Below are 70,660 nucleotides of genomic sequence, written 5' to 3' on the forward strand. Positions count from 1 at the left end.
CATTATTACCCGTCAGTGAATCCATCCATAGTTTTTAAGTTATGACCTCAAAATCAACCCCCCCTCTCATTTCTTCTTCTTCTTCTATTTATTTTTGCAAAAAAACACAAAACAACAACAAAATATCACTAGCTACTCATTTAGTTTGTGTGATCCTAAAAAAAAGCTGAAAAGTTTCTCTTGCTAGTTGTCCTAGTCATAAAACAAACCAAGAGTATTGTGTTATCTATAACTTATATGATAGGTTTCAGTTAACCAAATCCTGACATCACTAGCCTTATAGCAAATGGAACGTCCCTTAACAAGTCAAAACTCGAGCACTGCACAACCACCTTAGGAATTTGTTTGCTTTGTTTTGTAGGATAGTGGCATCGGTTGGCCTAATTTAATGGTGCAAGCCTAGAAAAGAAACGAAAAATATATATATTCTATTTTTTAATAGAGTTTAATTTTTTGAATCTCAAATATCCATTATCATTAGAAAAAAAAAAGTATTAAATTATATATAAAATATCCTTTCTAAATTTATTTCACGTAAATAGAAATGAAATAGAATAGGTGTATAATTTTGATTGTGGAAGTCACCTCAGGGCTCATAGTCACCACAAGAGGAAGTTGACAACAGAAGGTGTCTTTTGTTTAACAATTGGACTCATACAAGTGAACCCATAATTCAACCCTAGAACTGGATCATGAGTTAAAACAAATTTTTTAACTTTGCATGGTTGTGTCATTCCATCATAAGGTTATGTTTAGTAGGGGTTAGAGTAATTTCATTTTTATATCAACATTTGAAAAGACAACATTGTTAATTTTTACTATCTTAAAATTCACAGTTGATTGAATTTCAAATTTTTCAATTACAAGGTGAACAATTTATCATGTGGTTCGAAAAAAAAATATAAACATTGCTTAATAATTCTCATCTCTCATAATAATTGATTTCATTATATCTTTTTCTTTAACTGTTAATGGTTGTAATCATGTACTAAGTTTATCAATTGAGAGGGAATGCTAATAGCAGTTTGAATTGACTATGTTTGGGTCCTGAAATAAATGTAAAGGTACTATAACGGGTATTTTGTCAATGCACATGTCTTCATAGTGACTAGTATAGTCATGGTAGAAAGATATATAACAGTAGAGTTTATATTAATGGATCTACTTCTAATGAGTTTGAAGTTGATTATTATAGGAAGTTAAAAGAGGTGATTGAGTTACAATAACATAGCAAGCTGAATAAAGTTTTTTTTATTCGAATGTTATTGGTACAATGTCACCGATAGAGGAATCAGAGTTTATTACCATGACCGATAGAGGAATTATAGATTGGTCAAAATTAATACAAATGCTAGATTTCACAGCTCAAGAATCTCTTTATTTTCATCAAGCAATGCCAACAAGTTTATTACCATGCACTCCTTCCTTTAGAAATGATCATTCTAGGGTTGACTTGTTATGTGTAGTGAAAATCAAACCTAGAGGTTGTGTTCAAGTTGTTTAGGAACATAACGATGAATTAAATATGGTAGATGATGTCTTTCAAATTGATGAGTTAGTTGATGCATTTCAAGTTACTCTGTCTACCAACTTAGAAAAAAAATAATTTCATGTAGTTAATAAAATTTTTGTTATTATTGAGAAGTTAAATGATGTTTTGAATTGACAAATCACCGATAGAATTACAAACGGTTTTATCTCTTAGTGGTATGACATAATCACCAATGAAATGATGCTGATAACTTTTTTTGTTTGGCGTGCTTTTTCCATATATAAATTTGATATCATATAAATCACTAGCGAGAAGTTCTCTGACGAACAATAATCATCTGTGATGATATTAGTAAATGTTTTCTCTACACAGTTAGTGAAATAGTAACAAAACAATATGTCAGTAACCTGCAAAATTCTGGTAGTAATGCTAAACAAAAAAATCAAGGTGAAAATAACATTGATTGATTCAAAGGTGAAATTAAAAAAGAAAAAAGTAAATATTTTGCAAAAGAAATCAAGTTAAAAATCTAAAATTAAAAGAAAAAAGATTAAATCTAAAACCAAAACAAAATAAAAGGAAAAATAACATTTCAAGTAAGAGGAAGAAAATGAAAAAATATATATATTCAATTTGATAAAAGACCCCAAAACAAAAACAAAAAATATATATAAAAGAATGAGGACTAAATGCTAAAAAAAACCAAGGGCATTAATAACATTCATTGATTCAAGTGTGAAACTGAAAAAAATCAAACATTTCACAAAAGAACTAAAAACAAAAACCCAAAATAAAATGATCAAAACAAAATAAAAGGAAAAATATCATTTTATTTTTAAAGGATAAAATTGAAAAAAAAATCAATTTGATTAAAGGCTTTAAATTAAAAAAAATAGTAATATAAAAGCATGAGAACCAAATGTTAAACAAAAAATAAGGGGGGAAATAACATTCATTAATTCAAGGGTGAAATTGAAAAAATTCAAACATTTTAAAAAAAATCAAATAAAAAACTCAAAATCAAAAGAAAGAGGATCAGACCTAAAACTAAGACAAAATAAGAGAAAAAATAATATTTCAATCAAGTGTTAAATCGAAAATAAATTTAAAATTCATAAAATAAATTAAGAAAAAAATAATACAATAAAAAAACAAGAGGACTAAATCAACTATCAAGACAAAATAAGAGAATAAGATGGATTTTTTTTATTGTACAACATGTTTTCCAAAGCAAAGAAAGAGAGAAAGATAAGAAAGGAAGAAAACATCGCCGAAGTTAGATTGCCCAACTTGCCACCACATTTGAAAGAGGACATTGTGATCTTTTTAACGTTGGCACGGATGGGCAATTCCACTACCTAATTCCTTCGCATGTGCCACTTTAAGCATGCATAGTGAGTGGCCTAACATGTTGATACATGCATAAAACGCAACAACAAACTTCTTTCTTTAAATATTTTTTTTTAAATACTAAATTTTATTAATAGGTTTATTTTACCACCAAATTTACAAGTGAATTTTACTAACAAGTTTATCTCGTCGGTAATATTGTATGTAAGAATGTCATTTTTTTTTTTTTTCACTGTAATTCTCTTGATATACACCAACAAAAAAATTTTATTGGTGTATATTGAGGGACATGAAAAGGAAATATTTCATCAATAAATCCCATTACAATTTACTGATAAAATTTTAGTTGTTAATATTTCTATTTACATTTATTAATTTTCTCATATTGATTAGTCACCTAGTGTAAGTACATGATACCTGATTCGAAGATATTTTCATATGTCCAAAAAAACAAATAAATAAATAAAAGAAGATAAAAACAAGGGAAATATTAGTTGTAAGTACCTGAAAGGTTTTGATCTTTACTAAATTTCACACTCGAAATCAGAAGCATTCAGTCACCTATGATGAAGGTGTGATCTCGAGGGAAAATTGAATCCCAATCATTATTCGTCCATGATGGATAATAGTTAAACGTTGAAAACTTAGAAACATTCACAAATGTGTCCAATCGGAAGACTGCTCCTATTTTATTTAATATTTCTGTTCCATTTTTATTTGATGGTGCCAATTCCCAATCTGATACCAATTTTTCCCATTCTTTGGGAAAGTCACAGATAAAAGCGTGGTAACATTTTTTTCATGCTATTTATTTGAGACAGTTGGGTCAAAATCTTGAGCTATATATTCTCTAATGGAGTTATTGATGAAATAAAATAATTGAATTTAACGGTGTCCCAAAAGAAAAGAACGGTTGATATGTTCAGAGAAATAGAAGGAGGAAACAGCTAAAATTTTTCTATAAATAAAACATCTCTTTTAATAAATACATTACAAAATCCCTTTCATAACAACAAAGATATTAAAAGAGAGAGAAGAAAAGGGTTTTTTTTATCTTCAGAAAAATCTCACTTTGTTTTCATTTTTTCATCAAAGAATTAATCATGGATTCGAAGACCACATTGAGTTTCTTTCTGATCTTCTCATCATGTGTCTTTCTAGGGTTTTCAGGAGGTGAGGCTATAGAAATGTCATGTATAAAAAATCTGCTTCCGTGTAAACCCTATTTACCAGGAACCGAGCAGCCACCGCCTGTTTGCTGCTTGCCACTGAAGGACATGGTCGCACATCAAGCTCAGTGTCTTTGCAGTGCTTTAGCAAATCCAGATCTCCTGAAGGATTTCAACGTCACCATGGATGGTGCCCTTAAGCTTGCCAGGACTTGTGGCGCCTCAGTTGACATGTCTGTTTGCAAAAATGGTAATCAGAATTTCCTTCTTTTTTTTCTCCTTTTTATCGTCAAAACCTGATCACTTGCATGTTTTGGGATTTCTTTTCTTTTTTTAGATTAATTTGAACGAAATTTTCTCATAAAACGCCATTCAAATTCTTACCTGCAATGTTTATATCTTTATATTAGCCATTTGACCACTCAAACTTGACACTTTTTCTTTAGGGTTGCAATTAAATTGTGAAAATTAAGAAAAATTGCATGAAATAATTAATGCTCTCAAGTTTACATGCATGTTATGTCATCTTGTAATTGCGAGCAAGAATATATGAGCCATCTAACTCTATATGTATATACAGCAACATCTCCATCAGGTTCTCCGGCAAAGCCATCAACTCCGACCAATGCAACAACTCCAAGTGGTGAGCTCTTGAACTTCATACTTGTGATGATCTCTAAATTAATTTTTCTTTTCTTTTCTACTTTATATTGAAAAAGGAAGATCAGTGGTATTTATTTTAATTTGACGACCAGCTAAAAGATTTGAAATCTTTTTATACTCATATTTTATGACCAAGAAACTAATATTTACTTTTGTTATCTGTTCTTGTATAGGTTCCAACACAACTCCAAAAAGTGCAGCAAATTATGAGATCACTCACTTTGGAGGATCTGGTTTCGTTGCTGCTATCTTTCTGGGTTTTATTTTTTCCATGTTCTAATGTTGTAAGAACATGACGTACTCACATTGGATTTAGACTCCTACTAGTTTAATTTTTCATGTTATGCTGCGGGATGAAACCTTTTTTTTTCAATGCAAAAACAGTTATAGATGTTGTTAATATTTTTTTTATTATCAAGAAAAATTTTAACCGCAAATAGAAAAAATTATGTTTGTTTAATAAAATAAATTAAGAATTATATAAGATTATTGATAAAACCAAAGATGGAGCTCGGAGGATAAGATAAAAATGTTATTTCTTAGGAAAAAAAAAGAAGAAGAAGTTGGATATTTTTTTTTTTTTTTGAAATTGGGTCCATAAAATTTTAATTAGTTTGAATCAATAAAATTTTATTTTATTTTTTTAAATGGAGTATTAACTCAATGTTGAAACTTATTTGTAATATGGTGAGAATTCTGTATAAATCTAACCAAAATAAAACATCAAACTAAAAAATCTAATTTTAACTTAACGTTAAAAAAATAAATTGAAAATAAAAAATCTAAGTGACAAAAAAATTTGAAGAAAAAAAAATATTGTGGGAAATTATTGTAACAAATAATGGATTGTCTTTTTTCTATGTTATATTTCCATAATTGTTTTAATATTTCTTTCATGATGCCTCGCGTGTTCATGAATCAAAACATTATTTTATGGTTTACTAATCATTAATGTTCTGAAAGCACACTAAAATTGTCAAATGGGAAGAAAAAAACCCATAAAATAAATGACGTTAATAAAGAGAGAGAGAGAGAGAGTTGAGTTAGCTCATTGTTCATAGATTAAATTGGAAAAACAAATCTAGTGCAAAAGAAAATTAATGAAAAGAAAACATTATAGATAACTCTTACAGTACTGTGTATTTCTTGTATGTTCAATTTTCATTGTTTTTTAATATTTTTTAGTATTTTACATGTTTATGATTATAAATATCATTTCATGATTTATTGAGGGTTGAATTTATAAAAAACACACTATAATTATTAAATGGAAAGTAAAATGATCCAATAAGAAAAATAGAAGGACATGAATGAAAAAAAAAAGATTAGCCCAGTTTTTTAATGTTTTTTTTATAATATAAGACTTTGATTAGAGAAATTATATATTGGCCAAAAAATCGTACTGGCTCGATAATGCAAATGAAACCTTACAAATTTTCTAGTAGTTGTTGTATTAATATTTGGAAAAGATTACAATTTAATCTTACAAATATTTTATTCACACATTAAATTGTTGGTTTATTATTCATATCTTGTCCTTGATCAAAAAAACTTTTTTAAAAAAAAAAACATAAAACTCACTCTAAACCAAAAAACTAGAAATTAAATTAAACTTCATATTTAAAAACTAATTAACCATATGAAACTTGGAATAAATATTTTGTTATTGAAGAATATTATAATTTGATCATAACACAAAACCGTTTGGGGCATGCAATAAAAAATAAAAGAAAAAACAATTATAAAAGAGTAGTTTATACAAAAGTTTTTTTTTCTTTTAACGTTTGGGTTGTGTTTCATAAAAATTTATTTTTTTATTGAAAATTAATTTTTTATGTATTTTAAATTGTTTAGATGCGCTAATCTTAAAAAATAATTTTTAAAAAATAAAAAAATATTATTTTAATATATTTTAGTATAAAAAACACTGGAATCACGCTTTAAATTTTTAATGAATTTATTAATGATGTGTCGGAAAATGCTAGGCTAGGCCATTTGTTGGTTTTTGTTGCCGTTCAACATAATTTATATTGAATTTAAATGTCATTCCATTCCTTTCAAGTCCGGCACTTAAGGACACTTTGTTTTTGTTTTTGTTATTGATCATGTTTTTTAAAATTTATTTTTTATTTTGAAAGTTATAAATTGATGTGTTTTTTTTTTATGATTTTGACATTTCTATATTAAAAATTAGAAATATTATTTTAATATATTTTTAATTAAAATAAATATACATCACATTAATAAACACACTTCAAGAAATCTAAATAAATTCACTCCAAATTTTTATTTCATTTCAATTTCAATTTTAATTTATAAGAATTACAACTTACGTACTCCTATCCTCTGGCTCTCACCGGGCAAAACGAAGTTAAAAACGAAAGTCACCCTCTTTTGTTTCATAGATTACATCGATGGAGGTAGCAGCTAGCTAAGTATTGTCTGTTTTAGTAACTCTTCCTTCTCCTTCAAAACGACATGCCGTTTCGGATCTCGAATCTCTCTCCTTCGATCAATTAGGAAGTGAATCAATGATGGTATGCAAATATATTCATTTTAAAGCTACTAAGAGAGCTGTTCCTCGCTTCAAGTTTCCTTAATAAATTGTGCTAGGAAATTTTTCTAATCATAATGATGGAGTAGTAGCTAAAAAATAATTCGTGAAGTGCAACCATTGTAATTGTCTTGTGCAAAGTTATAATAGTACATGTTTGTAATGTATATTCACATGCTTTTTTTATTCATTGTTTATATTGTTATATATTTTATGTTCATCCTATATCGATCATCGGTTTTTTTTGTGTTAGATATAATTTTATAATTTTTATCTTACAACATATTATTAAATTAATATATAGTTTAAGTCTAATATTTTAAAATTGTAAGTAAGTAAGCGTGTTTAAGAGTATCGTTACGGTTATTTGTTTAAATGTTTTTTACTTAGAAATGTATCAAAATAATATATTTTTTATTTCAAAAAAATTATTTTTAATATCAGTATACCAAAATTTAAAAATACTTTTAAAATATAAAAATAAATAAGATATGAGATGATAGATTATTTTTCAGAATTTTCATTGTCCATATATATACCCATGGGATTGTTTGAGATGATGGATTACTATTTATTCTAGGTTTCATTTTCATTGTCCATAGGATTGTTGGGTGGCATGTCTCAGGCTGCAAATGAGCAACGGTTGTATAAACCGAATGTGGTTTGGATTGTGATTGTGTTATGCAAATATTAATTGTGAGATAAAATTTCAATTAGGTTTTCATTCAGGAAAAACTATCGAAATTTCATTAAAATTGTATGAATCCTTTAAATTGAAATTGAAAACTCTTTGTATGTTTAATAAGTATGCATAGGGTAAATTTTGAATTTGGTGTATAAAGATACAGAAGAGACCTTGTCTTTTATATATAAAATACCCAATTTTCATGTACATGCTTTGTTTTATATGAAAAAACTCAGGATGTTACTCGTGACATTCTCAAATGCTGATTGGGCTGGCAGCTTTCGAACATCCACCTTTGTCTATATGATTCTTTTTTTAGGCTCCAAACTGATGTAAGCCATCGATTGAGGCAAAGTACAGTCCATTAGCAGTGATGGCTCCCCCTATCTTATCTTATGTAGATCTATTTGAAAGTATAATTATAATTATTTTTTGCATTGAAATATATTAAAATAATATTTTTTTTATTTTTTAAAAATTATTTTTAAAATTAACGTATCAAGACGATTCAAAATATAAAAAAAAATTAATTTTTAATAAAAAAATTAAAATTTCAAAAAACAGGAATACAACCAATTTTTAAATACTCTTCTTGAGCATCCATTACCCTTGCCTCCAACATTAACGTATGATAACGAGCTTAGTGCTACACAGCTCAGTTTGAATCCTGTCCATTCAGATTGACACTCCCTTTGTCCAAGATTTGGTGAAAAATGGTGCTTTGACTGTTCGACATGTTCACATAATGATCATTTGGCAGGCCACCTCATTATTCTAAGCCATTGTCTCTAGCACACCGAGCTTCTAAGGTCCAAGAATGGCCTCTTTTTTTTTTTGTGGTTCATGGGAAATTAATCGGGCAAACTAGTTAAATATTCACGTTAATTAAAAAAAAAAAAAAAAAAAGCAAACCAGCAAGGCAACCGAAAATCTGGAGTTTCCAAAGCAAGACAGTAGAACAATTAAAGCTAGCAAATCATGAGGGTCCAGAATATAGGCTTTAATCGTGGATTCTGTTTTGTATTTTTCTTTCTTGTTGATCTGTTTTTGTTGTATTTCAATGAAAATAAAATAACTATTTTGTTATTCATATTTCTTATATAATTTTTAAAAAATTAATATTTTTTTATTATGTTTTTCATATAGTCGTGTAAAGAATATCAAAACATGATTCTTTTTATTTTTTTCTAATTTAAACTATGATAAGATTTTATTTTAAAAAAACCTTGTTTCTGATAAAATAAGATATATTTATTTCCAAAAAAAGAAATACATGAATAAAAAACAAAATTCTGACTTAAAAAATATATTTTTTATTCAACAAAATAAATCATTGTAATTGTTACAAATATTTAATTTAATTAACATAAAAATAAATTTTCAATATAACCCCACAACATCACAGTTTGAGAAAAATATAAAACAAACTATAAATATGTATTGTTTTAAAAAATAGGGTACTTAGTTGGCTGCTCACTAGGATATTTTAAATTAGCATAATTAATTAAAAATATTAGCAAAATAACATAATTTTATAAATAATCAGTGAAATAAAACAGTTTGAGCTTGCTGTGATTCATAAATGCAACATTTCATGGATAGAAAGATTTACAATCATACAACTTACCATGTGATTCTGAATCATGATATGTTATCGCCCCCTCCCTCTCTTAAAAAACCATTGAAAGCTCCTCTATTTCACTTTACATTAACTTTAATATACTTACGTTTTAAATTATTGAATATGATATGTTGTATCTCTTAAGAGCATCTTTACGTAGATTGTCACCCGCTTCCAAGAAAGCCAATTATAACTACCCAGACTACATGGTTTACACTCCAGCATTCATCAGGATACAAGTAATGCAATGTTCAAAATAATTATATGCAACTATATTGTCTAACTATGACTAAAAATCTTATTAATAAGTTTGTGATTTGTAATGTTAAATAGCATGGGATTAAAATAATTTCACACATGGTGGTAATATGGGATTAAGATAATCTCATTTTATTGGAGCGAGCTAGAGAGACAATAACTTTCTAGATATATGTTAATAATTTTTTTCACAATTCAACTTAATTTTTATCTATTATTTTTGTTTTATATTTTTGAACAAGTTATATTTTGTTGTTAAGGATTTGGGATTATAGATTTGGATTAGAATTAGAATTAGTTTTTGTGGTTAAAGCTATGGGGTTAGGGATTAGTTAGGTTAGAGTTTGGGATTTTGAATTTGAGTTATGGTAAGTGTTTAGTTTTTAAATTAGAGTTATGATTTAAGGTTTGGTTAAGTGTTTGTTTTAAATGGTTAAGTAACTTGCAAAGTGATGTCAGGGTTAGGGTTTGATGTTTAGATTATAGTTAATGAGCATTTAGAGTTCAAACTCAAGTTAGATTATTTTTTATCATTTTAAGGTTAGTAGATAGTAGGGTTTACGTCTTAGTTAGGTTTAGAAATTAGACAAGGCTTGATAAATAGTTTAGGTATTATTTAGGGTTTAAAGGGTAAATTTAAGAGCAAGATATGGTTTGGTAGATGTCACGGTTTCTTAAGCACAATATTTTTCAAATATCATGCTTTTCAATCACTTTTTCTTTACGTCGCATTTTAAAATCATATCATGTTTTCAATCACGATTTATTTACATATTACATTTTAGAATCACGTCAAATACAAATTATGCTACTTTAACAATACCTTTTGCATCAATGTTATTTTACCAAAATATGAAGTTTTGTAAGCTAATAAGCAAAAATACCTGCTGGCTTGTAGCAGAACTAAATAAACACCCATCCAAGTGCCCGAGGCAGAGATTTCCCATCACCGAAGTGGGAATTTGCTGAGAAAATGCCAAGTCCGATAGCGGCGAAAAGATCAGAGACATCGAACCAGTCTGTTTCCTTCTTAACATCAATTCCCTCTCAAGCGCCATGCTGAACTGAAACCTCATAAATTTTGGCATTATCTTACGAGAAAACAAACATTGGTCTTCATTATGTACATAATAAGAGTCGAGTGAGTGTATAACATATTAATCTAAGTGCTGCACATTGCCAATGGCATAATAGACATAAATCAGTTTCCTTGGGATAAAAGAAATAAAGAAGGCAATCCATGGACAACCAAGAACTGAGCTGATGACAAGTTACTTTGTTCTATACTCTACACTTTGTACAGGAGAAAAGGATCACCTATAAAGAATACAAATGAAAGAATATGAAAGCTATTGACTCACCACCACACAGGATACAAGCAGAAACTAAATATATAAATATAATTGAGAAGTAAAATGGAAACCTTAAATCAAAGGAATGAAATGAATATGAAAAACAAAAACATGAAAGCAAGGCTCACGGAGTATATGTTACTAGCATAGGTAGCGCGGCTACCCCTGCATGAATTGCCCTTAACAAAGCCACAAAATTGAATAGGTTCTCTTTTGAGAACCACTTAAGCTTCCATGTCAGAGAACCTGAACCTTCGTTGTCCTTGTCATTTGTTTTGATATCCTTTTGAGATTTGGATGATAGGCAGAACCTTTTTGGGGCATGTTGAAGGGCTAAGGTTATAAACCAGCTCTCCCTGGCCTCAATAACCTGAAAATAGAATCATGATCTTAATGGGATATAACCTTCACCCTTTCAATAGAACAAGTACAGCACAGAACAATAGAAGCAGGATATTGTTCCCAGAAAACCTGTACTTTTGAGAAAAGCAGTTTCTTAGATGTGCTAAGATAAAGCAAAAGACGATAGAAAAGAGAGCCGGACTATACGAGACAAATTTAGTTCAGAGCTCTTTGGATGTAGAATTAACATGCCAGTCTAACCAGCATTCAAGTTGAGGTGATTGTGGTTTATAAGCAAGCAATTTTATGAAGTAAAGAGCTTGGGCTCAAGCAATCTGAAACATACCAGCTCAGACACATCACTAATGGAGCAACAAGAATCGAGCAAGAAATATGGAGGCGAAGATGCATCCACTGAGGAACTCCTGAACCGCTTAAGATCTTCAATACACAAAAGCACATGCCCCCCACTTACAAACAGTGATCTGGGAAGCCACGAGTCCTCTGTCCATGAGAGAATTTTTGGCAGTCATTACAAATAGCCAATGGATGGGTTAACTAAAGAAGGAAAAAAAAGAACTTCAAAAAATAAAAGCAACAATTATTTTCATATCATAGAGTATCTGCTAGAAAGCACGCCACAATAATTAGAAATAGTCCTATGCATATCCATGGGAAGTCACATCATTGAATCAAATCATGAAACTATTATGATGGAAATTTTTATTTCAATCAAATTAGATATCCAAAGCATTTTAGTTACATAAATTTAATGATAAAACTATAATTGCCATTAAATTAGTTCACAAGATAGAAATTAGGCTCTAAACAAATTAGTGTGGTGTATACGTTCATCAAATGCTTTACAAATTTAATCATACACGGGTCAACTATGCATCTAAGAACATTTCTATTTACAACTCAAAGACATTTTGGATTTTCAGTGGTTATAACAAATCTGATCCACCCTATATATTTAATAAATCTTTCGTATAAAATCAATACTAACAGTTCTTATATTAACAAACTACACAAAAAGTCATCAAGAATATTTTGTATGAAACAGGTATAACTGAGGTCTTTGTTTGTTAGTAACCTTTCATGCTCCACATGAAAGAAAAAAACACAATAAAAACAGTGGGCTTGATGAATCATGCTTCTGACAAAAAGTCATAGTATAAGAACCATGCCTTATTTTATCCAACTTTACATCACAACATCTGAGGGACCAGCCATTTACCAATTTTATGCAATAACACTTCATCACCCTAAAGCAGTGAGATGTATACCTTCGTTCTTCCTGTGCCTAAAAAGCACCATAGAATATTGGAATATGCTCAGTTTCAAACCTCGACATATTTGCTGCCCAAACAACTCAACCTGAACCTGCTCCAAACTGTCATATAAATTCCCACAACCCAGTCTTACAACAAAGAAAATAAACACATGCAAATATAGAACAATTATTAAATTTAAAAACAAAAAAATAATAACTTTAGAAGTGTGCATAAGCAAAAAACTGGCATTAAATTTCCCGTTCATGTATGAATGGGGCGTTAAGATTAGATTACCTTTTCAGCAAACACTTATTATTTGTTGTGCATGGTCCAGAAACTTGCAAGATATGAAGTAACTGCCTTGACTTCTCAATGCTCCGTGTTAGAAACAGGTAGGTTGCTCCCCTTTCAATGTATACCCTAACAGATAACAGCAAAAGACAATTTTCAAGTTTTACAAAACACCAGTCTTCTAATTACTAACAGTACCAAATAAATCACTAACCTCACGACCTGAAGTCCTATACCCACTAAAACTTCTCTAACATCTTCAACCCTGTGCCAACCCAGCAAACTTAAAATGCTTCCTGCAATATGCCATTAAAGTGATCTTCCGAAGTTCAGCAACTAAGATCATGCAATCAGCATTCAGAAGCATCAAATGAAAAATAGGTCTCTTCTAAATACTTGAAAACTAACCCGATCCATCAAATGCTACATCAATGAGCAGTACATACAGCTTGTCTTCACTGCTCAGCAACAAAACTACTTCTCTGCATGAAAAACAAAAGAAAAAAAATTAGAATTTTCACAATAACATGTTTAAAGATTCATGATTAGACATAAAAGGAAGACAAGTAAGCAAAGTTCAACATGAGGTTGCATCTCATATTTGAAATCCAGAAAATTGGGAGTGCTTAAACATGCAAAAAGTGAAAATATAGAATCAAGTTTCAGCCTTTGAAGATGCAAAGCTATATAAAACCAATATACTTAATGTCTAGCAGTGAGTAGGTGCTCCATGCAGATTTAATCTTTTACTGTTATTTTCATTGAAAGTAGTGTTTACAAGTTGTTCACAGAAAAAACCCCTAAACATTCTAAAAATTTGATGTACTTTGATTCCTTATATATAATCTAATAAGCTAAGCTTTATTGGAGCAAAATCATCTTCTCTATCTGTACACAACCGAGTATAAAAGAACATGAGCTATTATTTCAAATTAATTACGAATCTTTTTTTATTATTATTCTGTTAGGAAGGCATTAAAGACCTTCTTGGAACAAAGATCAGAGGAAAAAGAAAACAACTCACTGATAACTTAATTAATCTAGAGCTTCTAGAAGACATGAGCTACAATTTATGGAAAAGCCTCAACAATGGACAATGAGTGCTGCACAACTGAAGATAATGAGCAAAAATCAATTTTTAGCAAGAAAACCTAATGCAAAAGCATAGTGACAATTAGCAACATGCTGACCCAAATTTATGGACATTCCAATACTCAATAGTAAGGGTTATGATGCTTATAAAAAAAAGAAAATAAATAACGAAAAGGGGAAAGTCTTTCATAGGCAACATTTCCTAATGATTACAAAATGTTTACCTTTCTCTGTACATGGATTCTGGCTCTAGTACACAATCACATCGCATATAATTCCTACAGCTTTCATTAATTCTGGAATCTGCTACTTTCTCATTAAAATAATTCTCAATAAAATCATCAGAGAATCCATTGACATTTGCAGCATCCAGGGTTGTAAAAGAATTTGTGTGCAGCTGTTTCTTATCAGTAACATGAAAATCACTCTCACAAACAATTTGTTCCCCTTGCTCATCCACCAAATCAGCTCCACAAGTATCCCCATTTCCATTTAATTTTTCTGGTCTATCTATCCTGCCAACCATATTCTCTAGCAAAGAAATGACTATTCTTCTTGGTTTCCTTTTGTTTTTTCCTTTCTCCAGCAAATCTGCCTCTTGGTTGGCAAAAAGAGCATTTTCACCATCATGAGAGACAGCAGAGAAATCATTGGAGTATGAACTCAAAATTTTTGTGGAATTTGAGGTTAGTGAATCATTTAGATAACTGTCGTTTTCCATCACATGATGGATTCCGTGTCCTTGATCCTTCAAAGGATTAGAAGATAATTGCCCTCCAGCCTTGGGATTCAAATACTCTTCATTTTGTGATTTAGCAGCTTCATATGATGAATCTCCAAATTCATATATACCATCATCACTAGAGCTAGTATTACTGTCAGATGATGCCACTGAATAGGATTCTGCAGATAGCTGCAAAATTTCTTCCACCAAGTTGTTGCGTCGTTGCAGAATGTCCTCCTCATAATGAGGAGGAGACCTAGGATATGCAGGAGATGAATGAGTGGTCAACAGTGATATGCTTCCATTTCCAACTATTGTATGGACTCCTTGGACAGTAGAGCTACCAGTGTGGGAACTTCTACCTTGAATGGACATACTACCAGACCCTTCATGTAAATTAGACTTTTGATGCTTCTGTCTTAGTTTCATGTTCCCCATCCCTGGTAAAGCAACCCCACCATATGAACCAGTATCAACAAATGAACTATTAGACTCAAGGAGATTTGTACTGGTCTCATCTCCAGAAGCTTGAAGATCATCCATAGAATCTCTAGAACTATCACAATGGTCCTTCTGTGTTGACTTGTTTGTTGGATGATTTTCCTTTGCATGATGCAATGTAACCCCATGATATGCACTGCAATCCGCAATATTCTCTGATTCATGATCCATCCAGTCCTTAAATTCCCGCAACCAAAGAGTAGAACGCTCCTTTTTCATGAGCTCAACTCTGTTAATCAGATCAACTATTTCAGCTTCATCATCAGATATGTCATTCTCCACTTTGCTTTGAATCTCATTATCAAAAGATGGAGACTCTTGGTCAGACGAAAAATAAATGGTCTCTTCTTTATTCGCAATTGAAGCAAGACGAGATACTTTACTCTGAAAAAATAAAATAGGGAGATGTCATTGCTCTCCAAGTCAATAACAATAATCTAATTGACTAGTAGAAAGGAACACACAGTTTTATATTTTAAAGACTTACAAAATAATAAACAAAAGGCAGAAATTTACAGAAATTTTTTATTAAAAAAAAACATATATTACAACTTGATGCTGGGAGGAATTCAGTTTAGCAAAATGCTGTAGTGTCAAGCAATACATGAAAAGATCATAGCTGAATGTATCACCCCACAAATTTCATGTTGTCGATATATAAATTTTTTTACTAATATGTGGACTTGCTCAACACACCATTAAAATTACATACCCTTTTCCTGTTGATATTTCCATCTCCTTCATCATCTCCTATAGCAGGAGAATAAAATCCAAAGCTGGTAGGTCGTTTCTGCCTCCTGGCAATTATGATTTGCCTCTTCCAAAACTCTCTAGCACTGATTTCTTGGTCGTCTAACTTCACCTGGGCAACCATGCATCAGGAAACAGTTAAAAGTAGTTAGTTTACTAGGACTACAAAATTCATAATGAAGTTGTGAGAAGCATCCTTAAAATATTAATTTATATTCTACTCATCCAAAAGTTACAACTCTTCGATGCCCTTGAATTAGCATAAATTAAGTATTATGGTCTGCCAGATCATCACTTACTGCTTCTGGATGAACAACATAGCTGAATACTTGAGCCCGATACCATCGGGCACCGCACAAAGGGTTTCCTTCCAACCACAAGTTTCGCAAACATGGGAGGCCAGTAAGGAACTCCAGCTCTGAGAAATTGGAAATAATATTATAGGACACATCAAGGGCTTCAAGTGACTTCAAATTCTCAAGCCCATGTAATGTTGTTAGGGCATTGTTCCTCAAAACAAGTTTAACGATGTGACAGGAGATCTGCACAGAAAAAAAAATCATGTGTAGAAAATAAATCTTTAAGAAAAAATTTTAATTGAATCATTCTGCAAAGTAGAAATTCAGGTTTGACATATATCATTCTAATAAAGGAATCACTTATAAAATAACAGGCAAATGAAGTTTGAAGATACCCATTGCAGCACTAAATAGAGCTATCTGAGCAAAAGCAAGTTTCACTTATGAACATTTTGCATATCACCATATCTACCAGAAGATGGAAAGATGAGAGAAATTTCTGTCAGGGATTCTTAAATTGTTTCTTCCTTGGTAATTTTACATCATTGAATAGCATTTTCTTTCCATTAGAGCTAAGTTGAAAACTACTTGAAGTTTAAAATAAAGAAGAAATCTTTCAAAAGCAGACAACTCCCCAAGTGTTTGCAAGCAAGATAAACTCTGAAAATGATCCTTAAATCTTGGAGCTTGGAGAATTCTTGGAAAGAAGTTGATGTATTTGGCTTTTGTTGGAACCACCCTTACCCAAAATAATTGCCAAATTGCATTAGTTTCACATACATCAAATCTGCAAATATTAATTACATATTTACATTGCCTTATTAATACACACCCTAATCTTAGTTCTTTTATACGAAATTTTGGGATCAATATGCACACATAACCACCTTGAAGCCACATTCTACTGTTGTTCATCTCGTGTGCACTCATTTCCACAAAACCACACCCTCTGTCAATAAAATCCATAACAAATTCCTTCAACTAGGACATCCTCCAAGAAACCAAATAGTTTTGCAACCCTCATCACTCACTGTCCTTTGATTGTTTTTTCACCACTTTCCACGTTATCATGTTCCATACTGCACCTCTTGTCTAGCCAAATCACTAGAATCAATATCTATTAGCCTGCTAATTGAAGCTCTAATACCATTCTTTGTAGCTTTAAGCATATGAAAATCTAGATTCATAAATGTACTTGATATCATGCATCTCAACTTCAGCCACCTCTAAATACAATAACATTATTTTGAGCATAATTACAGATTTACATGCATAAATGCATAATAAAGCCATGGATTTGAGCAGCAACGTCAAAATTTGAGTTTGGCTTATTTAGTTTCCAATAAAAACCAAATGAGCAACTCAGTCAATTTAGGTCAATAAATTTGCAGCAGATACGTTCATCTGCAAGTTGCAGCAGTGATCTTTAATAACTCAAATGTTGGTTAAACTCTCAAAAAGAAATTATGATGCATGACATAAAAAACAGTATACACTAAAAACATGTAAAAAAAAAAACAATGAATACAACTCCATTTCTAGTTTGTTGATTGGTGGATTTTTTTATTCTAGTTGCACTTTGAAATGAAAATATAGTGCATTTTGAAATTTCAAAGCAACCAAATCCTAAGCATCGTATTTAAAGAATAATGGCTGTTATCCCTACCTCACAAAAGGGTGCAATTGATCTCAGATGATTGAACCCAAGATCCAAGTGCTTCAATTTGGTACACTTCCGCAAATTATCCACCTTTGCAAACTTATTTCGACTCAAATCAAGAGTTTCCACAACAGGAAGAAGTTGCAAAGACTCATCCATCAAAATCAGTCGATTACACGCACACGACACAAATGACAACCGATTCCATTGCAGTGAGTCCTTTATCTCCACAATCCTACTAGCAAATACATGCCGTAATGCATCCTGATAACGCAAAAAAAATAAAATAAAATAAATAATTCACTAACAATTATCCATTTCAAAAACAGTAGGCAACTACAAAGAACCACACCCTAATTACTAACTAAAATTAATCAGCACAGAGAAATAAAGAAAATGAATAAGTTGTTTCTTTGCTCAATTATACTATAATTTCTCTAACTAAAATTGCCATGCCAATCCCTTCATTCAATCCTTCAATTAAACAAGTATCTCCTTCAATCAATGCCATTATTAGTATAGAAAATCGTGATTAATTTATTCCTTTTTAAGTTTTTCAGGGCTTAAATTTTAACAATAAACAGATTGAATATGTCAAAAAAGACCACAAAAACCAATTCAAGAATTTTAAAAAAAAAATACTCACAGTAGAGTTGTGACAAACAATCTTCTCCAGAGTATGTCTCAATTCAAGCAACCCTTTGGCAGCCGACGTAGATAAATCACAACCTCTAAGTTCCAAAACCCTCAATCTCCCAAACGGAACCAAACAAACCGGCGTCGGATCACGCGTCGGCGGAGGCAAAACCGAAACAACCTTTAACTCCGTCAACAAACGGAGAATCCGCCGTAACTGCTCGAGGGCACGGTGGTCACCGAGGTCAGAAACGTAAGCGCGAAGATAATCAACTGGAGCTCCGGATAATAAACTCTCTAACTCGTGCAGTGATTCGAGTCGTGAATCGACGTAGCGGAGACCGCCTGGGTTAAGCTTTAAGACAAGGGTCCCGTCAATTAACGAACCGGCTTGTTCTTCAACGAATTTGACTAGTTTTTCTAGATAACGATCTCCTGTTACGATCGCCATTATGAATATATATGTATATATGTAGAGAGAGAGAGCGAGATGCCTGAGGGATTTAGAGAGAGAAAGGAGGTTTAGGGGAGGTTAAAGAGAAGAGAGAGATGAGTATCATGGTTTTTGTGTGAAGAAGGAAATGGGAGGGGGAGGGGGAGGGAGAGCGAAAGCGAGAGGGTCTGTTTGTGTGTTTGGGTGGGAAACATGGATATGGAGGGGAAAGGTTTGACTTTTGGCGGAAGCATCTCAGGCTTCTCAGCCCAGGACTAGAAGCGGAGAACTCTACTTTGTTGGTTACCGAATTAATATGTCGATCGAGGGTGCTTGCTGTGAGTGTAGCGGTGGTCATTTTCAAAAGTTTTATTTTAATATATTAATATAATATTTTTTAATTTTTAAAAATTAATTTTCAAAACATCAAAATCAAAATAATCTAAAAATTAAAAAAATTAAAAAATTAAATTTTTATAAAATACTATTTAAAATGTAATTTCAAATATACTCGACTTAAGCCTCCAAATAAAATAATTTTTTTCAAAAGTCAATCCAGCTCTAGTATTTTGTTTACTCTTATACGCCATGATTATTACACTTGATAATAACTGTACGATTATTATACTATGATAACAATTAACACACAATATATCATGCTAAAAAGATATAATTGAAGTTGAAAAGTGTTATCATACATCATTTTAATTTATAATTTTATTATTAAATACTTTTAAAGCAGTTTGCATGTTTATAATTCTTTAAATGCATTTAAAAATTAACCTAAACAAACTAAAAAACTTAAAATAAACAATTTAGAAATCTAAAAATAAATAAAAAAAATAAAAGTCCTAAAAATATATTTACTTTTCTAAACTATGTAGAAAAAAATAAAAATAAATATTTTTTCTTAAAAATCCTCCAACATCACCGACTAGTTAACAATAATATGTGTACAATAAATTGTTGAATAGAGGAAAGAGTAAAGGCAAAGAGACTATTTTTAAAGTTGATTTTTATTTAATTATGAGACAATTAAAATAACCATTTTCAAAGGCTTTGGAGGATTTAAATTTTAAATAAAAAAATATTTTTTTTTTCATCAACATCCTCTTTTTTTTTTCTTTTTTTCCTATTTTGACAAAACATGTTTTTTTATTAACAACATAATTTTTTCAATAAAAAATTAAAATAATTAAATTAGATATTTATAAAAAAATATAACAATTTAAATTCATGAAAAAAAATGTATTTCTTTAGTCAAAATCTTCTTGCTCTTATTCATTTTTTTTTTTATCTTGATGAAAATAGTTTTTTCATTATGAGCATGTTATTTAAATAAAATCTTATGATGATCTAAAAAGAAAGTTTCAACAAAATAATAAAAAAAAAAAACATACCTTGATAATTTTTATGCAGTGTACGAAAATATAAAAAAATAATAAATTCATGAAAAATATATAAAAACCATAATAAAAAATATGTATATTATTCTTATTGAATATCCATGTGCATTATTTAAAAAAAAAACCTTAGTATGTTAAACTCAATATATAATTATTCATGAAGTAATATTACCATAAAAAAAACATAATTTTATTAAAAAAGAACGGCATAATCAAATACCATTGTAATTATTTATTTAATGTGGATTTTATCTTAAAATATTAACATCTCTAAGGGTTAAGTGAATGAAGTTCATGTGTGCCTAGGCTTCAAAACACAGCCTAAACAAGCCTGGGTTTGCAAGGGCAGGGCAAGTGTTTTTGGACTTGGAAGGACAGCGTTGTACATTTGATTCGTGTGAATGAAAGTGTAGTAGTAATTATTTTTAAAAATATTTTTTATTTTAAAATATATTAAAATAATATTTTTTTTATTTTTTAAAAAATTATTTTTAACATTAACACATTGAAATTATTTAAAAATATTAAAAACATATTATTTTAAAGAAAAAAAATCAATATTTTTCAAAAATATTTTTAAAATACAATGCCAACACACCCTTAAAGGAAAAGGTTGAGACACATTTTTAAAAATAATAAGCAAAGGACTCATCATTTGCCATTATTTTTTCTATAGAATGGACAATTTATTGATCAATTGAGCAAAAAATATATCATCTACTAGAACTGAAAATCAAGGTCTAAATTTGGGAATCTCATATCATTCATTTTCATTCCAAAACACTTTTTAATCAATCTAAAAACAAAAAATATGAATTCTAATCTATTTTTTTAACATACTTAAAAGGGTAAAACATATCCATTAAAAACCTTACTATAAAATGAACCCATTGATTGATCTTTTGGTGGCTAAAATATGATAAACTAAAATCTTTGTTTTTCTAGCTACTTAACTTTTTTATCTTAATATTTTGAGATTGAAATGTAAGAAAATTAAAGTTTTAGGAATAAAATATAAACACTTAAAACTACAAAAATAAAAAAAAATATAAACTCAAAAGAAATAAAAGAACAAATTGAATTTCTTTAGAACTTCAATGAACAAATTAAGTTTTCAAAAATTGCATTTGTTAGGAATAGTACAATCCATTGTGGCTTGGTGTCCTTATAACTAGATTATTGGTTGTCTCTACATCATAGGTCAAAGCAAAACATTTTTTGAATACCTAAAAAATATTTAGGCATCTCTTAAAATAATTAACCTTGAATTCAAAATTTGTTGCATAATAGACAACATTTGTTAAAAAAGTTGAGACAATAACATGCTAAATGATATTTTTATTTAATATTGAGAAAACAATATATTAGATTCATCTTAGTCAACTCAAGTTGACCTGCAAAACCTACATAAATAATATTGTGAAAAATAAATTGAAAAACTCAATTTCCAAATAACTCAATGCAAAGGGATGGATTTGTAAAAAAATAGTACTTAATTTTATTTAAAAATAAAAATCTAATTGAACTCGAGTCAACCATCTAAACTTCTGACTTAGGCCATCCATGTTACTAGATTCAATATGTATTTTTCATCCCAATGTTATTTCTCATTTAATTATATGATAATAAAGTGAATGGGATTTTTTTTTATATGAAATAATTTTATAGAAGAAAAAATTAACCAACATGTGGGATTGAGATAATAAAAGCAAGTCTAGTTTTTTTTAGCTAAATAACAAAAAGAAGTCTTTTTTTATTTAAGTTAAAAAATAGATAATTGATAAAAAAAAAAAACAAATATGTCAAGAATAACTAGGACATGCACGTGGGATTGAGATATAAAAAAACAAACCTAATTTTTTAAAGCTAAATAAAAACAAGGTCTTTTTTATTTAAAGTTAAATAAAAAAACCATTAATAACAAATGGTGAAATTGTAATTTGTTTTAATAAAGGGATCAAAAATGCATTGAACAAAAAAAAAACATTTAATATAGTTTTCACTATAACATTATGACTTAACCTATCAAACTTACGATATAGATCATGGATTCAACTCGATTTAATACCTTTTTTTACTTCAATTTATTTTCATCTAAATAAAAATAAAATAAACCAATCAGGAAAAAAACCAATGCATATTGTTGTGGTGACTCAGCACACCTGAGCATTAAAAAAGTCGGATGATGCATCATCTATTGAGCAAAACAACGTGTTACTTGTCTACCTAGATTTTAGCCACCGCAAAGATAATTGAAAATTAGGGTGATGTGTTTTTTGCCCTATAAGGTTTTTTTTCCAACCCAAAACACCTTATAAATACTATTAGAACATCCAAAAATCAATTTCTCAACCTAATAAACTAAAAAAAAAAAAGAAACAGTCCAAATCACTTTGGTAAAGTTTTTCTTCCTCAACTTTGATATGTTTTTTAAAGCAATATTAAGGTTCTAAACAACCATTGTTAGACTCTTCTCATTGGACATGTATTTTTTTGGAGGATCAATTTAAACTTAGTGGCCATGTATTTTTTTTTACTTGGCTTAGTGCTATATGGGATGGATTTAAGGCATAAGGAGAGGAGTAGCTTAGGACAAAGGATGTTAGTTAGAATTGAAGCAAGAAGGACAAAATTGAATAATATTCTATATGGGTGTGATAGTAAAATTCACTCACGGGCATCAAATGTTGTGCCTCCCTCATTCCAAGCTATTAAAATTGTCAATTCAATCAATTCTGAATCCTCTAGTTGTCCAATTTGTACAATCCAAAAAACAGTGAATTATAATTTTTCAAATTCAAACCACATCATCTTAAACTGGATTTCGTGGAGGGAGATAAAAAAATGTTTGATTTGTGAGGGTTTAGGGTGTTGTGTTCAGCTAAGAATATGGAAAACAATGGCTTAGGGTTGTGTTGCTGGGTTTCATAGAGTGAGATTGACAAATAACAGGGAGATCAAGAGAGGGAAGGAGTAGGGAGATCTAGAGTGATAGGCGACTTTGAATGACCTGTGTGTTAATGTTTGTGTATGTGAGGAGAGAAGATAAGCTTTTATCTTGTGATGGAGGTTGGTTCGGGCAAATTTCAGGTAAAAAAAATGTTTTAGTAGAGGGAGATCGAGAGAGGGGGCAACTTTGAATGATTTGAGAGTTAGGGTTTGTTGTCCGCGAGTAAAGAAGTTAAGTTTTTATACCTATTTATTTTTTATAGTAGGCTTTTATTTTGGTTGAACTTGTTTGCTTTGGTTCGGTTCAATCTATTTCACTTATAAGTATAATTTTTTTTATTGAACTGTAATGATTTATTTGTTATATTAAGATGTTTTCTGGAATTTGTTTTTCTTAACCATGCATAGATATCATGCATTGAGATAGTTTACTGTATACTCGCATCATTTGATGGTCCTCTTACGGTGGATTGTGCAGTATGCTTATATAGATCCTTGAAAAGAAAGTTTTTAATTTTTTTCCAAAAAAAATGTCAACAAGGGTCGAACCTCTCTCAAAATTAAAAAAAATAAAAACAAAAACTTTTTTGTGTGCCACAAATTGCAAGAAGAGGTGTTAAAAAATATAAAATTATTTATAATATTTATCTGATTTGACTTATTAAATTTGAATAATGTAGATATTACACATGATAATGTATAAAAAATCTTAAAAAATAGATATAACGAATTGAGAGGCAGGTTAAGATTTTGAAACTCAGTCAAACTAACTCAACTTGTATATCCTATACTATTTTTATTTTTATATTTGATAATTTATGGATCAATTATTTATTTTTATTTTATTTAAAAATGTTTCAATTTCAAAATTCTTAGTGAGATTTTTATTTGATTTATTAAAAAAAAGAGATTATCTCTTTAAAAAAGTGAAAATGGAGGTAACTAGAATTTAAAGGTACTCCAAGGTATGGAAATTAAACTTAATATTAATGATATTATAATATTTATTGGCCATGTTGTAAATCCATCTTTAAATATAGAACCATAAAAATTAGTAATATAAGTTAACTCATATATATCTCTAAGTATCTACAAAAAAATTTTTTTTAGCTCAAACTAATATATCTAACCTTTTTTAGATAAAAAATAATAATTAAATGGATATAATTATAAACCTAAACTCCATCAAACTGTATCCATAGCACCCTAATTGCAAGACTTTCCTAGGAAAAAAAAAGAAAAAAGAAAAAGAAACCCTATTTTCCTAGAGACCAAACAACGCCCCATTTTACACTACTAAACTTCCCCTGCTTCAAAGATATAAAATCAATGACCCAGTTTTGTAACCCTTATTTTGCATGTATCTTCATCAATAAAAAAATGTCGGTGCCCTCTTTCTCTCTCTCGTAAAGTTCATTTCTTTTTAACTGGGTAATAAGCGTTCAATTGAAATTTAATCATGTTGGAGAGCTCTTTGTTTTGAATGAGAAATTCGTTTTTTTCCACCTTTTTTGGCTAGCATTATTAACTTGGTAATAAGTAATGGAAAACAAGCTTCTTTCTTTTCTGTGTTTGCTCTATTTTATCTGGTAATTGGACTTTCTTGATTGCTAAATTGTAAAATTTGAGCTGATTACAGTTCATTTTAGTGTGTAATTGCTTCACTAATGTATCAAAGTTGTGAACTTTCAAAGAGACAGTGTTCAAATTCCAATCTTCGTTGTTTCTAGGCTGCTTTCTGGATATATGACTGCCTTTGTGTTTTTTGCAGAGAAAAAAATGTGTGACTTCATGGGTTTCATGATGACCAAACTTTGAAATCTAGATAAGGGTCTCGCCTCAGTTGTTTCACAGGCCAAACTAGGGGTATGTCAGCTGGCAAAGGGAGACTAAATGGTACTCAAAACTATGTTCCTTTGTAATTCATCCTTAATAATCTCAAAGATACTAGTTAATATCAAAAGCCCTTCTGCTATGTTCTTGTCTATTACTAAAAGTCACAATCGTTGCTCTTATTATTACTTTTTCTCTAGTTCTTCTTCCTCTAAGAACAAGAACTGGAGCCTTATACACCAAATTGTTAAAGCCTTTCACAACCAACAAGACCCTAAACCCTTAAACCCTATTCTTCTCTCTAAATTACAACTCTACCATGTACCAGACGTTATTATATCCCTTCAGCCTAAGCCCTTTTCGGCTATTAGATTCTTTGAGTGGGCTGATAGCTTTTTCATTTCACCACTCTCTGCACCATCATTCTGTGCCCTCCTCCATGTCTTGCTTCAAAACCAATTATTTAGTCGTGCTGCTTGTGTTTTCGATAAGTTTATCATGCAATTTGGAAATGATGATGACACTTTGGATGCCTTTCGTGATGGTTTTTGTGATTTGGATTCGACAAACCATAGTGTTGTTTATGGGTTTTTGATTGAGAGTTACTGTCGAAAAGGGATGTTTGATAAATCTGTTGATATATTCATGCATGTTTGTGTAAAGGGTATTTTTGTTTCACCAAATGTGGTGTACTTGTTGTTGGGTTCTTTGGTTGATTCACATTGTGTTGATGTAATTGTGGATAAGTATGGTGAGCTGTGTTCAGCTATGAGAGAACAGCCTTTTAGTGTTTATGAATTTGTAATGAATAGGTTTATGAACAAGGGTGAGGTTGAAATGGGTTTGAGATTCCATAAAGCTTTGATTCAAGGAGGTTTTGGTCTGGATATCATTACTTGCAATAAGATTTTAAAAGGTATTTGGATGCAAAATGATATAGGAGTTGCAGATGATTATTTTAATATGGTAGTGAGGATTGGCCCAAAACCAAATGTTGTCACATTTAGCACATTGATTGATGCATATTGCAAAGAGGGAAATTTGGATAAAGCATTTGTGCTTTTTGATGTTATGGCTGGGAATGGTGTGGCACCTGACTTAATTGTCTACAGCATTCTTATTGATGGCCTGTTTAAGGCAGGGAGGCTGGAAGATGGACAAAGGCTCTTGTTGGTAGCATTAGATAAGGGTATCAAGTTGGATGTTGTTGGTTTCAGCTCAGCCATGGATGCATATGTGAAAATCAGGGATGTAGGGAGGGTAATTCAGATATATAAGAGAATGTTGAATGAAGGGATTTCACCTAATGTGGTCAGCTGCAGCATTCTTATAAAGGGGTTCTGTCAGAATGGTAGGATCTTAGAGGCTTGTGGACTGTTTGTTCAGATTCTGAAACTTGGTTTTGAGCCATCTATTTTAACTTACAGCGCTCTCATTGCTGGATTTTGCAAATCAGGAAATCTAAGGGATGGGTTTTATTTATATGAGGATATGATAAAGAAGAGGTGTGAACCTGATACCATTGTTTACAGTGTTCTGATAAATGGTCTATGCAAACAAGGGTTGGTGGGTGATGCACTAAGATTCTTCTTTCAAGCAGTGAATAGGGGTTTAAGTCCCAATGTTTTTACTTTGAACACCTTGCTAGACAGCTTCTGTAGATTGAAATGCATGGTTGGTGCTATGAAGGTGTACTATCTAATGGGAATGTTAAATATAAAAGCAGACACAGTGACCTACACCATCCTTATTAAAGGCGCTGCTCAATTAGGTAGAGTTGATGAGGCACTGATGTTATTCTTCCAAATGCTCAAGAAGGATTTCAAACCAGATGTTATTACATATTGCACTCTGATTGATGGACTTTGTAAGCTGAAAAAATCATCTGCAGGATTATGTATTTTTGATTTCATGTGCAAGAATGATGTGGCCCCTGATATTGCAATTTATAATGTTCTCATTAATATGCATTCTAGGGAAGGCCATTTGGAGGCTGCACTTGGACTCTTTGTCCATGTTGTTGAGAGAGGGCCAAAACCTGATGTTTTTACTTTCAACACAATGATTTGCTGTTACTGCAATTTCAAAAGGTTAGATGATGCAGTTCAGCTTTTTGCGAAGATGACAAGTGAACAGCTCAGACCCAATGCCATTACTTTTACCATACTGATTGATGCATTTTGTAGAGAAGGTAGAATGGATGATGCCATGTTGATGTTTTCCAAAATGCTGGAAGAGGGTCCCGAACCCAATTTGGTGACATATAGTTGTTTGATTCATGGTTATTTCAAATCTCAAAGTATGATGGAAAGTGGCTTAAAGCTGTATAATGAGATGCTTGAAAACAATATTGCTCCAAATATTGTCAGTTACAGCATTCTCATTGATGGTCTATGTAAAAGAGGTCTAATGAAGGAAGCGTCTTGTGCTTTTCATTGTGCACTAGACAAACATTTATTGCCTGATGTGATAGCTTATACGATTCTGATCCGTGGATATTGCAAGGTTGGGAGATTAACTGAAGCCATGATGTTGTATGACGATATGTTATTGAATAGACTCACTCCAGACCGCTTCCTGGAAAGAACACTTGAGGAGTATCAACTTAAAAAAGCTGGAGCAATACATTTGTGTGCTTGAGGAGGATGTATGGAGACCTTCCTATCATCATCCTGCAATTAGGCATCATCATGGTGAATGAAATTACTACTGCTGCTTTCTAGGTACTGATTATAATGTATATTAGTGTTATATTTCATCATACATATTCACTTGTAAGTATAGACAAAACTCTGTTCTTACCCTGTAAAGAAGATAGCCGTGAACTCTTGTCTGGATCCATTGTATTATCACTTGGAACACCAGACCAAAAAATTTACCCTTAAAGAATATCACAATTTACATTTTTTTTTTTCTAATTTTTAATCTGTCTTGGACGTTAGCAGATGTTTCTTCTTAAGGAAAAAGTAAAATGGCCTCATGTTTATTTCTCTTGTTTTTCTTTTGAGATCTGCCTTGCATACGCAATCAATTACTATGGCATTATTCTTTTTCGAGGCCTGATGGTGATCTTCGGAAAGCTACGAGTTAAAACTTATAAAAAGCGTAATCAACCCATGCGGCAGTTCTACCAAGAAAAATGAGTTTTCGTGAATAATTATTTGTTCATGTGGTTTGCTGTCATCTTTTGTTATCCTCTTGCAATCTGATAGTACCTTCAAACTGATGGGTTTCTATTTCCAAAGGTCATCTTAATGATTGTAGAGGTGTTGATCCATGGAGACCCGATTGCTTTCTGCTCCTACAGGTAAACATGCTGGTGGTAAATAGTTATATGACTTTTGCGTGGTTAAAAGATTTCAATATTCTGGAATGAGCAGTTGAGTAGAATAAAAGAAGTACTTTTGACTGGGGATGGTTATCGCTCTGAAGCTTAAGCTCACAATGAACTTTTTGCCATGATGGAAGATGGCAGAGGCAAAGAATGGAATTGGACACGTTCGACATGCAATTACTCCAAAAATGGGGTGAAAATCTTGCAAAGAAAGGGCGCTTTCTCCAACCTGTCTTTCATCAATAGGTAATGACAAAGCTCAGCTAAGAAATTGTACTGGGCCTTTGTCTACGTTCTGCATTTTAGATTGCTCGTGTTTTCTCCAGTATCAAGGCAAGCTGCGTAGCGGTTCAGAATTGATTTACTTATCATTCAATCATTATGCAATTTTATTTCAGGGAGTATTTGTGGACAGAATGAACAGATAAAACTTAGAAGAGCTCTAGAGATGGAATGGATAGTTTTGGATGAAAAAGAACGGTTCTCTGGAAGATGAGAGAATTCTGTCAGAAAAGGAAAGAGGTAACAAGTCAACATGTGCCAAAGTTACTCATTAAGACTCAGATTAAATTCTTACCGTTGTTTGTGCAAGAAACAAGAACATTTGTAAGATTCCATAAATATTCTTCCAATTTCTTCTGGCAACTTACCATACATCTACATCATACTCCGTGTTAATAGTTTCAGGAATACCCAGCAAGAATCATTCTGATCCTATCTCTGTTCATCTGAAGAAAGGAAGGATCCCAAATGTGACATGCTATTACATCTTATAAACTCTCATTTAGACCTGGGAAGAAAGGGCCAAGGATACCCAAAGAGTTTAAACTTCAAGTGTGGAGGCAGTTATGCTGAGGTTGTTATCGATCTTACTCACACATGTTCAACATGTTATATCAATGAAATGAAAGTTTTGCTCCAAGTTTTCTTCCTGTTTGTGAAAGGTGGTACGTGTTTCCTGCAGGTATGATCTGTTGTTCCAAGGCAACTAATTTTCCTTGTCATTGACTGTTCCTTCTAAAGTTTCAGAAAAGTAGATTCTGTCTTGTAATTTCAAGAAAGTTGTTGCATGTGCTATTTCTCAAACCCAAGTGGAAGGTCATGAAACACTGCCATGTTACAAGAGATGACACAGACAACAACAAACAGGATGATGCTATTAACGGGATGATGCTAGCAAACAGGCTGTTTAATTTTACTTTCAGCAGAGCAGAACTAGTGCTTCATGCTACTAACATATCTATTAGGAGAGCTAACAAACATATATAGACAGAGAGGAGAAAGCAGCAATAACAGCCAGTTCCTGGTCAAGGTATGGATCATCCTCTGCATTCGTCAGCATCAATTCCTTCCTTGGCAGGGTGTATGAATTCACTGCCTACCTCCTCCTTGTTGTACCCTTGTAGACCGCCCTCCATGGTTCCTCTCTAGCCATAATGATCACGAACGTCAAGAATAATAGTAGTATTAGTTTCCAAGTTGACAATGAAGAGGTGATTATTCACAAGCACGCAAACCAGCAGAGATAAACATAAAAGCTGGGTGGAGAAAGGGTTAGGTTCAGCTAGGAATTCCTGAGCTTCAAGACTCTTGCCACCTCTCCTTCCTTTGCCTTGGCATCAAGTTCTGATCTTACTTGCTGTGTGGTCATCCCAAGTTTCATGAAGTAGTATAAAATCTGAGCATCGTCCCCTTGCCGCTGATGCTGCCGAATCATCTTGGTTTTCATTCTTTGCTTAGTGACTTATCTATTGCACCTCGTCTACCCTGGTAATATTTCCACCACCTATCTCGTAGTCAATCCTATTAATCATGCTAGGACTACGCATTTAAAGGTTGCTTTGCATTTTGTTCATGAACCAGTTGCGTCGAGAGATATCAGAGTCAAGTTTGTTTCCAGTAGTGATCAAGTGGCCGATATTCTCCACAATATTTTCACCAAAGGGCTCTCATCTGCTCCATTTGCTTTGCCAATTTGAGCTTTCTCGCATCTCAAGCTCAAATTGGGGCGGGGGGGTAACAGACAATAGTGATTTGATATCCCTAATATCATGCTATCTATATATGATGGTCTTATATTTTAGGACATACAATGTATTGTAATTAAGACAAGATTATATATTAATTGTGTAATGAGAATATATATACAAATCACATTGAGATTATCGTACTAAATTTAGTTTGCAGGCAAAGTCACTTTGGTGATTGAAGCAAATGATTCAAAAACATTTTTTACTGTAAGAATGGAAGGGCAAAGAAGTATTGGAGGATTACCTTGCTTAGTCCATTTCTAATGGCCTTGCAATAAATCAAAGAGAGTAATTTATGAAGAAATGTTTTGAAAATGTGAAGGGAAGGGCATGGCGCATTTTAACATCAATAATTTTTTAACATTTTCAAGTCTAGGACTAGCAACAGTTGCTGGAAACAAAACGTCCAGGCTAGAACATAAGACGTTTAGAGATATCACCATGTTAATGTTAAGAAGGATTCTTAGCATTGGGGTTGTCCGAGAATCGCTCAATCTGAATCCATTCAAACTTTAAAGCTTTTCCATTCAAAAGGGATGACAGTTATAAGAAGAAATTTTTTTTTTTACCAGGATCTCAATCCACTTACTTAGAGCCCTTGTCAAGCTTTTGTGATCCTTACACATTTCAGCCCTTGGAGGAGGCAAGAGGTGAACTGCAACTAGCTAGTTTTGATTCAATATGCCACATTTTGTTATGAATATAAAAGGAATGACCCCACAGTAACTTTGGACAATGAAGATCACCACTGTAAAGATTTTGCAGTTGGACCATCACATCGTGACATATTGGTTGATACAACTGAGGTAAACCTCTGACTTTTAAAAATAGATATAACCTATGAATGTAGAGACCATACTTGATTATTTTACAGCAACTTTGTGGACAAAGGGCTTAGTAGAGGGTAATGGAGCTTTAGTTGATCTTCTCACCACTTGCTTGGCGTCTCTTCTCTTCTTCAACCTGTTCAAGCAACGCTTCTAACTCTGCTTCTGACAAGCCCTCTAACCGCTTCTGCAAAACCAGATTGAGGCCGGATCCCATGTCAGGGACAAACAAAAGAGGAATTCAAAGTGGTTATTGGGTATTTTTCCATACTTTTCCCATATACTAAAAGAATCATATCTAGAGTCCGGTTCTACACAAAAAGGTGTGAAGTGACACAGATAAACGGAGATACGAATACAAGAGTAGATGCAAGGAAACTTTTGCCGCATATCAAACATCAAATTTTCAGCTTTTACCAAAACTCCTTTTCCACTAAATGAAATGGAGTTCAATGGCTACCCTTTAGATTCTTTATGAAAATATATGAGAATTGTATGGAATATTTAAGTACTAATTTGTTAATAAGAGCAATTCAGGACTCAGAAAAAGAAAGAAAGAAAAGAAATATGTAGTTTTATTTTGTTTTTTCAACCATTCACGAGATACTACAAGATATGCATCTAAGAACAAGCATATAAAATCGATCAAAAAGGAATCACTGTCACAGTAAATAAAAGAATGTCATATATGCATCATGCACGACTTTTGGCAAATAAATACTTCACTTTTGCAGATTTGAGAAGAAAACTCTACAAAAAACAATACCTCCATGACTTTGTTTTCATAATCACGAAGTTGTTGAGCATATGTCATTTCCTTGTTTGAAACCCTAAAGATGTATGTTGAAATCCATCCAACTGTTAAACCCAAAACTAATACCAATTGAACAACATTCCCTGCTTGTAAAGGATCAACACCAGCATACTGCAGAATCCATCATAAAAGGACCATCAGATAATGCAAGTATACAGCGAACTATCTCAATGCATGATATCTATCCATGATTAAGAAAAACAAATTCCAGAAAACATCTTAATGTAACAAGCAAAACATTGCAGCACAGTAAAAACTGCTAATGCACTACATAGCAGTTTACCCCATCGATCAGTGAGGCAGTGCAAATTGGTGTGCAAGTAAAGAGGAAACAGAAAAGAATGGAAATGGAAAAGGTTGGAATGATTTTAAGGATGGGAATGCCAGGATACCTCCAATCCACTTTCCAAGCCAATGCCGAGAACTGTGACTCCAAGTCCAATCAACAAGACATCCTTCCTGGTGTACCCAAAAGGAGTCTGTTCTAGGAACAGGTACAAGAAAGATATGAATACAACATCCAAGTCAACAAAATTAGAACACCAAAATGACTGACATTCATTTAAGAGGCACTGACATTTAGAAGCCAGCCACTTTTACACAAACAAGGAAATCCTTTATTTTTTTAAGTTAAAAAAAAAGGAATAATCATAACACTCAAATTCATCATGAGTAGCTGCTCGTACATGCCTTGCCTTGATCGGAGGAACCATCTTCACTGCTACTACGGGTAGTAAAGGTCACTCTCTTTGATATCATGCTGCCAAGTCCTTTTCTTGGAAAACAGAATTTTTCCTTTCTATACAAGCTTTGTGGAATTAATCTTCCTGAATAGTTGATAATATCATCAGTAAGAGTAACACTACAGGCCTTGAAAACAAGAAGTGTCCTTGCAAAAGTACTCATCAAGTCTGCTTGATAAATATTGTCAAAACAGGGATCCAAGAATAACTAATACTCAAATCATGAAAGAAAGAATAACAGTTGCGTTGGGAATTGGTAATTGCATATAATTTATTAGAACTTAAGCTCAAGGTAAACTAATATCAGTGTCAATACAAATAACACATGAATCAAGAAACATTTTGTGCATGCTGAATTCAGGACAGAATTTAAAATTGGGACAAAAATTTCTAATTTCATGTAATTAATTTGCAGTTAGAACTATAGGTTAACTAGCATCATTGTGAATGAAACACATGAAATCAAGAAACAGTGTACACATGCTGAATCCATAGCAGAAGTTGATGTCAGTGCATCTTGGCTGGGCTACACATTTTAATTGCTAAATTATAATAAAGAATCACATGCCTCATTAAGGACCAAAAGAAAATCTTGGGAGGAAATGAGGCAATCATAGTATCCAATCAGCTGCAAAAGGAAAGGGATAAAAGGGCATTTCCGTAGGGATCAACAACCTAAAGACAGTCAACAAGCATTCATAGCTACCCTCATAGATTGGGAACAATTTAGATTATTAATTGGAGTTTCAAAAATCGGCTCAAATCTCAGGGCATTCTTCAATAGTGCAAAAACATGCCTAGATTTTATCTACTTTTATACCCAAAAGAGAACTTCTAGAGCTAATCTCACTAAGACCAATCAATCTTGCATCAGATAAGGAAAACCCCAACTACAGTTACTCCTTGAGAATACATTTGAAGCAATTCAAAGTAAATGAGTCCAAAAAAGACTTAAGAAAAACAACCACTTTTAGAGTCAAAGAATTTTGAAACGAATTATATCATCTGAATAGCTTTCATCACATATGAGTAGCACAGAAACAAGACAAAATTCAAAATAATAAGAAAAAAAGAACCTGCTAACAGACCTCTCATGAAAGCTCCAGCTCGCAATTGCATGAATGGAAGAGCTGAGAACCCCACAAAGGAGGTAGCTCCATTATTTCGTAAGATGCTGCAGTTTGGGTTTCCATGCAGTAGAGAAGACATCCCTGTACTCATCTCTGAAGTCAAACATAACAAAACTTTAGTAAACTCATCCACCACTTTGTTTCTTGCATTTAGATTAACTAATTGATCAAGAAAGGTCCTTTAAACTTGTTCTCTCTTTTCCCCTCAATATGTTCCATAAAAGAGGCAAAATCAGAAGAGAGAAAGGAAGAGAAATATGGTATTGTACCTGGATGAGGAAGCACTGGGTGGCTAGTGCTCGTTGCAGTAAGGCCTCTTGATGAGGGAAATAAATATGGCCCACTCAAGGCTATATCTTTTTTCAAGAAAAATTGAGATATGGCGCGTGTTAGGGACTTACAAATAACTTAGAAGCTGTAGATTAGTAAACTAATTAATTAATATAAAGCTGGTAGCCGTACTTAACTACGGGTAGATTTTCAAGTTAATTTTTAATATACTGGTATTATTAATGTATTTTCAAGTATTATAATTGTTTTGATAAAAAAATAATTTTTTTAATTTATATTTAATAAAATATATTAGTCAATAAATCAAAAAAATTTAACACTAATTAAAAATTAAACTGGAAAGTAAAAAACAAATGCTCAAGCAAATATTTAACATAATTACTCTATTTATTTCACATGTTTTATTTTTTTTAGAGGTTCATTTTGGTTGCAAAAAAAATCCTTCTAATTAATTTTCATTAACTTCTCCATCAAATTGTCTTCATAACCATAAAATATAATTAGACGAAATACATTAATAGAAATTTACAAAATGAGCCAATTGAGAAATATGGGAAATCTTGGGATCTAATTTATAAACTTTACAAGTTTGGGATGTGATTAAGAATAGGTGTATTGATCAAGGACTAAATTAAGAACAAAATAAAACATCAGTACTTTCTTTTATTAATAAAACCACGACCCAGTCTGTACGGTGCCGGTGATTAATAATCTGCTACGGCCCCAAAAACCCACCGAGTGTTTAGCACCGGAGAATTACCACGCTGCCACCAATTAGCAGACCATGAAGTTCCGGTACGCCATGGTATGTTCGTCCAATCAGAACAGAAGCATGGAGGCTCATTCTCTGCTTAAGAGGCACGGATTTGATGTCTCCTCTTATGGAACTGGAGCTCACGTTAAGCTGCCTGGACCTTCCCTCAGAGAACCAAACGTTTACGACTTTGGCACCCCTTATAAGCAAATGTTCGATGATCTCAGGCGCAAAGACCCTGAACTGTATCCTCCTCTCTCTCTCTCTCTACTCTTCTTTTTCTATAACCTTTGGTTGCTGAGAGAATCTCCTTTCCTTTCCTTTTGTTTTGTTTTGGGTTGTTTAATTGGGGTTTTGGTATTGTATTAATTGGTGCGAAGTTGGGTTTTTGTTATTTTTGGAATTACTTCAAAACCCAGAAAATGGATTTGAAGAAAATAGCTACATATGGTTGCATTTGTGATGGAACTGGCGTGTGTTTTATTGAAAAATTGTAAGGAATTTGAATTTTGATCATGGGGTTTTTTATTATTATTATTGATTTAGCTTCTTAAATGTGAAAGGAAAAGCTTATGGTAACTACGTATGTGATTTTAAAGAAAAAAGTTGAAACCTTGACAGGAGTTTCAGTTACAAGCGAAATGGGATATTGCCCATGCTTAAAAGAAATTCAGGTGTGAAACTGGCACCTCAACGCTGGCAAGACAATGCTGCTGATGGTTCCTTTAGTGTGGTGTTCACTTTTGAAGAAAAGGTCTTTGATATGGTTCTTGAAGGTAAAGATGTATCTTTCGTTTTGCATTTTTCGTTCCTTTGGATATTTTGATAATAATGAGTTTTGCAGTTACTCTGTTCATATGCTTGTATAAAAAACTCACTTTTAGCCATTGATGAAAAGAGCCCTTAGACTGGGATTCTCCATTCTTTAGTAATTAATGTCTGAATTTTTTTGTCCCCCAAAAAAAAACGTAAAGAAAAGAAAGTAATGTCTGAATACTAATCTTGATGGTGAATGGTAGAGGTAACTTCTTTAGCTAAATCAAAAAGGTTGACATCCTAAAAGTGATACTCTTTGAGGTTTTTAGCTCAGTCTTGTTACTTATTATGCTCAACAACTCTTGATAGAAAGTCTTGAGGGAATTATTTAATGGGGTCAAGAACAGTGAAGATGTTATTGAGCCTGTTTTTTATGGTGCACAGCTCCTTGCTGCTTTGTTTAAGAAGCTCCTCGTTAGTGGAAGTTCGATCTAAAGATTTCAATATAACTAAGAATCTAATATGTGATGCGTTGTGTGTTGTATGTAGAAGAACATGGGAAGAATTGTTGGACAAAACTGTTTGCCATTCCACTAGATCATGACAAGTTAACCAACTTGAAGATGAATGTTCTTCCTATCTATGTAGAGATGTTGGAACAAATAGTGCATTAAGTTTGGGGGTTTTAAGGTATCTTGGTTGTTTTGTTAATTTAAATTGAGATTACCTCTATGGCTAACATTAGATGAAACCAATCTGCGGCCTGATTACAATTATGTTTTTGGGGGTCTAGTTGTCCTTTTGGATTTAAGATATCAGATTCTTACTAATTTAACCTTTTCCCTTTTAAGTTTCTTTTAGAATTTTTAGGATTGCATGTTTTTGCATGATTAATATTTTAGTGCCTCTGTTGCCTTTATAAACTTAGAGCACAAGGGATAAATAGAATACAGCCAGCTTTTTCATGTTCTTAGCTGTCATTTCCTACTTTCTATGTAGAAGTCATGCCATGGGGAACCTTTCAGGCTTTCTTACTATTTGCAGGCCTGTATGTTTTGAGCTATCAGAAAGGTAATGTTGGATTTTTCTGTGGGTACTTGGGAAGAACAATGGAAATAGGATGACATTTACTGTTCTTGGCATATCTTCCCACACCCCTTGGTCCATAATGTAAAATATCTCTTTACATGGATGGTCTCTAAGCTATGTCAACAGTGAATGGCTTAGATTTCATAGAACTTTGTAGAAGGATGTTATGTTTATGAGTTTTATGGAAATCTCAATGCGAGGCTAAAGGATAAAGAATGAATGATGATCACTCCCAAAGCTACAATAAAAGGGAAATAGTTCAAGCAAGCTCACCAGACTAGTTTAAAGAAATAGCTTATACTGTTAAAAATACCTGAATGAAGGTCCAGGGTGTTATAGCTAACTCACAAATGTTCAGCTTTCCCTTTTTCTTGTACTATAAGATTTATGAACTATTGCAATTGTTGTCCCAGTCCCATTGTTTCAAAGTCTTGATAACATTTGTGTTAATTTGATCCATCTCATAACCATGTCTTTGATGTGAGTCTGAATACAAAATTATGAAGCTCTGCAATCAACTTAAAAAGCCGAATCTACATTTGTTCTCCTGGTTGTAAACTGATTTGGTAATTGGAATGCAATGCATTTATCATAAGTTCAAAGGGTATCCATTTAAATAAGTATGTTGATATCTATTACATATGGTATGGAAAGAGAAAATATATAGGAACTAATTGGGTGGGTGCTAGCTAGCTTAGCAGAAGGGTCTCTTGGTGTCATAGCAAATAAACCGGGATCAAATCATGCTGACAATTGAGATGGGAAGATTAAGGGAAAAGGAAGGCCTACCCCTGTTATAAAGCCCAAGCTCCAACGGGTCTTCTGATAAACAAAGAAAGGAATTAGTTGGTGCAATGGAGTTTGGATGGATATTTATTGACGAGATATCTAACACATGCTCAAATAGATACAATAGACTAGTTTGTGAGCGAATGAAGAGTCTCTTGAATATACAAGAACACTTGATCAGAAATGTTAAAGAAACTGAAACTGAAAAAGGAAAGTTTAGTCCATAAAGTTTCCAAGCAACTCCTAGATTGCCTTGTGGAATAGTCAAGTGTTTACAAGTACTTTCTATTGACTAGATTTGTTCAACATTTGAATTTACTTGAAGTGTGTTTATTCATGGAGTTCAGCTTGCATAAAAATCATTCACATAAGTTGTGGAGTGCTGAATTGTATTATAATCTGGTTTAATAACTGCACCCCCACCCAATAATGATGTAAGAAACCATGTGCCGTTCACTTCTCAAGTCTGAACATTTAGTTAAACATGTGATGAAAAGCTTGATGACCATGACGCCCTGAAGATCTCCCTGATGCACAACGTATGCAGATGCATTTGGTTTGTAATGCTGCGCATATGGATAGTGTTTGTCCTTATCAAAATCTCTTCATACAATTATTTGATTGCTGCTTTGAAAATGTGCAGATCTCCATAACCGTGATCATGTTCTTTTGAAAAGTGTGCTGGTGATTAACTTAGAAGTAAAAGATAATCACGAGGAGGCAGCTGTAGGAGGTCAGCTCACTTTGGAACTCTGCCAAAAGGTAGAAATCCTATTTTGCATTAAATATACCGTCTATTGTTCAGTTCTCTATGTGAATAGATTTTGAAAGGATGATTTTTCTATATAGATTGAGGCAGTTGAATCATGGGAGGACTCCATTGATGAGATTATCACTGCATTTGAGGCAAAGCACCGGAGAAAGCTGGTGTATAGCATTTCCTTCTATTGACGATGCATCACCGACACTAACAAAATGATTCATCTTTTTTTTTCCCAGACGTGGAGGCTAGCATTGCTTGTGATTAACTACCTTTTTTGCTGTTTAATATGTAAATTTATTGTCCCAATTCCTGGGAATAAAACTGTCTCAGTTCACAAACAGAATTCATGGGATTTTAAGCTTAATGCATCTGCTCAACCATGGAGACTCGTTTTAAGTTCCGAAGTTTAAATTATCTCAGCGAAAGAGATTAGTTCAAGAAATCGCCAGTAATGCCTGGCAGGATTCAAAACTAAGAGTTTGAATGAGTAAATTTTATATATTTATTTGTTTTATCAAAGAAACAATCTCTTAAGACAATAAATGGCATTATTGTTTGGCAAAATACAACAAATCATGCACACAGAGTGTATTAAATCAACTCTTTGTTTATATGTATTAATGAGAGAGTGAGAAAGAAAATCGAAGACTAAGAGGAGTTTTTGTCTACTCTTTGATAAACATAAATACATAAAGAATTCGTTGTTGCTGATTCTTTTAACCTCATTACTATTAGTTAAAAAGATAAATCAAGTCAACATTTCTCTTATTTACAAAAAAAAACCTCTACTATGTAGAAAAACAGATTGTGAAGCCCAAGTTCATGGAAGTATGGGGTGTTTCTGTAGCCCCAACAAGTGAAAAATAAGGGTTGTTACTGTCTAAAAATATGTGCTATTACAATAGCTAAAAGTGTATGAATGTGGTTTTGATATGAATCTTGCGATTACGTAGCCATGCAATCCATAATTAAAATTAAAATTTGATCATGGAAAGCCGAAATAGGTTTGATAGGAGTGTGATATAATAAAAACATGTTCTAATATACCAACATTAGTGGAATGAAGTAGAATGACGCCACAAAACCAGTTAATCTTTGATAAGTCAGATTCAGTTCGTTCAAGAACTGAAGAATGAAAGAATCACTCTTACATGTTAAAACTAAAAAAATCAAAAGTAATATTCATTAATGGCTGCCAAAATTTAGGTTACATGTGTTTAAATAGTTCGTAAAAATTAACTGTAATGGATTTACCATTATGGGCTGAACTGATCTACATACAAAATTGACTCAAAAACCCTAAACTGAAAAGCTCATAACATGATCCAAACAAGCCTTGGACCCTAGCTTAAAATAAAATTTTAAATAAGCCCAAACATGAAAGAAAATAATAAAAATAATTAATCTATCATGAAATAGTATCAGCCCTTCTTTCCTTGTGTAGCGAAGATGAATAAGGAATCCTTATAAGAAAAGGATTCTAGAACATTAATGAATCGTTACCACTCTTGAAAATTATGCTTTAGCTTATTAAAAATTCTTGTGAAACTAGAAAATTCCCAAAACAAGCTGTTACATCTTTTTAGAAAAAGGATCATTGTCAAATAAGAAGTTCACAGGTCAAAAGGAAGTAAATAACAAAATTCATATAGCTTGTTTTGACCTATATCACAAGTTTTTTTCCGAACTCTAATTCACTTGAAAATTTACCCCAACATAGACAAATACCTCTGGAATCGTTTGGTAAAGTTTTAGCTCCAGCCAACAGTTGGATTTGGAGTTATGCTTAACAACGTAAAATTGGATGGTAGAGAATTTTATGTCAAAATCCGAATCTGACCTTTCTTGAGTTGTATCACAAGGCTGAACTGTATAGGTCTACTATGACAACAATAAATACGATTATTTATGGAAAATGCATATGAAAATTATGTATTTAATTACTTGGGTTAAATTAATTTCTAAATGAATAAATATATGTGTTTGGTCAAGCAAAAATGTCGATTTGTTATCATTGGAATTATAGGAGGAACGTCCAGTATAGGGCCCGACTTGTTAGGAGAACATGCGACAGGAGCTCTAGATTTGGATCACTCCCTTGCCTCTTTAATTATTTGAATTGTTCTTGTAATGTTTGAATGCAAGAAAAAAAAAAGTATATGTATTGTATAGAATTGATATCATAAGAAATTATACCTTTAAGTCGGAGAAAAAAGATATCAAAGAATTGTTATCTTTGGCAAAACAATGACAATAAGAAAGAATATGCTTATAAGGTAGATAAATAACATAAAAAAGAGTAGGCCTTGTTGATGAGGGCTAAAAATATTAACTTGAGTTAGCCGCATGGTTGGAGATTAGTTATATGATGATAAATTGTTAATAATAATAGTATTAAAAAGAAAAAAAAAAGAGAGAAGAAGAAGAGATGGAATAGAATGGAAAATAATAGAGTTGTATTGTAATTATAGGATAGTAAAACACGTATGTATATAATATGATTTTATGGTTATTTATTGTTTATATTATTACGTTTTAAGATCCATCTCAGCCACGACCGCAACAATGATTTTCCTTTTAGGAGTTGTATAGTTTTATTTAGGTAAGACTTTTATATATGTTATTTGTATTATGTAAATAAAATTTATATATGTAAATATAATTAAACTGAAATCTTTTGAGATGTATAAGGAAGAGAAAATTGATTATCAATTATCTTGTTTTTATTTTATAATATGTCCATATATTTCTTGAAATAATATTCGCATGTCTACATATATATTATGATATACGAGTTATATTGGTAGAAATTGTTGGAGTGGTAGGCCTAAGGCCATATAGTTATGTTTATGATGATTGTGAATAGAGATTGATGAGAGGTATGTTTGAGGCTACCAATGTGTATCTGCGCATATTTGAAAATTTAAGGAAGGCTTATGGATAAATGAAACTCTATCAAATTTTCATTAAATTGGATAAACTCATTAACTTGAACGGAAAATGCTTTGCATGTTGATATATATGTATAATTAAATTCATTACTTTAAGTAATACAAGTTATGATAATAAAAACAAAATTACCCCAGTTTTTACTTATAAATACATATCAGAAAATATGAAATTCTATTAAAATTATAGGATGTTATAAGTTTAGTTTGATTTTTTTAAAAAAAATAAAAAATAGCAAAACCTATTGGTTTTTTAGCGAGCCTTTATTTGGGCTTTTATGGGCTAGTTATTTATCATTGCAAGCTACCTCGAATAACTCATGAACAATGCAAGTAACAACAATACATCCACTAGCTGAACAAATATATTTAAAGATCATTAGGTAGAGTAAGAGATATAAATGAAAGTCTTTTCGTTTATTTCCTTGTGTTACTAGATAATTATAGTAAATAATGATGAGTTCTTATATACAGGTAAGGTAATGGTGGTATTATTAATCATCTTAAAAACTTAGAAGCTAGCTAAGGAAATAAGGTATAAAGAAATGCAAGTCACGTAAACTACAGTGTAAATCAAAATCGGAAGAAATACTAGAAGATATATGCTGAGTGAAACACTTTAAACTAGAGAAAGTGTAGCTTTATACCAATTCATAAGAAATAGATCACCTTTCTACCGAGCAAGCTCCATTCATACCCAACCATTGCATACAAGAGACAACCCTTCAAACCTATGGCATCATGGATTTCATGACATTAGTTACTGATGGATAAAAAAGCTAGCCAATTGAGCTATATTTTGCTAGAAAGATATTAAATTGAACAAGCAACCATAGTTTTTTTTGCCAAGAAAAGGAAATTAACAAATAGTTCATCCGATTAAAACAATCTAGAGCTTGATGTCCTTCTCGTTTGCATATCTGACAGGGAGAACGAGAATGAGAGGCAGTGGACGTAACAGTTAAGGATGAGGATGGCAGATGCGGTAATGGTTGCCGAAATTGAGAAAGAGCAGGACTAGAGCTTTTTGATGTCCTAGAAAACCAAATCTTGTTGTTGTTATGAGAGCCTGATTTTGAACCAGGTTTATGCGAATAGAAAGCATAAGACCCCGTTTCCTGTTGAATAGTTTGACTATGGAATTTTTGCATGAGATCAAAATTCAACAACTCTGCATGGAAGTCTGAGAATGACATAGATTTCTCTTTAGCAAGAAGCATATATGTTGTCACAAAGGAATGAAAAGAAGAATTAAGACCATTGAGAACAGAGAGAATTAAATCTGAGTCATCAATTGGTTTCCCAACAGCAGATAATTCATCAGCAAGAGACTTGACTGTATCTAAAAACTGTTGGCACTGCATGGAACCTTGCTGTAAAGATTGCAGCTTTCTCTTGATAAGAGAAATACGAGATGTAGAGGGTGCAACAAAACGTGCACCAAGGGCTTGCCAAGCAAGTCGAGAGGTCTCAAGACCATAAATGGTGGAAACCACCGCAGGAGATAGTGAAGATATAATCCAGCCAAGAATCGTTTGGTCTTTATACTACCAAACTACATAACCAAAATTAAGAATGCCTTGGTTTTTATGTTCAGTGCTGGTAAATTAGGGAGGACTGGGTTCAGAACCATCAACTATGCCCATGAGGCCATAGCTGCGGAATAAAGGAAGTAACTAAGCACTCCATGCAAGAAAGTTTGTACCATCAAGTTTAATGGAAATAACTTGAGCTGGAAGATGAAATGCAGCGAAAGAGGAGGAAGACTCTGTAGTGAGAGACATTGGATCAATTGAAGCGTGAGCTAGAGTATGCTCTGAAACCATAAAAGAATTGAAAGCACTCTGGTTTTTTTACCAGAGACGTATACATTGTTATTCATTATATATGTGAGGCTGTTACAGGAGATAATGGAGATGTCTATCTCTTTGTTACAAATGATAAGAATTACATTATATTCAAACGTAATCAGCAATCCTAGGACTGTGCAAAGATAAGGATCACATATGCAAAGATAAACCGCAACGTCTTTACCATGCAGATTAGCAACTTCAACGTAAAGAACAAGAACTCTACTGTAGTTTATTCAGAGTGGAGATTTATGCGTGATGATGTTTATCTTTATCCTTTATCCTTATCGGGGGGGGACTAAGCAAGGGTAAAATGGTATTGAACCAATATAATAACCCTCTCGTTACAATACACACTACTATTCACTCAAACTAATAACAAGAGAGAAAGGGCATGTCCCATTTTAAGTTTTCTTCAAACTTCCAAGAAGAACCCTTCCTAATAGTACGAGTTAGGAGCATGCAAAAGAATTTTAGTGGCGAAAAGCGCATTGAAACTGAAAATATGGAGAGAAAAACCTTTGGGGAGGAGTGGAGCTTAAGAAATAAAGCGTAAAAAGATCAAAGGGTGAAAGAATAAGAAAATAATTGTGAATTTGATTAGTTTTTCAAGATACTTTGAAAGTTAATGATATCAATATAATATGAATATTTACTTGAATTAATTAGCCGTTTCAAGTTATAGAAGCTAACGATGTCAAGGGGCATATTGGTATCGACATTAATAAACAAGACAATTGATAATATTAAGGAACTTGATTAGTTGTTTTCAGCTCAAGAGACTAATGATATTAATGAGTTTGTTAATATTATTTTTTTAAAAAAATTGATGAGTTGTTTCCAGTTTGGAAGACTAATGATACCAATAAGTTGTATTGGGATCGACACTCCTTAAACATGATTTAGTCATTCTCGGTTTGGAAGACTAATGATATTGATAAGATTTATTAATATCGGCATTAATATAAAAGATATAAGTGGAAAATGAATTTAATTAGCTATTTCCAAGAAATGAAAAGATTAATGATATCTATTTAAAATTGACCATCAACATTGATCAATCACCCCGAGTCACTGGTGAATATTAATCACATGAAGTTTAGCGTGCAAAAGAAAAGAATATAACCTAATTACATGTAGCTAAAGTTTTAGTGTCATTTAAATTGTGTCGTTTATTTATATTAGTTTATAGTAATTTTGCTTTTATGACCATCTTATACTTGTCAGGAGTGAATCTTTCTTGTCACTTTTGACCTCTTAGGCTAGGTATATTATCGGACATTTTGACTTGTATTATAATCTCGTTTATGCATGTAAAATATATTAGCTTACCTTATAAATATATAATTAGTATGTTTAATGTCATAAAGAAAACTCTCTTAAAATTTCAGTATAACATCATATTATAAAAGAAAATCCTAATAATAATTCCAAAATTTAAGTATAAGTTTTATCCTGGATATTTGAGGCTGTTACAAATAATATTCGCAAGTATTTTTTAGAGAAAAATTCATTATTGTTAATTTTTTTTATTGTCATTAGTTTTTTTTATATAATTACATTATTAAATTAGTTATGTTTATTAAACCTATTTAAATCAATAATCCGGTCCAAAAGTTTTCTTGCTCTTTAAACACTACCTTTGGCATTTTGTATATAGCCCTAATAAAGGATAGCTATGCAATTTATTTTTTTCTTGTGGTAAAATGGATAAAGCACGACGAGGCCTAACCCCTCAAGAAAACAACACCAGAAGCATCTCCTATCAAAGGATCATTCACCCCAAGCTCCACTCTAAAGGATTAGCCAAAGAAGCAAACCATCTTGGTCACATGACAGAACGCATCATAAGCCATAAGCCATAACCCATTCTACTGCACCAATAAAACTACAATAAGAGACGAGGTCCATTTCTGTCCTGATTTCGACTTGTTTTATTACTGGACATGCAGCAGAGAGGAAAAATAAGAAAAAGAAGACAGCTGCAACTAAACTTGTACTACTTGATAGATCAATCGGTTGGAATATCGTCTCTTATGCATGCTGCTCTCTGATTGCATTAAATTTTAGTATCGACTTTGATATAATCCAAAAGCACAAAAGAGCAAGAAACCAAAAAACAATGTTCCATGCACCCTCATTAGCCAAGTGGTGTGTACCTAGACATTTCAGTGATTCTGAGTATCTTGGCATCAGAGAGCTGACACTCACACCAGGTTAGTATCTTCAATCCTTAGAAGGGGTTTTCAAGATTGTGGACACTCACAGATTAGCATGAGTTTTGAGAAGGTTACATGCTCTGTATTCCTGGTTCCCTGATTACAAGCAACTATTTTCCTGCAATAAACAAGCTCGGTTATGCATATTTCCAAATTCCAAAGGAATGGAGATGATAGGCCCAGCATGATAACACAACTGGAACTAGAACATGGCACCAAACTAATGACTCAAAGCAGTTCATGTCTATGCACAACAAATTAAACGTGGGATATTCGTAGTCCTTTAGTTATTAGCAGGTAAACTTCAGCTAAAAAAAGAAATTTTACAGTGTGCCATATTAAAAGCTAAAATAGTCAGGTTAAACCCAAAACAAAACAATTGATCATACAAGTCAGGTTAAACCCATCGAGTTGATCATACATTTTCTCATCAAGAATTGCAGGAGAGTGAAAGACCAAGAATGCTGGCAATCTGTTCTATGACAGTTTTTTACATGGACACTAGATATTTCTTAATGCTAAGCATGAAGATGAAACCAGCAACTCCAAGATACACGTACTGATGCAAAGATGCTACAACAAAAGATATCCATAGTCCTTTAGTTATTAACAGGTCATCTTCAGCTAAAAAAAGAAATAAATTTACAGTGTACCACATTAAAAGCTAAAATGGTCAGGTTAAACCCAAAACAAAACAAAACAATTGATCATACAAGTCAGATTAAACCCATCAAGTTGATCATACATTTTCTCATCAAGAATTGCATGAGAGTTGAGCACCAAGAATGCTGGCAATCCATTCTATGACTGTTTTTTACGTGGACACTAGATGATATTTCTTAATGTTAAGCAAGATGATAAAACCAGCAACTCCAAGATGCACGTTCTGATGCAAAGATGCTACAACAAAAGAAAGGCACACCATATAATAGCATATCCATATTACTTGAATTGAGGTTTCACTTTTCACTTTGTGAAAAGACATGCATACAAATTCACTTTGTAGAAAGACTTGAATACAAATGGTGTACAAGAACAGAAATTTTTTATAAAGCAAGATTCTCATCCAAATCTTTTCATGATAAAAAAAGAAAAAGTCAGTTTTGACCAGCTAGTTGCAAATCAAACCTGATCCTCTCTCATTAAGAGACTATCTTTTCTTCTTCCCACCCTTCCCAGACTTGGATGTTGCAGCATTTGATGTGGACGCTGGCTCCTGCTTCTTGGTCCTCCCAGGATGTCTAGGTACCAATTCTGCAATATGGAGCATAAGCTGTTTTCCTGCAATAAAGTTGAAGTCTTTCAAATTTATCACATATGAAAAATAGGGCAGATACTCATATACAAGTGACATCAGCCCATCCAACTTTGAGCTGATTTTTATTAGTTCTTTCCCCTGATGCTTTACTTTCATGATAGATGCAACAAAAAAGCACCTTTTTTTTTTCCTTCTATTTTCCCCTTTCATTCCTCCAGGTCAATGAAGTACAGTGCCATGGCACATCAGGCGTGATGAGAAACAGCTCTCAAATTTCTCAACTAAACTAAAAGGTAACAATTATCAAACAATCCAGATCACCGAGTGAACCGCTGGTATTTCATGAAAATGCTGGTAACTACTGGTTAACATGCAAAAGGTATACACCAAATCATCAATTAAGACAGCACATATGAAAAGGCTGGTTCAGCTTAAAAAGTAGTGGATCCCTAGTAGAAACTAGTCTTGTGCAATACTAAATGCTAATGACACCATACACACTAAACATACTAGCTTCAAACGGGTTAATTTTGTGTCAATATCCCTGCTTGAAAGGTTTATATGCAGACTAACAGGAACCAGCACTCATGTCAATGATTACCACCCCTTGGAAATTAGGGCTACTGAAATGATACTACCAAGTCACCTACATGTTATCCGCAATTGAATTAAATGCAAATATTTCACTTTAAGGATTATCAGGGAATGAAATAAACATGTGTCTGCAGGGCAGGTGGAGGGGCCAATCAATGTCAGGTGGGAAGTATAAAAATAAACTGTCATAGAGGATACATTTAAAAAAAAAAAAAAACCTCTTACAAGTGCTGTGGAATTCACCAGTATGTATGGGTTGAAGGAAGTGGAAGGAAAGTAGCAGGGTTAAAAGGTTAAAAGAAGCAAGTTTGAGTTCTTTTGGATGTTAAATGAGAGAAGACAAGAAGGGGATTGAAGGAAAAGGGAAGTCAGTTAGATTTTCAAGTTCATCTCACTTACAGGAGGAAATCAGCTAAAAGATTTTCAAATATATATTATCATTTCAAAGATGCTTGATTCTTCTATATATTTTTGCAGGAGTTTAGCATTTGATAAATTGATAGAAGATTTCACACATTCCTTGTCAGAGCATCCAACCAGAAGGATGCTTCACCTAATAATAACTTGGGAGATGGACCTAGAATAGGAGCCATAAAAGAAAATACATATTAAACCGATTACAGGAATCCTAGTTACAGCACCTAGCTACCTTTTATCCTAAGAGGAGTCAACACAATAACGATCAAAGAGATAAACGAAATAGGTTGTTGGATCCTGTAATGTTCAGCTTAACAAGGAATTATCAACAAGATAAATTATCTAACCAAACAGCTGCTTCACTTAATCATAACTATGGAAATGGTCCTGGCTTGTGAATCAATAGGAACTAAACACAAAACCGTGATGGCTCAGTTCCATACCAAGTTGAAGCATTTAACCCGAAATCTCAAGTTACTAGGTGAAGAGGTGACAAAAGACTGACACAATTACGTTTGACCAATACCAATACAATTAAAATTTAAGCATAGAAAAAACTATATGTGTACGTATCCATCAGCTTACGCATATTTAAGAAAGAATAAAAAGATAAAAGTAACTAATGAAAAGGAAAAAAAAAGAAAGAAAGCAGGATCATATCATACAATAGACAGAAACGATGGTAAAGGATGCTTACTGGAAGGAACAGCAGGATTACATAAACTCCCATCTTCTCTTTTCAGTAACACCCTCACTCTACCTACTTGCATGAAATCTCGAGGATATGCCTTATCAATCTATGATATCCAAAAACCATCATAAAACATAAAAAAACAGCAATCACAAGCTCTAACTAAAGAAAAACAAAATTGTGGATTCAAACAAACCTCAATTGCAAAAGGAAGTTTGAGATGGCTACAACAATCACCTATCTCAACACAAGTGGGATTCTCACACGCCTTTTCCACGCTAATCCGCCTCCCTTCAGCTATTGTTTTCTTTGAGTTAATGTAAACAGGATATAAGACTACCCATTTCTTTATATTTGGCACTCCTCCATCCATCATTCTATCTCTCCCTACTAAAAAAACCCACTTTCCTTAAAAATAATTCATACAATTCAAGCGAGTAGCAATGCTGATCTCAATAATAATAATAATAATAATAATAATAATAATAATAAAAAGCAATGATTTTATATACCCAGAAGTTAAAAATCAAAACTTTAACAAACTAAACAAGGAGTTAATGAATATTGTGAAATGGGGTTTCTAATGTTAAGGAACTGATTCATTATTTTCATTCAGATTCTACAATTGACACAAAAAAATAAAAAATATCTTGACAAGGGGTGGAATTTCAATGATTGACAGCTAAAAAATAAAAATATCATGTGAATTCTAAAAGGGAAATCAGTGTTAGAAGAAAAGGAAACTGGATTTCGTAATTGCAAATGAAAGAGAAAGGAAGAGCTCACCAATTGAAACCCTGGCTTCGCGTTTTGTTGTGTGAGATCTTTGGTGCTGAGGAAAGGGGATATGAGAAAAGTTATCTCGGTTTTGGTTTCTGCAGTTTTTTGTTTTATATATTTCCTATAATTGCAGTTTGGTCCCTCAAGTCAAGAAGTTGGAGCCCGTTGTAAGAAATGGCTAAATTATATTATCCCCAAAATTTTACCAACCCTATTTCTTTTCTTTCTTCAATTGGAATATTTTTTTTTTCATTTATATTTAGAAGTATAGTAGTAGTTTTTTTAAAAATATTTTTTATATAAAAATATATTAAAACAATATTTTTATTATTTTTAAAAAATTTATTTTTAATATCAATATATTAAAATAATATAAAAAAATTTAATTTATTTTAAAATTAACTTTAACCAACTTTTATTCAGATAGTAATGTGAATTTTTTTTTAGTTTGGTTTAATAATGCTGTTTAGTAAAAATATTTTTGATGTTTTTACTACAAAGAAAATTTATATTGTCAACAATGCCTAGAAAAAAAATTATACACCTAAAAAAACTAGTATTCAATGATAAAATGAAATGATATCAACTAATGGGAGTAACCCATGTTATTTTATTTCAAACCCTTAAACTCACCAATATAAACCATTGCATTTCTTGTTAAATAATTTCTTTCTATTTTTTTTCAGTTCTTTATTGTTTAATATTGATTTGGATCTCACACAGTCGTCATATTATAAAAGATATGGACTGGTAAATTGATTGATATTATAGTCAACAAGTCAATTCATCTATTATCACATAAAAAAATATTAAATACATAAAAAAATTATACTTTATGAAATCCATCATAACTATTATTTACTTATTTATTATAAAATAAAGAAGTTCAATTCTAAATATATAAAATAATTCTTAACACGTAAACAAATAATTCTAAATCTCATGTAGATATATATTCTAAAATTCATTAAGGAGTGTTTAAGAATATAATAACAGTTGTTTTTTTAAAATATATTTTATCTGTAAATACATTAAAATAATATTTTTAAAAATATATATATTTTTAATATCAGTACATCAATCCGATTTAAAAATATATTTAAAAAAAAGAAGTTAATTAGCTAAAACAGAAAGCCTTAGTCTCAAATGCATGTATGTGTGTGTATATAAAATCAGTCCCGCGGCGTCTAGAAATAGTTTGCTAGCTAAGCATATATGCTTTGTTGTATATAATAATGTACATCTTCCTCGTTGAATTTGTTTACTTGATGAAAGATCCACAAGTAGTTCAAATAAATCACTAATTAATATATTGAAACAGGAAATGATCATTTTGCTCTTTTAATTCCCTCCATCTTTATGTCCAAGCTAGCATTATTTAGTACCCAAAATGGATGCTCTTCTTCTTCTTCTTCTTTTTCTTCTATTATCAATGGAACTTATCCTTCGCTTATTTTACTTTTTAGTGAAACTCAAAAATAAGAAATAAAAAAACCCATTAATTCTCTCCCTCAACCGGCTGTGATAATTTAAGTTCACTAACCACTCATTTGAACAGTTATAACAAGGGCTGCTGCATGTAAAAAACAAAAATTGCTTATTTATTTTTATCTAAACCCCGGTATCTAGAAGTTTATTAGACCCCAACTAATCTAGTCGAGTTAGGTCAGCCCATTAAAAAATAAAGCTCTTTCAATAATAATGTACCTTATTTACAAAGCTCAAACTCAAAACTTTATTTTAAAAATAAAAAGCATCAAACTACTTAAACCAACCACTATTGGGGTCAACATACTATTTGCTAGTTAATAAACAAGTTTAGGTTATTGGGTTATAAGGTCAGTTCCTGAATCACTGAGTCAACTTGATTTAATCATTTTAGTATGAAATATATCATTTTATTTTTTTTTAAAATATATTTTTTTTAATTTAAAAAAATATAAATAACTTTTCTAATTCAACTTTAAAACCGACCTGATTTACATTTTAAATCATAGCTTTTCATAGTCGAGTGTATCATAAAACTCAACTTTGTGCTCGATTATGGAGTTGAAATTGAAGAGTAGCCGGGCCAGGAAGCGGTCATGAAAAATGAAAACATACCTAGCGAGTCCCAATCTTGCCAGCTACAGCAATGATCATTAAATTGAACCATCTCTAGCTCTTAATTCGTTGCCGTCAAGCATCTTTCTAAGTACCGACGCCCTAGCTAGCTAGCTAACAACCAAAGTTTAATTCTTCTTCAATGTTGTTTCAATTCTACAGAGCTCACCAAACTTTTTCATCATTAGTTGTTCTAATTAAGATTTCATCGATCTAATTAGGATTTAATAAATTATTCTATCTTTCTTATTAATTAAACGCGTTTTAATTTCATGATCATTATGTTAAAAAGGTAAACAAATATTATAATTCAAAGATATTTTTGCATGAATTAAATTTGTATATTTGGACACGCCAGTTAATTATGTGAAAATTAAGATGGGAACAAGTTTTTCTTTTTCTTAAAAACAAATAAAATAAAACTCGATTTGATTATGCTTATCCAATATGCATTTCCACTGGACAGCTAATTTAGAACAAATATTCCATAAACTAACAACTAATTATTGTTAGATTATGGAATATTTTGCTACCTAACATATTAGAGACCATATATATACAATATCGTGCAAAGATTTCTGAGATTGGAATTATTTCCTGTACATATATTCTTTCAAATCTGCCTGTAAATACAATGATTCCTTCATACCTTGCCTTATATTGCAGCATACATATAATTAAATACATGTATATACTCTTTATAATACATAGTTTTGTATTTATTAATTTGATATCTTCTCTTCCAGGCAGAAGTAACCATGCATGCAGGTGGATGAAAAGCTAGAACAACTACAAATAAATAAGTGTGTGTGTGTGTGTGTGTGTGTGTGTGTGTGTGTGTGTGTGTGTGTGTATATATTTAAGGAGTTAGGTGGCCCGTAGGATGGAATCGTAACAAAGACTTTAAGCTTCTTACCATGCCCAATCATTAGTTTGGTGCTGTCCGTAAGTGAGCTCTGCTCCATTTGTCCCACCTCCTTCTCCATGCGTAGCCATGTGCTCTCCTTCATAAACAAAAATGGAAACATTTATTTAAACCCTAACAAAAACAAATGGAAAAGGGAATCCATTACTGTGACTTTTCTGTGCTTTACAGGTTTGTCCATATTCATATTTTTCCATTTTCTAGCTGGAACGTGTCTCCTCTTCACGCCCTAACTCCTTCTGCTGCACAAATAACCCATGCACCTTCCTGCCTACCCAATGAGTGAAGTGTGTGATCTTGAATTGAATATTGAGACATCTTAACCAACAATGGAAAGGAACCCTTCCTCTCTTCTTCAACCACCATTATGCATGATAAATTGGATCATCAACCTCAAATAAACTTATTCTCCATCTGTTTAAAGCCTCTACATATTTGATCGCTTCGTGTTAAGGAAATAGCTAGCTAGCCACTCTGATCTCTTTTGCTCTCCCTCTATCTTAATTCGTGTCTGATGGGGAACGCAACATCTTGTGCTCCGTCAATCATCACAAATGGGGTAGTGAAGGTCTTGTTCTCTAATGGTGGCAACTTGCAGGTCTACACAAAGCCAGTTAAAGCAGCAGAATTAATGCTAGAGAACCCTGGACAGTTTGTTTGTGATTCTACAAGCCTAAAAGTTGGTCATCGAGTTCATGGTCTGTCAGCTGATGATCAGCTAGAGAGGCGACAACTCTACTTTGTTTTGCCCATGGAGCTTCTCTACTCTGTGCTAACGCATGAGGAAAAGAGCTCTCTCACTTACAAGGCTACAAAAGCATTGAAGTATAACAATTTTGGCAAGATTTTTCCAGTCCTTAGTGAGTTTTGCATTTTCCCTTCAGAAGAAAAAACAATGGACGGTATGGCCACAGAACCACAGCCTATGGAGAGGTATTCCAAGCAAAGATCATGGAAGCCCGCCTTGGAAACCATTGTTGAAACTCCTAATTGTAGGCGGCCTTGATGATCAGCGTATATGGTTTTTCTTTTTCTTTCAATTTCCTTCTTTTGTTCTTTCTTACGTTTTCTTTTCTTTTTTTTTTCTTTTTTGGGGAGTTTTTGGCTGACATTTAGATTATTAGCAATATGCGCCTGTCAAGTTCATTATAGTATAAGTTATCCAGCTATTATATTCAAAAATAGAGAAGTTTGTATTAGAATTACGACATTTCCTATGAAATTTAAATGATACTGTTGCTATACCTCAACCTCATTAATTGAACTAGATACTTTTTAAGATATGATCATTTAATTTCTGAACATAACTAAATTTCATTTAAAACTATATATGAAACAATTATAAATAAAAATATCATGTATTTTATTATTAGAATTTTTAGATTTAACATCAGATTTTTTTGTCAATATTTATACTCGCAATTTGTCAGCATAAATTCTCCCAACAAGCTCACGGACAATAATACTCCGTCATAAAAAATCTCATCAGTGATTTGTTGTCTTTTGATGAGTCTATCGATAATAATTTTATTGATGGATTTACTGACCGTAAAAACACGTTAAAAAATAAAATTTATCCGCTTCATTTTATCATTATTTCCATAAATGAATATAACATATCACTGATAGAAAAATCATATGTCAACCTATCGGTTATTTCTTTTGTCCATCAATATTTTCCTAAGTGAATTTAACATATAACCATCAAACAGATCGTCTGTAATTTCATTAGTAAATAAATAGTGACAATAATATTTGCAGTAATTATTTTTCAACTCTCTGGAATATACCGACAGAATCCTTCAGTAACCTTATTAGTAATAATTTTAAATTATTTAAAAAAAATCCATTAAACATAAATAGAAATTAAATTAAATTAATATTATTTTGATAATTAACTAGTGGGAGTGGTTAGGTCGGTATAGTGCTTATGTATCATAGTGGGATGCACGAAGGAATGAAATATTTATAGATATGCATCTTGTAATTACTGAAAATAGGTATATGATTTGGTACACGAGTATAACACGACAAATCATTACTCCGGATCCTGAGCAAGTTCCTTTACCTAGATATATGCAATTCAAGCAATATGCTTATCAGATTCAACATCATGTAAGTGATATAGTCTTTTTAAGATTAATGTATGTTAATCGTTGAGTTTTATGTATTTATCTTTTAATTTAATATTAATGTTTTATTAATATTAAGTTTGTTTCTTGTTACGGGACAATCAAGAGACCGCATCTTATTTTTGTAGTACTGATTAAGAAAGCAAAGTTTACACTGTAGTATCCAAGTGGTTAAATTTTTGCTGCTCTAAACTTGAAATCCTTGGAAAAAGGTTAACTCTTGATGATGTCATGGCAGAGAACAAGGTCACTCAAGTACAAGCAGGAGCTGGATCCGGTCGTTTTATTGATAAGCCCGGATCATCCAATAAACGATATAAAAGTAGATAGATAGATGAGTTATTTGTATATTTTAGGATTACTTGAATATTGTATTATTGTATTATTTTATATTCATTTTGTGTATATATATGTTTTCTTTTTTCCATTCTTGGAGGTTATTTATGATTATAAAATATGAGAATATGTTGAGTTTAATTAGAATTTATTGATTACGGTTATTGTAATTTTTAACAGATATTTTTAAGCAAAATAAAATTTTAAATATAGTTTCTATATTGAAGAAATTTTATCCTGATTTTAAGATGTCACAGTTTTAAAACAAAATATTATTAAAATATTTTAAATCACAATATTTTCCAAATAAATAACTTCGCCAAACATTTTTATCATATATTATTTTAACATTTAATTATATTTTAGATCTAATAGACAAATTTATCCTTTCAAAATTGCTTGCAGCCAAATGGGCCTGGGTAGAATTGACAGTAACCGTCAGCCGTATATTGCTGTTGAAGACATTGGGGCCTGGATCAGAATACAATCATGTCATGATTGGTTGACGAACTGTCAATGTTAGTGGGTCTTTTGTCATCCTTAACGGCACATTCAGAAAGGCAAGTGCTTTCCACATTGACAGCTAGCCAATTGGCCATGCCACGATGCGGATGGAATTCTAAATTATTTTGTAATATAAGGAGAATATGTTGGTAATATGAATGTACTTAAAAAAAAAAGATATTTAATCTATATTTTAAAAAATATGTATTTTTAAGTTCATATAAAAACTATTTGGAAAACAATGAAATGCCCAAAAATAATTTTAAAATAGTAGCATAAATGAATAATTATTTAAACATTATTTAAATAAATTTATTTATTTATGAGTTGGACATGTGTCTAGTCCACATGAAATTCAGGTGTTTCTAAACCTAAAAACCTAGGCCATTAAATAGCAAGTTATGTTTTTTTTTTTTTTAAATAATTGGTGGGTAATTGTCATTTTTTTTTTTCACTACTAAAAGTAATTTTTATGATTGGAAAATCAAGGTATAGGTTTTTAAACCTAAAATCCTAGATTTTCACAAAATTTTTACTAAAAAACATGAAAAAAAAAAAACATAACGCAAACTTCCATTACTCCATTTCTAACAACAAAAACACATTCTAATGAACTTAAAAACTTAAAATCAAATTAAAAAAAAATCACAATTTTAATCTATTTTTTTTTAGCATCATTGAAGATAAAAACTATCTCTATTAAGTTTTTTTCTTGTAGATGAATCATAAACATTAAAATCAAAATTATTCTGTTAAGTTGAAAGTTTTCTCTCTTCTCAAAATCTCTCAACAACTTTTTCTCCCGCCAATGACTGAAACAATTAACAAATGAAGTTTGAGATCATAATTAAAAAAAAAAATCAAAATCAGAAGGAACTAAACTCTTAAAAAATAAAATAAAAAGATTTAAGGTGGAGCTTTGCACACTTTTTTTTGAACAGTCAACTTGGGGAAAAAGCTATCAATTGAATTATTCAATGTCAAATTTAATTTTTATTTTTTGAGTTTTATCTATGCATAAAAATTTAGTTTTTTTAATACAAAATTACCATGTCATTAAATCTCTAAAACAATTATGGACACCTTGGACACACGCAGAAATGAAATATAAAGAGAAGGATAAGATCTTGAACAAAAACAAAAGAACTTTTAAAAATTAAATTGAAAGAATCTCCAGCTTGAAGATCAAAACAAACTTGGAAGGATCGAGGAGTCTCATGAGGCAATGATGCAATGCTTATGAATAGTTAGTGGTGAATATTAATCTTCTTTTTGCCCGTTTCGGTCGGAGACAACGTTGTAAGCTTTTAATAGAATTTGGTCCCATGCTAATGATAATATTATGGACAATGAAGAACAACACTAATGCCATACAATTTTTTTTTATTATTATAAACGTGAAAATTTAGGTTAATTTATATATATTTTAACTTATTTTATGAGCTTTAAAATTAATAATTATATAAATTTTTAATAGCTACGAGAAAATTCAAACCTGTGATTATTAAAAAATAAATTTAAAACTTGATAAGGTAAATTACCTTTTAGAATATAATTACCAATGAAATTGACTATATGTTATGTTTCAAGATAATTGATTGTAACTCTTATTGAAACCAATCTAAGAAAAATATTTTGATTTTTTATTTTTTATACATGAGAACTATATTTTGAGAATATTTAGAAGAGTGGCGATAATTATTTTTCAAAGTATTTTTTATTTATAAATATATTAAAATATATTTTTTTTAACAACAGCACATCAAAATGATTTGAAATACATAAAAAATTTAAAATTTTTAAAAATATTTTTAAATTATAAAAATAAAAGGGTTCTTTTACTGGTTGCATTGCTAAATAAAGGCAACTTGTATATGATCCATGCACCTTGGCTGCCTCACATATCACGGAGCCATCATTACTCAGTCGAGGGAATTATGCCATTAGCACCTCCGAACCATGTGATTCCTGTGAGAATCTGTCATACTTTATTTTATTTTTTTATCATAAAGTTTATTTTTTTCTTTCTTTTTACCAAACTCAAGGTTTTTTTTAGGGAAAGTAATTCCAATTATGATCTATGATAATTTAAAAAACCCTCCTCTAAATTTTACTTTCTCTTTATACTTACTGGATCAGATGAAATATATTGTTGAGGACGTATAAAGAATAAAAACTATAATTTAATATTTTGTTGAGATTGTCTGAGGAATAAATTATTGTTGAATGTATAATACACAATAAAAAATATAAGTTATAAACACATAGAGAGAAAATGAAATTCAGGATTTTTGTAATTATTTATACCTTATGATTTCTATGCAAATGGGAAGACCATCCATTTTAATGAACAGTTATTCAATTAAATAAAATAAATTAAACTGGGACTTTTCTCCAAAGCTATGGTTTTTGTTTCTGTACAGAAATCGAATTGGACAAGGAGTTAAGTAAAATAAAACTAAATAACATCAATGAAAAGAAAAGGGAAAACCAATAAACAATTTTTTAGAAGTTATGTGTTATCCAGCACCACCACTACAGATCCCAGTTAGTGAAACCGGAAACCGCCAATGAGCACCGGCCGTTGATGATGACGATGAACTACCATCATCGACAACATCGGCAGGTGGCAAGACCCTTCCATCAGCAAACAACAACCGTCCATTCACTCCTCCGTTCCTCGGGTGCTCTGCCACCATCACGCCTTCAAGTTCCAACGCGGCATCCCCGAACCTCCTTTCCACCTCCAGAAACTCCCTCAAAGAAGCCGGCTTGGCCCCACCTCCATCTCGGCACAGGCTCCACCACCTCCGTCTCCTCCGCTCCGCCACCGAAGAAGCCGCGATGTTCCTTCTCTTCTTGTTGTTCCTCCTGGGGCTTCCGCCGTTCACGACGTTGTCGGTGGCGAAGGACTCGGCGGCGGGGTGAAGGTGCTGGGTTGGTGCTCTGAAAGTGATGGCAGGGAACGTGACGCCCATTAGAGTGCCTAACGTTGTGCTTCTATCGTGGAAAAAAGAACCTGTAGACTGTATAACAACAGCACAACGAGACCAAAAACAAGAAATGGAAACACTTGAACAAGAGCAAGAAAAGCAAAGAAAATCAAGAGATGGTAAATTAAAGAAATTCAAGAACAAGTAAATTTAAAGAAAAAAACAAGAAATGGGTCGATTGAAGAAACGAAAAACAAGAGCAAGAACAGTAACAATTAAAGAAAGGTTAAGCCTTGAAGACTGAGTGAGTGCATACCTCAGTGTCAAGATCGGAGGAGGATATGGAGGAGTTGGTAGGGGAAGATGGAGGTGGAAGCATATCGCTTGTTGGATCTAACATCTTTCTTGACCCTCTCTCTGAATATTATTTTTTTGGGACGTACGAGGAGAGACTACTGCTGCAAGACAGGGGAGACTGATAGATGGGATTTAGGTTTGTGTTATTTTGAAATCATTTATGAGAGGCTGATATGTATGCCACCATGAATGAGAGATCACAACTTTTTATATACTAATATTAATGTGGAGTATTTTTAATATATTTTTATTTAAAAATATATTAAAATAATATTTTTTTATTTTTAATAACAACATATCAAAACAATAAAAATAAAATAAAAATCAATTTTAAACAAAAAAACAGTAATCAATTTCTAAAACATTGATTATTACACAGATTAGTTGTCATTATTATCTTTAAATATGAGTGGATGATGTTCAATTTCGTATCCAACTGACCCACCCAGTTTCTCTATGGGGTTATGTATCTTATTTGGCAACATTTGTCCAATTTGGAAAGCTACCTGTAATATAAGATTTTAGATATTCTTAACATTTAGCCCTTTTGAGACATGACACCAGTTTTTTTAATGGAGATATTTTCGAATTCTTTTCTGATTAATATTATGAACTTGGAAATGTGTTCTCACTTAAAGGGGAAAATAACTGGAAGTAAAAGTATAGTTTTAAAACAGGTTTAATTCGATAGGTTGATTTAAAACTTGATTAACTCGGGGCTAAAATCAAAGCGGATTTAAAACTTGATTAACTCGGGGCTAAAATCAAAGCGGACTGAAGAAAAAATAGAGGAAAAAAAAACTCGGTGTGACTCGGCTACTCAGCGGGTTGACCCGGTCAAAAACCCGGTTGCAACCCGTTGATTATTGTTTTGTTTTTTTTTACTAAAATGATGTTGTTTTGATTTTCTTTAAAAAAAATTACCTAGGTGACCGGAGCCGGTAACTCAATTACAACCCGGAACCTAGGCCTTGGACCGGGTTAGGTCTAAAAACTATGAGTAAAAGGTATGATTTTAAGTTAATTTTTAATGTAAGAAAATAATTATGTTATGTATATTTTTTTATGTATTATTATTTTTTAATTGAGAAACAAAAAGATATTGTTTATATTTTTTATAAAAATAAAGTAAGAAATATATGAACTGAAAAATCAAAAAGGATTTGTTATTGTTAATTAAATATTGAAGTTGGAATCTAATGTATAAATAAAAAATAGATGTATATACAAATTTTTTTAAATTGATTATTCTTTTTTATTTTAAATATTTTCATTCATTTTAACTTAGCTAAATGTTGTTGACAATATTACAAATGATTTTTGTTTTCATAAAAACTCCATATAAATATAGCTAATTCATATAAAATATAAAAAGAAAAAAGTTTGATATAAATCAAACTAATCTCTTTGAAGTATCACGCAGCTAGAAAATATAAAAAAATTAATTACTATTTAAAAAATAAAAGTAATTCAATTTATTTAAGAAATAATAGAGAGAGCATACATCAATATTTTAAAAGAAACAATTAATGAATAAAAGTAGAAGGTAAAAACATAAAAAAAAAAAAAGAGGTCAAACGTTGATTGGCTACGCATGACCTTCATCAACAACCCAAGCCTCCCTAAATTTTTTTCATTTTAATTTCTCCTCATCCTTGTCCGCTCGTACATTTTCTTTTCTTTTTTTTTTTTTTTTTTTGTTTAAGGTTTTTTCCATATTTAGAGAGGAAAAAACAACTTTCATTGAACTCCTCTAAAAAAAGAGAAACATAATTGACATATATCATCTTTTTTTGGTGGATAAAATGTTTTTCAAAGCTATTTCCTTTATTTTTTTAGCGAATTTTTTTCTCCCCACTCAAACTAGAAATTAAAAAAAAAAAATCTAAAATCCTTGAAATTGACCATGTATTTTCTTCTTCTTTTATATTGTTGTCCTCTTTCTTTTAATTTATAGTTTTTCTACAATTTAAAAATTTATATAATTTAATGAGGTCACAAAAGAATTAAATTTAGAAAGAAAAGTATGAGGATGTAATATATATAAAAACAAAGGAAACAAAAAAAAAAAAGCAGCAACTTCACAATTTATAGGAGCAGTGATGTCATCTTAAAAAAAACCCAGTTTTGTATAATTGATTACACGATATACAAATATAGCTCAGGCAGATTTTATCAAATTTTAGGCGGATTGGTGACGAGTATTTTACAATCTTCACTACACACTCAATCTGTAGATGTCAGAATTCAGGGTGCCAGGCAATACATTTCTAGAGTCTAGATCGATGAGTATCGGGAGGAGAAAGGGATGAGGATTTAATTATCAAAATACACCATTCGACAAAACACTCTGTTAGCTGCAAATAAAAGCAGGGGATTTTATCATTTTAATACAATTTGATAAAAGTTTTGGGTAAAAAAGCATAAATTAAAAAAAAATAACATAGTTTTAACATAACAATTATTGAAAATAACAGTTGTACAAAATCATTATTGAAAATAACATGTATTTTAAAATTCATGTCTTATTCAAATTAATTTTTTTATGAAAATCTAATGGCTAAGAAAAAAAGAAGATAAATTGATAAGGAAAGAAAAAAAAATGAAAGAAAGAATGGGTCATCATAACACACTAGGATTCTGTTTTTGACATACTCGATACCGTTAGAAAGATCTTAATGAGATAGTTTTAACTACGCCTTAAAAATCCACCAAACAAGACTTTAATTAGTTAGAGATTTTGTTCAGTGTTAATTACAACCTCGTTTATGGTTTACGATACTAAATGTATTGAATATAAAATCTCGATGTGTTCTCAGTGACCCATTCTTTCTTTTTATTTTTTCTCATTATTTTTCTTTTATGCCACATCATCTTATCTTATCTCTTTTTCTTTATCACTTAATCTTAAATCTTATTTTTTTTAACCATAATCATGTATAAAACTGATATTCAAAAACATAATTATATCAAATTGTGATATTTTCAAATATGTTTTTAACCTATATCATTTTCTTAAAAAAATTACCCAACCGGGTAATTTTTCAAAAAATATTCATAGAAGAATAGGAGGCTGATTGGATTGTGCACTCCCCCTTGCAAAGCTAACTTTCGTTTTTTTCAAAAAAATAATAATTCTGCATGGGCCTCCCCCTCATGCAACAAGACAAATGGGATGAAGTTAACACTGGCATTTCCAGATAACAAAATCAATGTTACAGATACATCACCCACCAAAAAAAATAAAATAAATAAATAAATAAATAAAGAAAGAAAGAAAGAAACCGTTAAAGAGCAACCAGCCTAGAAAGCTTTCAGGTAAGACTGATTTTACCCCTCCTTTATTGGCACCTTTGTAAAGATTATAATCAATCGACTAGAAAACCAAACTGAACAGCGTCTGAGCATCAGCAGTTCGAATGCAGCAGGGGGCTTGAAGAACCATGCATTGCCATAATTGTTACTCCAATTAACTCTATTGTATGCAACAAGCACTTGAAATATTTATGATCAACATATATATATTTCTTTGTTATAAACAAAGCACTAATGTACAGCATCAAGATCAAGACCAAATTTTAAAAATTTACAAGCCAGTGATCTTGAAAAGAATCCAACCCTAGCCTGAAACTAAAAAATCACAATAAATCCATCTACATAGCAGATAAATCACTTATGTAGTCACCCCACATATCACCTGCAATTGAATCACGCAACTGAGAACTAAATTCAAGCTGTTCTGTACCAAAAGCAATGTCCAAAGCTGGGTTCTCAACTTGCATAATTGGCTGTTCCACCTCTAATGGGGGCAATGACTCCTCCATTTGCAGTACAGTATCATGTTCGTACATTTTAAAAATCCAATCATCTGGTTTTTCCCTACGAATGTAATTGTGCAGCGCACATGCAGCTACAACCAACTTAACCTGTGTTTGTAAAGGGTATGGAGGAGCGGACAACAGTATAGGGAAACGTGCCTTTAAAGCCCCAAAAATACGATCAGTGACATTTCTTAGTAACAAGTGCCTTTGATTGAATAGTTCTCTTGAATCTCGAGAAGGATAACCACCCACAAACTCATTTAAATGACATAAAACCCCGTTGTATGGAGCTATAAATCCTGGCATATTAGCATATTTGCTGTCCACAAGGTAGTACTTGCCTACACCATCAAAATTTTCAACCAGCAGCAGGAGCAAAAGAGAGCTAAATTAGTTGAAGCAACAAGATTGATTACATAAATTGGCACCAGAAATCCTCAAAGGCAGTGTAAAAAAAAGAAGGTAAAAGGTTGAAAAGATAAAAAAAAACAATTCCTCAAAAGCTGCATAATTATGGCGCTTAGCTAGGGTGGTCAAATAAACTAATAGTGAGCTACGATGTGAAAGAAGCAAAATACCTTCAGGGACCTCAAACTTGTTCCGCCTTGTGAGTGCTGAGTTCAGAACTCGCAAATCTGATGCTGAGCCTTCCCATCCAGCTAGAACGTAATGGAACCTCAGATCAAAGGAGCATGCTACCAGAACATTTTGTGAAAGTTGTCCATTTTTATTACGGAAAGGTCCTTGCTCATCTATACCAACCATCACTGGAATGTGTATCCTATCTACTGCTCCAACACAATCCTAGCAGTAAATAATTTTTATTTAGATGCAAGTCACACAAAAGAAAGATACTGATTAACTCAAATTACATTAGGATTACCTTAAAATATGGATAAAATCGAGGATCTTCCAAGATTTCCGGTGGAATATCAGATCCAGGAGGCTGGAAAAAATCTAATGAAATTGCCATAATAGCATTCAAAACATTGTTAAAATGGCGACTTATGGTTTCTCCTGAATACCGGAACAATTCTTGGACAGCTCGAGTGCGTAGATTATGGCCAATGATGAACAAGAATATGGCTAATTGCTCCTCAATCTTGATTCTGTTTGTATGGCGTAGCAGGCCCTTGCCTTGCAAAATATCACATAACTTGTAAAATGCCTGCTTATCCATACGAAAGTTTTCCAGACAGCGGTCACTTGGACCTCTTAGTACCTCATCTACAAATTTGGTACCATTAGCTAAACTTATACTTAGTTCTTTGGGCATACAGTTCCCAAAAACTCCATCCTTTTCATCATCAGAGTTCTCCATGGAAAAGTCAACCTCTGCACTCGATAATATGTGCTGGTCAGACTCACCAAACAAAAAGGACAAAACACACACTTAATTACTGTAAAAATTAGGACAAAACATAGTGAAAACAAGGTTTGACACAGGGCAATAGTGGAAATAGGAAACAGTGAAACCCCAGTTTAACATAGAGAACACTTGGTTGAGAAATAATAATAAAATAACAAAGAACGTGGTGTAGGTGAGGCAATCATCTTGAATTATCCATGATAAGTAAAATTGGCAAACCCAAATGGACGAGGAGAGATTCAACAGGCCTGTTTTACCAGAAATTAAATGGAATGAAATAAAAAAATCTATAACTGAATACATAAATGTCATGCTCGAATTGTACCATGCAAGTGCATTTTGCTTGTAAAACATCCTACTGTGAAGTTCCTCAGTTATTTGAATAAGTAATCTTACCATGGTTGTCCCATGCAACAAGAGGCATCCTAAGCAACCATTCGTAAGAAAAGAAAATTATCTGTTTCCACATTACAATCAATTCATTTTTCCTTTTTCTAAAAGTGATTATAATGAGGAAGTTAAGTCTTTCCAAAATCCAAAAGGTAACCTTACAGTAACCTTCTCATTCCTTAGCTCATCAAGGATCAAATGGAAGCAACAACAGCCAATACAGAGATGACAAATAGAGGAATGGAGCAGACTATGTAGTTCTCACAATGCTAGAAAGGAGAACAAAAGAATTCTTCTTAACTTCGAATAAACTAATAAAAAAGGAATTGTTCTTCACATGTTTACTCACTATACTGCATTCTTTATTTTTCCCCAGTTTTTGTTTCATTGCTGACAAATACAACCAACTACAACAAAACTCAATATTTTAAAATCAAGTATTCTGACATCTCATTTGAGAAAGTCAAATAACAAGAGGATTCTAAAGGACTACAACTCTCAGCAAATGTAGTTAGCTCCAAAAGCAATGCTGACACTTTTTATACCTATCATGATGGAAGGAATGCATGAGGGAAGGAATGCATGAGGGAAGGAATGCATGGACCATAGAATGGCAGAGCTCCCATCTTCCCGTAACTATACATTAAGTAAAAACTTCTCAATGGCATAGATGGTCCTCACCTCAGATTTGTTAGCAGCTAATACAAGGAAATAATCCCGGTGTTAAAGAAGTAGAAAAATGTGGTGTTAAGCAAAAGCATTAACAAAAGGTACAATTGAACATCAGGAGACATACCACGAAACATGAGGTGGATTAATGCCAAGCAAAAGGGAAAAGAAATTATATGCTGGTGGAAGAAAAGAAAAAACAATTTTAAAGAGTTATGGAAGCTTTTTAGTGAGAAAAAAAAACCCTTTTATGAAAGCCAAAAATATCGAAACCGCTATTTTTATAAACAAATGCTTCATAGTTATGTTCATTGGAAGAAGTTTAGATGTCCTTGAAGATGCAATGCTGAAGCACATGGTCTAAATACCAGCCTAGATATGGTATCCAATATAAACTATTTTACAGCAAGATGTAAATACAGCATTGTTATATGCTGTTCCAGCAGCTCAAAGCCACATTCCTATGCAACTCACTACTCTGTGTGTGTGTGTGTGTGTGTGTGTGTGTGATTGGCATAAGAACTGCCATTAAATGGACTGGATCGACGTGCAATGCATATCTCGATTATATCGATAAAATCAATGAAGAACTAGCATTATTCATGAGATCAATATCTAGCTCACCAGCCCCCTTCATCAGCTCATTCGCATTGGTCGTAGGAACATTACGGTTGATTCTAAATCAACTTTTCCCATTGCCATTAAAGCCTCGAAAACTTTAACAATGCTTCCTAATGAAACCATTAAGGGGAAAAAAAAGAAGCAAACAAATCAAAATAAAATGACCCTCATAAAATTAACTAAGATCATTGATATGGATAAAACTTATCAACACTAATTAATCGCCTGCATTATACAGTTAATCACATCAAATTCTTATTCAAACAACACAAAATTAAGCACCCAGATTTGAAAATCAATTTCGCATCTTTTCATTTGATCAGAAATTAAAACGTCCTAGAAACAGTTTATTTACTCTTCAAACATCAATAAAACCTATGGCACAAACCATACCTGGAATCGTACAGTTCAAGCCTTAAAACGACGAGTCGTGCCGTTCCGTTGGAGAATTGGTGAGGAGAGTATCTATGACTGATTGAAAGGGGGGTTTGAAAATGACTAGTAACGCACTCTCTTCTCTAGAGTTGAGTGCGAGAGAGAGGTTTTTGAAGGGTTTGAAGGGTTTGTTTTCGGCTGTTACCGGTTGCCAGAGAGAGTTTTGGGCAGTGTGCTGGTTGGGTGTGGGAAACGTGACTCAAAAGAGGGCCACAGTCTTGCTTGAAATGCTGAAAAGTATTTTTTATTTTAAAAAATATTAAAATAAAACATTTTTATTTTAAAAAAATTATTTTTAATTCCACCACGTAAAAACTATATAAAAATATAAATAAATAATTTATTTTAAGAAAAAAAAAATTAAATTTTTGAACACATGTATCAACAATTATTAATTTTTTAAAGTTTTTTTTTTTTAAAAACATATTAAAATAATATTTTTTTTTAAATTTATTTTTAATATTAATATATTAAAATAATATAAATATATATATATATAAACATAATTTAAAATAAAAAAAAATTCAAAAAAAATTAAAAAGCACAGCTTGGTTGTGCAAACATACAATGTCTTATTTTATGTTTGAAAGCGTGGTAGCTATTGAGTTTTCTTCGAACCATAAGACAAAAACATTTGGCTACACAATTACAATTGTGTTAGAAAGGTGGACCCCGTCAATAACCGAGATCTCTATTCAATTATGTTGAAGCATCTTTCCAATGCTTTTTGTGAGATCTGATCTCGGTTGTATTTTTCACTTTCCCAACATAAAAGAGAGTTATTAATTGTTGTAAATTATCAGATCAAAATACCTTTTTTTTCTCAAATTTGTTTGCTTTGTTAAAAGCTAACATATCCTTTTGAACTGAAATTAATTTATAAATCTTAGTAAGTACAATAGATCAAGTTATTTAGCACTCGAGTTTTGTTTATTTACGATGTTTTTTTATTTATTTTAATTACTAAAATCATCATCTTCTTCTCCTATCTCTTTAAAATTATTATTTTCTTCTCTTATCTTTTCAAACTGAATGCAAAGATCAATTATATATTTTGATTTCTCTAACATTGCACTTATGAGGTTTTGTTTTTCATCTTGAAATTGTAGGGTATGTTTCTAGTAGAAATGAAAGCAACTCTAGTTCATTCTTTGTGATAAAATGAAGAAAAAGAGCATTCTGAAAATTGCATTCCCAAAGTGAAGAAGGTGTTGATTAATTGGTAATCTATTTATTTTATTTAAGAAAATCCTTAACTCATAATAAGAATTTATAGATTATTTTTTTGGATATGAGTAGAGCATCAATGTTGAATTATTTGTTTTGGATCTAAGTGGCATTGAAGTCAATATCTAGCACAATATTGTTGTATAATTAGGTTATAAGGATTATTGATTGATATTTGTATATGAAATCATTTTTTAAATTCATATTATAACTCATCAATTATTTAGAGATCCATGGCTTTGATTAGTTCAACTTTAGCTTAAGTTAAAATATCCTGGCATATCATATTGTTTTTAGTGCATGCAATGTTTTATAGGCAAACATAATTAATGAAGATTTATCTTTTATTTTCATTTTCTAAGCCATTTTCATTGATTTTTTTCTTTTTTTTCCTAGCTAGCTAACTAGTATTCAGTCTTTGGGCTCCAATTATTAACTCCAGCATATTTATATAAATAAAAACAAATGTTGTGACATGGTGTATAATAGGTTGGTCATTCCTACAATATATATTACTTTTAGCATACACTTCAATTATTAATTTCAGCACACTTATGTATGTTTTCCTTAAATCCTAGCATCTACAGTTTTGGACAAAAAAGAGATATCATTGGATTTTCTATGATGATCTGATTAAGTGAGAGCCAAATTTTGTTTAAATATCATAATTGAATATAATATTAATGTTTGTGCTTGTGTATGTTGAACAAGGTTGGCAAATAAAGTAATTAAAGGTCATCAAAGTCAAGATAAATCATATCGGATTAAAAAAAATGTTGTATACTTTTTATGCATATGTATCATAATAGTTGATAATTTTATGACACTAAACACACATTTTGATAAAAATAGATGTAAACATACGATGAATACATTCAAAGAAAGGACTGATTCTTCTTTCACCAAATCATAATTAAAGAACAAATAGGATGGTATAAAAAAGAATTGGAGAGTTTGAAAAAAAAATAGTTGTTAAAACCGGTGTTAGATGGAAGAATGAAATTGAAACTATTGATGCAAAGAATGAGTGGTGGACTTTAAAAACTCAAGTTAATTTTAGAAATTTTATGCTCTTAACTTTTAAATGTTACTTTCAATGACTAAGAAATCTATTATGTGTTATTAATTATATTGATTTTCTTTTATTAAAGAAATTAGATAAGCCAAAAAGTTTAGGCATGCTATTATTAAACTATCTTTTTGTGGTAAAATTGACAAAATATCCAGTAAAATTGTAGCTATTGGAAAATTTGTTTGGACTCTATCTATAAGAGTTTTATTTTATGATGACAATGGAGATTATGATAATGGTGATGATGAAGAGAATTTAAAGGAAGAAAATGGTGATTCAGAAGAGGATGTCACTACTAATTTTGTTGATGGTATTAGTAACATGATAAGTGGTGAGAATATGGCAAATAGTAGCACCCACAATAATGGGGAGAGAAAGAAAATAGCATATTTCATAAAGGAAGATGGAAGAAAATGTAAAAAAGATGGTTCTGAAGTCGGAACTCAGTTAGTTGATCGTTTTGATCGACTACTAGATAATATCTCCACTAAGAGTGAATGCACATCTATCAGTAAGGATAAAAAAGGGTGTAGAATTGCAAATGTTATGGTTGAGCTTTATTTTATAGATGAACTTGTTAAAGATGGTGACTTTCATTGATATGCTTTAAATTTCTTACTTTCAAGGAGTAATAGAGAGATGTGGTCAACAATAGAAAACCTTATTACCAAGCTTAAATGGCTACAAAATATGTATCAATAAAGTTTAAGATCTTAATAATAAGAGTTGTGTCTACATCCATTACTCTTACAGATTTTATTCTCTTACTTGATATATGCCATAATGAAATTCAAAATTATTGATGTGTTTAGGTTGTTGTAATGTGAAAGTCCTTTGGCTATATGTAATGTACTTAAATTTTTATTTTTAGAATATTTGTGTAATGTTTGTTATTTGAATTACTTAGATTGACATTTATATCAAGACTATAACGAATTCTAATAACATTGTAGTGTATTTCCATTAAAAAATTCAGTCCTCATCTCCATTATCTAGAATATCAGAGTCCTTTAATCAAGTTCTTTGGCCAATCCATCAGCCTTCCTCTTTTGTTTTTGTTCTTCTCTTTGGTGATTCCAATCATGATAGGTTAATAGCAATAATGCCCTATTTATCTATAAAGATGGACTAAATAGTTTTCACTATAGCATAATTTCACTTTTGGTAAAACAAACTTGGATAACAAATAACTAAGAGCTTCAATGTATGCCTTTTGTATAGATACATAAACAATGAAACAAGAATGCCAATTGATATCGGGTTATGCAGGTTATTTGTTTCAACACTTGATTTATCTATCAAATGGATTTTCTCTTCAACAATATATTATCTTGTCAAACAAAGGCATTTTTATACGTAGAGATTCCTGGTATGCTCTCCAACTAGAGCATATTAATTGAGTGCATGAAAGAAACAAGTATATACCTGTAGTATTATGGTCTCCAATGTCATGCCAAAGTCATTCAATCATTGCAATGTCATCTTGTAAGAATATATACATGAGGACATTTATAGCCTTGCATTGGACAAACTAATTTTCCTCAATGACATAGTGTAAAACATGGAACAATGGGAAAATTTATCTTTGATTTTATCTTTGTCAGTAACTACCAAACTTTCAAGCCACAAATCATATCAATCCTTTTCATTTTTTTTATTTTGAAATAATAATAAAAATTTCTAACTAACTTTTAAGTTTATAAAATTATTCAAATATTAGCAATAAAGAAAGAAAAACATTCAACTTTCAACCAATATCCAATTATCTTTGGTAACTAATAGTTAACTTTCAAGTCATAACCTTGAATAATATTGCATTATCCTCGATCTAACCTTTGAATATACACCCTATCCCACCTTTTCTAAAAAGACTCTTAGGCCTAAAGTTTAAGTGTCAAATTTCATACATGAAAAGCAATATTTAATTCCTCTTTGAATGTTAGAAGTGATGATGCACTCTATGCATTGCTAATCATGGTAATAGAAACATTGTTGGAATAATAGGTTGATTTTTGCACTTCTTTTTTTATATATAAACTTACATGGAAACTAAATTCAAAGTAATGGAAATTACATGCTATTATTCATTTTTATTAAAAGTATTTGTCTCTTAATATTTATATATAACAACTTAGTGACAATGTTTTTCAAAAGAACTAATTAAAATTAATAAATTTCAATGCAATGAAGAACTAGTTTTTGTCATGTTATTTTATTCATTGAAAACATTGTAATTTATCATGATAGACATATTTATCAAGGAACATGATATATTAGTTTTTAGATTTTTCTATTTAATTTTCCAGCTATTAAAATTTATTATTCTCTACTTAACATCCTTTAATTTGTTTT

The 70,660-nt window shown here is 31.6% G+C and overlaps 8 protein-coding genes across 29 annotated transcripts; 3 read left to right on the top strand and 5 right to left on the bottom strand.

Annotated features, from left to right (window-relative positions):
* Positions 1–10,539: 10,539 nt before the first annotated feature.
* Positions 10,540–19,472, bottom strand: LOC118050953 (uncharacterized). Of its 3 annotated transcripts, none has more exons than XM_035061442.2 (12): positions 18,727–19,472; positions 18,087–18,344; positions 16,421–16,663; positions 16,084–16,233; positions 14,371–15,755; positions 13,463–13,536; positions 13,269–13,350; positions 13,058–13,183; positions 12,776–12,882; positions 11,833–11,990; positions 11,273–11,514; positions 10,540–10,856 (listed from the first exon to the last, which is right to left on the bottom strand). In XM_035061442.2, the coding sequence occupies exons 1-12, from the start codon at positions 19,165–19,167 to the stop codon at positions 10,829–10,831; spliced, it is 3,294 nt and encodes a 1,097-aa protein (XP_034917333.1). In that variant the 5' UTR covers positions 19,168–19,472; the 3' UTR covers positions 10,540–10,828. The 3 variants fall into 3 exon arrangements, 2 of the variants coding, with proteins under 2 accessions (XP_034917333.1, XP_034917335.1); XM_035061444.2 differs by having other exon boundaries at positions 10,540–11,109; XR_004687950.2 differs by lacking the exons at positions 10,540–10,856; positions 11,273–11,514 and having other exon boundaries at positions 11,851–11,990; positions 12,776–12,872.
* Positions 19,473–24,684: 5,212 nt separating this feature from the next.
* Positions 24,685–30,846, top strand: LOC118050955 (uncharacterized). Of its 17 annotated transcripts, none has more exons than XR_012168059.1 (6): positions 24,685–24,886; positions 25,276–28,060; positions 28,583–28,917; positions 29,070–29,635; positions 29,764–30,441; positions 30,535–30,846. XR_012168059.1 is itself a non-coding variant. In XM_035061445.2 (2 exons), the coding sequence occupies exon 2, from the start codon at positions 25,398–25,400 to the stop codon at positions 27,975–27,977; it is 2,580 nt and encodes an 859-aa protein (XP_034917336.1). In that variant the 5' UTR covers positions 24,685–24,886; positions 25,276–25,397; the 3' UTR covers positions 27,978–28,249. The 17 variants fall into 17 exon arrangements, 1 of the variants encoding a protein (XP_034917336.1); XR_004687956.2 differs by having other exon boundaries at positions 29,070–29,527; positions 29,636–30,441; XR_004687958.2 differs by having other exon boundaries at positions 29,070–29,277; positions 29,353–30,441.
* Positions 30,847–31,352: 506 nt separating this feature from the next.
* LOC118050998 (uncharacterized) lies at positions 31,353–34,606 on the bottom strand. The gene is made up of 6 exons (XM_035061495.2): positions 34,485–34,606; positions 34,174–34,308; positions 33,033–33,169; positions 32,735–32,821; positions 32,295–32,453; positions 31,353–31,715 (listed from the first exon to the last, which is right to left on the bottom strand). Exons 2-6 carry the CDS (start codon positions 34,304–34,306, stop codon positions 31,617–31,619), a joined length of 615 nt encoding a protein of 204 aa, XP_034917386.1. The 5' UTR covers positions 34,307–34,308; positions 34,485–34,606; the 3' UTR covers positions 31,353–31,616.
* Positions 34,607–35,191: 585 nt separating this feature from the next.
* On the top strand, positions 35,192–39,041 carry LOC118050993 (uncharacterized). Of its 2 annotated transcripts, none has more exons than XM_035061488.2 (4): positions 35,192–35,505; positions 35,882–36,036; positions 38,538–38,656; positions 38,744–39,041. In XM_035061488.2, the coding sequence occupies exons 1-4, from the start codon at positions 35,291–35,293 to the stop codon at positions 38,843–38,845; spliced, it is 591 nt and encodes a 196-aa protein (XP_034917379.1). In that variant the 5' UTR covers positions 35,192–35,290; the 3' UTR covers positions 38,846–39,041. The 2 variants fall into 2 exon arrangements, with proteins under 2 accessions (XP_034917379.1, XP_034917380.1); XM_035061489.2 differs by having other exon boundaries at positions 35,891–36,036.
* Positions 39,042–45,438: 6,397 nt separating this feature from the next.
* Positions 45,439–49,547, bottom strand: LOC118050991 (signal recognition particle 19 kDa protein). Of its 2 annotated transcripts, none has more exons than XM_035061486.2 (5): positions 49,421–49,547; positions 48,831–49,024; positions 48,641–48,740; positions 46,803–46,955; positions 45,439–45,792 (listed from the first exon to the last, which is right to left on the bottom strand). In XM_035061486.2, the coding sequence occupies exons 2-4, from the start codon at positions 49,008–49,010 to the stop codon at positions 46,825–46,827; spliced, it is 411 nt and encodes a 136-aa protein (XP_034917377.1). In that variant the 5' UTR covers positions 49,011–49,024; positions 49,421–49,547; the 3' UTR covers positions 45,439–45,792; positions 46,803–46,824. The 2 variants fall into 2 exon arrangements, with proteins under 2 accessions (XP_034917377.1, XP_034917378.1); XM_035061487.2 differs by having other exon boundaries at positions 48,831–49,021; positions 49,421–49,545.
* A 2,963-nt stretch (positions 49,548–52,510) lies between these two features.
* On the top strand, positions 52,511–53,644 carry LOC118050959 (uncharacterized). The gene has a single exon (XM_035061449.2). The coding sequence runs from the start codon at positions 52,957–52,959 to the stop codon at positions 53,446–53,448; it is 492 nt and encodes a 163-aa protein (XP_034917340.1). The 5' UTR covers positions 52,511–52,956; the 3' UTR covers positions 53,449–53,644.
* Positions 53,645–57,776: 4,132 nt separating this feature from the next.
* LOC118051012 (uncharacterized protein At3g17950) lies at positions 57,777–58,893 on the bottom strand. The gene is made up of 2 exons (XM_035061514.2): positions 58,664–58,893; positions 57,777–58,440 (listed from the first exon to the last, which is right to left on the bottom strand). Exons 1-2 carry the CDS (start codon positions 58,745–58,747, stop codon positions 57,934–57,936), a joined length of 591 nt encoding a protein of 196 aa, XP_034917405.1. The 5' UTR covers positions 58,748–58,893; the 3' UTR covers positions 57,777–57,933.
* A 3,314-nt stretch (positions 58,894–62,207) lies between these two features.
* Positions 62,208–66,211, bottom strand: LOC118050986 (uncharacterized). Of its 2 annotated transcripts, XM_035061480.2 has the most exons (5): positions 65,968–66,211; positions 65,578–65,684; positions 63,409–63,860; positions 63,104–63,329; positions 62,208–62,866 (listed from the first exon to the last, which is right to left on the bottom strand). In XM_035061480.2, exons 2-5 carry the CDS (start codon positions 65,588–65,590, stop codon positions 62,358–62,360), a joined length of 1,200 nt encoding a protein of 399 aa, XP_034917371.1. In that variant the 5' UTR covers positions 65,591–65,684; positions 65,968–66,211; the 3' UTR covers positions 62,208–62,357. The 2 variants fall into 2 exon arrangements, with proteins under 2 accessions (XP_034917371.1, XP_034917372.1); XM_035061481.2 differs by lacking the exon at positions 65,578–65,684.
* Positions 66,212–70,660: the final 4,449 nt, after the last annotated feature.

The sequence above is a fragment of the Populus alba genome, chromosome 15 (assembly GCF_005239225.2).
Source record: "Populus alba chromosome 15, ASM523922v2, whole genome shotgun sequence".
NCBI lineage: Eukaryota > Viridiplantae > Streptophyta > Magnoliopsida > Malpighiales > Salicaceae > Populus > Populus alba.

Coding starts and splice junctions, on each gene's coding strand:
- LOC118050953 (XM_035061442.2), bottom strand. CDS start 19,167: ATGGCGATCGTAACAGGAGATCGTTATCTAGAAAAACTAGTCAAATTC. Junction 16,234..16,420: donor ATGTTGTTCATCCAGAAGCA/GTAAGTGATGAT, acceptor ATGGTTGCCCAG/GTGAAGTTAGACGACCAAGA. Junction 11,991..12,775: donor TAGGCACAGGAAGAACGAAG/GTATACATCTCA, acceptor TCTCATGGACAG/AGGACTCGTGGCTTCCCAGA.
- LOC118050955 (XM_035061445.2), top strand. CDS start 25,398: ATGGTACTCAAAACTATGTTCCTTTGTAATTCATCCTTAATAATCTCA.
- LOC118050998 (XM_035061495.2), bottom strand. CDS start 34,306: ATGAGTACAGGGATGTCTTCTCTACTGCATGGAAACCCAAACTGCAGC. Junction 33,170..34,173: donor AGCTGGAGCTTTCATGAGAG/GTCTGTTAGCAG, acceptor TCAACTATTCAG/GAAGATTAATTCCACAAAGC. Junction 32,822..33,032: donor GTTCCTCCGATCAAGGCAAG/GCATGTACGAGC, acceptor TTCCTAGAACAG/ACTCCTTTTGGGTACACCAG.
- LOC118050993 (XM_035061488.2), top strand. CDS start 35,291: ATGAAGTTCCGGTACGCCATGGTATGTTCGTCCAATCAGAACAGAAGC. Junction 35,506..35,881: donor AGGCGCAAAGACCCTGAACT/GTATCCTCCTCT, acceptor AAACCTTGACAG/GAGTTTCAGTTACAAGCGAA. Junction 38,657..38,743: donor CTTTGGAACTCTGCCAAAAG/GTAGAAATCCTA, acceptor TTTTCTATATAG/ATTGAGGCAGTTGAATCATG.
- LOC118050991 (XM_035061486.2), bottom strand. CDS start 49,010: ATGATGGATGGAGGAGTGCCAAATATAAAGAAATGGGTAGTCTTATAT. Junction 48,741..48,830: donor AACTTCCTTTTGCAATTGAG/GTTTGTTTGAAT, acceptor TGGATATCATAG/ATTGATAAGGCATATCCTCG. Junction 46,956..48,640: donor TAATCCTGCTGTTCCTTCCA/GTAAGCATCCTT, acceptor ACTTTATTGCAG/GAAAACAGCTTATGCTCCAT.
- LOC118050959 (XM_035061449.2), top strand. CDS start 52,957: ATGGGGAACGCAACATCTTGTGCTCCGTCAATCATCACAAATGGGGTA.
- LOC118051012 (XM_035061514.2), bottom strand. CDS start 58,747: ATGTTAGATCCAACAAGCGATATGCTTCCACCTCCATCTTCCCCTACC. Junction 58,441..58,663: donor CCTCCGATCTTGACACTGAG/GTATGCACTCAC, acceptor GTTGTTATACAG/TCTACAGGTTCTTTTTTCCA.
- LOC118050986 (XM_035061480.2), bottom strand. Junction 63,330..63,408: donor GATTTTATCCATATTTTAAG/GTAATCCTAATG, acceptor ATTTACTGCTAG/GATTGTGTTGGAGCAGTAGA. Junction 62,867..63,103: donor CAAGTTTGAGGTCCCTGAAG/GTATTTTGCTTC, acceptor TTGATGGTGTAG/GCAAGTACTACCTTGTGGAC.